Source organism: Equus caballus, chromosome 16, assembly GCF_041296265.1.
Source record: "Equus caballus isolate H_3958 breed thoroughbred chromosome 16, TB-T2T, whole genome shotgun sequence".
NCBI classification, from domain to species: Eukaryota; Metazoa; Chordata; class Mammalia; order Perissodactyla; family Equidae; genus Equus; species Equus caballus.
The window spans coordinates 4,114,374-4,186,462 of NC_091699.1; the positions used below are offsets into that span (position 1 = coordinate 4,114,374).

General features: G+C 37.4%; 2 protein-coding genes across 2 annotated transcripts; one reads left to right on the forward strand and one right to left on the reverse strand.

Annotated features, from left to right (window-relative positions):
* Positions 1 to 7,130: 7,130 nt before the first annotated feature.
* OR2T83 (olfactory receptor family 2 subfamily T member 83) lies at positions 7,131 to 8,093 on the reverse strand. The gene has a single exon (XM_001491265.4). It carries the CDS (start codon positions 8,091 to 8,093, stop codon positions 7,131 to 7,133), a length of 963 nt encoding a protein of 320 aa, XP_001491315.4.
* Positions 8,094 to 13,610: 5,517 nt separating this feature from the next.
* On the forward strand, positions 13,611 to 52,804 carry LOC138918148 (olfactory receptor 2W3-like). The gene is given in 3 exon segments (XM_070238352.1): positions 13,611 to 13,803; positions 15,364 to 15,517; positions 51,850 to 52,804. Coding segments are annotated over 3 exon segments (1,302 nt in total).
* Positions 52,805 to 72,089: the final 19,285 nt, after the last annotated feature.

The following is a 72,089-nucleotide window of genomic DNA, read 5'->3' on the forward strand; positions in this document are numbered from 1 at the left end:
GAAGTCAATAACAGAGTAGATGACACAAAAGTATAGATCAGTGAGCTTATTAGAGAGTGGAGGAAATCACCCAAGCTGAAAAGAAAAAGTAAAAAAAGAATTAAAAAGAATGAAAAATAGTCTAAGGGACCTGTGGGACAGCATCAAGCACACTAACATCTGTATTATAGGTGTTCCAGAAGGAGAATAGAGAGACAAAGGGGCAGAGAACCTACATGAAGAAACAATAGCTGGAAAATTCCCTAGCATAAGGAAGAAAACAGATATCCAGGCCAGGAAGTGCAGAGAACATCAAAAAAGATGAATACAGAAAGGTCCACATCGGGACAAATTATAGTTAAAATGTCCAGAATTAAAGACAGAGAATCCTAAAAGCTGCAAGGGCAAGTAAAAAAGATACATACAAAGGAAACACCATAAGTATATAATCTGACTTCTCAGAAGTAAACTTAGAGGCTAGAAGGGAGCAGCACAGTATATTGAAAGTGCTGAAAGGAGGAAACCTACAACCAAGAACACTATACCCAATAAATTTATCTTTCAAAACTGAAGGAGACATAAAGAGTTGTCCAGAAAAGCAAAACCTACAGGAGTTTGTCACCACTAAGCCAGCCTTACACGAAATGCTAAAGGAATTTATTCAAGTGAAAAACAAAAGATGACAAATAGGAATAAGAAAATTATCAAAGGAAAAAATCACTAGTAAAGGCAAATACACACTAAAGGTAGTAATTAAACCACCTATAAAGCTAATATGAAGATCAAAAGACAAAAAGTAGTAAAATTATCTATTTCCATGATAAGAGATTAAGGGATAAATACAGAAAAAGAGAGGTTAAATATGATGTCAAAAGCATAAAATCTTGGGGTAGGGGAGTAAGAATGTAAAGTTTTTCAAAATAGGCCTATTTTAAGAGACCATCAATATAGATTGCTATTTTCATAGGTTATTATGCATGAACCTCATCATAATCACAAACAGAAATGCATGATAAATACTAAAAAAATTGAGAAAGAACGCAAATGTAATATGAAAGACATCCATCAAATCACAAGGGAAGACAGCAAGAGGAGAAGAAAGGAACAGATAACTACTACAACACTCAGAAAAATATGTACTAAAATGGTGAGAAGTATACTCTTAAAAATAGCTATTTTAAATGTAAATGGGATAAATACTCCAAAAAAGACATACGGTGACTGAATGGATAAAAAATCAAGACCCATGCATATGCTGAAAAAAAAAAAGACACACTTCAAACCTGAAAACACTCAAACTGAAAGTGAAGAGATGGCAAAAGAAACACCATGAAAATGCTAATGAAAAGAAAACTGAGGTGGCAATAATTATAGCGGACAAAAGAGATTTTAAAACACAAAATATAAGAACAGACAAAGAAGGGCAGTGCATAATGATAAAGAAAAAAATCCAACAAGAAGATATAACACTTATAAACATATATGCACCCAACATAGCAGCACCTAAATATATAAAGCAATTATTATCAGACATAAAAGGAGAAATGGTAACAATAATAGTGAGGGACTTTAACATTCCACTTAAATCAATGGATAGATCATCTGAACAGAAGCTCTATAAGGAAACATTGGGCTTAAACGACACATTCGATAGATAGACTTAGTAGATATATACAGAACATTCTATCCAAAAACCACAGAATGCACACTCTTTTCAAATGCAAAGGGAACATTCTCCAGGATGGATCACACATTAACATGAAAGCAGTGTCAATAAATTTAATATTTTATTAATACTAAGTATCTTTTAAAATTTATTTATTTTCAGATGTTCATCATAATATATTTCAAATTCTGTGTAGGTTACATCATGTTCACCACCCAAAAACTAATTATATTTCATCCCTTCACATGTGACCCTAATCACCCCTTTTGCCCTCCCCTCTCTCTCCCTATGGTAACCACCAATCCAATCTCCAATGCTATGTGTTTGTTTTTAGTTGTTTCTATCTTCTACTTATGAATGAGATCATACAGTATTTGACTTTCTCCTTCTGACTTATTTCACTCCGCATAATACCTTCAAGGTCCATCCATGCTGTGAAATATGGCCGGATTTCATCATTTCTTATGGGTGAGTAGTATTCCATCGTGTAGAAATACCACATCTTCTTTATCCATTTGATCATTGATGGGCACCTAGGTTGCTTCTATGTCTTGGCTATTGTGTATAATACTGCAATGAACATAGGGGTGCAAGTATCTTTATGACATTGTATTTTCAAGTTCTCTGGATAAATACCCAGCAGTGGAATAGCAGGATCACACGGTAGATCTATTCTCAATTTTCTGAGGATACTCCATACTGCTTCCCATAGTGGCTGCACCAGTTGTTGTATTCAAAAGGACTCTGCTGAGACCAATGTCAGGGGCCAGTCCTGTGGTGTAGTGGCTAACTTCACACACTCCACTTCAGCAGCCTGGGGGTTTGCAGGTTCAGATCCTGGGTGTGCACCTAGCACCACTCATCAAGCCATGCTCTGGGGGCATCCCACATAAAGTAAAGGAAGATTACCAACAGACATTAGCTCAGGGACACTCTTCCTCACACACACACAAAAAGACCAATGTCAAACAGCATATGACCTAGGTTTTCTTCTAGGGGCTTTATGGTTTAAGCTCTTACATTAAAGGCTTTAATCCATTTTGAGATAGTTTTCATGTATATTCTAAGATAATAGTGTACATTCATTCTTTTTCATGAGGCTGTCCAACTTTCCTAACACCATTTATTGAAGAGACTGTCTGTTATCCATGGTGCGTTCTTGGCTCCTTTGTCAAAGATTAGCTGTTCATAGTTGTGTGGTTTTATTTCTGAGCTTTGAATTCTGTTCCATTGATCTATGTGCTTGCTTTACCCCCGGAATCGTGCTGTCTTGATTACTACAGCGTGGAAGCATATTTTGAAATCAGGTAGTGTGCTACCTCAAGCTTTGTTCTTTTCCCACAGGATTGTTTTGGCTATTCAAGATTTTTTGCTGTTTCATATGAATTTTAGGATTCTTTGTTCTACTGTGAAAAATGCCATTGGGTTCTGATTGGGATTGCACACAATATGTAGATTGCTTTAAGTAATATGGGCATTTTAACCTTGTTAAATCTTCCAATCCAAGAGCAGGGAACGTCTTTCCATTTCTTCATATCTTCTTTGATTTCTTTCCATAATGTCTTATGTTTTTCAGTGCATAGGTCTTTCATCTCCTTGGGTAAATTTATTCTATTTTATTCATTTTGTTATGAATGTAAATGAGATTGTATTCTTGATCTCTCTTCCTGCTAGTTTCTTATCAGTCCATAGAAACACGACTGATTTTTACATGTTGATTTTGTATCTTGTAACTTTGTTTATTATTTCTAATCATTTTTTTGTACATTCTTTAGGATTTTCTGTATACAATAATGTTATCTTCAATAGTAACTGTTTCATTTCTTTCTTTCCAACTTGGATCCATTTTATTTCCTTTTCTTGCTCAATTGCTATGGCTAGGACTTCAAATTCCATAATGACTAAGTGTGACAAGGGTGGGCATCCTTGACTTTTTATTGTTCTTAAAGGGATAGCTTTCATTTTTTCACCATTGAGTATATGGGCTGTGGGTTTGTCATATATGGCCTTTATTATGTTAAATTACTTTCTTTGTATAGCCATGTCATTCAGAGTTTTCATCTTAAGTGAATGTGGAATTCTGTCAAATGTTTTCTTTCTGTCTATTGAGATGATCATATGATTTTTATTCTCCTTTTATTAATGCGATGTATCACATCAATTAACTTGTAGATGTTGAACTATCCCTGTGTCCCTGGTATAAAGCCTACTTGATCGTGGTGTAAGATCCTTTTAATGTATGGTAGTATTGGATTTGCTAATATTTTGTTCAGGAATTTTTCATCTATGTTCATCAGTGATATTGGCCTGTAATTTTCCTGTTTTGTGTTGTCCTTGTCTGGTTTTGGTATCAGGATAATGTTGGTCTCATAAAATGAGTTTGAAAGTGTTCCATCCTCTTCAATTTTTGCAATATTTTTCGAAGGATGACTATTAAATCTTCTTTGAATATATGGTAGAATTCACCTCATCCTGGGGTTTCATACTTTGCGAGGTTTTTGATTATAGTTTCAATATGTTCACTTGTGATTGGTGTATTCATATTCTCTATTTCTTCTTGATTCAGTTTTGGGAGTTTGTATGATTCTAAGAATTTACCTACTTCTTACAGGTTTCTCACTTTTTGGTGGATAGTTTTTCAAAGTATTCTCTTATATTCCTTTGCATTTCTGTGGTATTTATGGTAATTTCTCCTCTTTTATTTTTTATTTTATTTCAGCCTTCTTTCTCTTTTACTTTGTTATGTGCAGATAAAGGTTTATCAGTTTTGTTTCCCTTTTCAAAGAATGAGCTTTAAGTTTGAATAATCACTTCTATTGTCTTTTTAGTGTCTATTTCTATAATTTCTTATCTGATTTTTATTATTTTCTTCCTTCTACCGACTTTGGGCTTTGTTTGTTCTTCTTTTCCAGTTCTTTTAGGTAATTAGTAATGTTTGATGGTTTATTAGAGATTTTTCTTGTTTCTTGAGGTAGCCCTGTATTTCTCTGTACTTCCCTTTTAGTACTGCTTTTGCTGCATCCCATAAGGTTTGATATGCTATATTTTAATTTTTGTTTGTCTCCAAGTATTTTGTAACTTCTCTTGTGATTTCTTCATTCATCCAATGGTTGTTCAGTATCGTATTTTTAATCTCCACATATTTGTGACTTTTCCAGCTTTCCTCTTGTAGTTGATTTCTTGTTTCATATCATTGTGATCAGTAAACAATCTTAGGATTTCAATCTTCTTGAATTTATTGAGACTTGCTTTTTCATCCAACATACAGCATATCTTTGAGAATGTCCCATGTGTGCTTGAGAAGAATATGTATATGCTGCTTTTGGATGGAATATTCCATAGGTATTTATTAAGTCCATCTGGTCTAGTGTTTCATTTAAGGCCAGTGTTTTCCCGTTGACTTTCTATCTAGACAATCTATTCATAGATGTAACTGGGATGCTAATGTCCCCTACTATTATAGTGTTGCTGTGAATTTCTCCCTTTTGTTCTATTCAGTGGCTTTCTATGTTTTGTTGCTCCTATGTTAGGTGCACATATATTAATAAATGTTATGTCATTTGTGTGGAATGTCTTTATTTATCATTGTTTAATGCCCATTTTTGTTTCTTTCTATCTTTTGTCTTGAAGTCTATTTTGTCTGATACAAGTATGGCTACACCTGCTTTCTTTTGTTTGCCATTTCCTGGGGTATCATCTTTTATCCCTTCACTCTGAGTTTGTGTTTGCCTGTATAGCTGAGATACGTTTCCCAGAGGTGGCATATTGTTGGCTCTCATATTTTAGCCCATCCAACTCTCTCTGTCTTTTGATTGGTAAATTCAATCCATTTACATTTAGAGTGATTATGGATATATGTGGGCTTTATACTGTCTTTTATCCTTTGTTTTCTGGCTTTTCTATTCATTCATTTTCCTTGTATTTCTGTCTGCCACTTCACTTTGGTGGTTTTCTGTGATATGTTTCTCAGGTTCCTCTTTTTTATGTTTTGTGACTCTGCTCTAATTTTTTATTTTATAGTTACCATAAGGTTTGCATAAAAGACGTTATAAATGAGACAGTTTTTTCATGCTTGTAGCATTTTTTCTGCATTGACCTTTGTAGGTTCTGTCATTTTCTCTTCTCCTTCTGTTTTTCTTGTCACAAGTTATCTCTTTTTGTATTGTAGGTTTCTTACCAAGCTAAGATGGTTACAGTTATATTTGAGGCTTTCTTTCTCTCCAGACTTGATGTTATAATTAAGTGTTTACTAATCTCTTCTGATATAGAGTATAATTTTGGTGAAGTCCAATTAATCCTTATTTTATTGTTACACATGTTTTTGTGTCATATATAGTGTACTCATCTGATGGCAACGTCTAGTCACCATTCCACACTCATCTCCAGGGTCTTCTCTCAGCCCCCTTGGTTGGCTGAATTTGTATGTCAAAGGTAGAGCCAATGCTTCCTAATGAGCTGTGCCCTTTCCACATGAGCATCAAAACATTTATGTATTTGATACACCTATTTGCACAAACTATGCCTACAATTCAAGTTCCTTGGGGACGGTAGCCATATTTTATTATGAGTTTAAACTCATTTAGCTAGGAGCTATTATTTTTATTATAATGTAGTATAAGAAATATTGGCTGAATAAAGAATTGAATGTTTGATGTTCTTCCTCTGCTTATTTGTTTAATAAGTTACTTATTTGAAATATCATCTCAGATGCCACCTCATGAAGGGAAACTTCCCTATATCCGGCTTACACACAGGGTTAATATTTTTCCCACAGTACCTTATATGATCTTGGATACTCAGTCTACCACAAGTTACTAACAATCTCAGAGAGGTAAAACACTCACTAGATGCCTTCAAGATTGGACCATGAAGAACAACACAGCCCTCAGTAAATGTGGGCAGATGACAGGATTGTCACAGTAATGATCCACCACATTAAAATGAGCATGATTTCTATGATACACCACTTAAATTGCCACCCAGCAGAAAGTAAGAACTCAAAGAAACTGAGAAAGTCTGATACTTTACTCTTTATTTTTCAGTAATTTCAAGTTTACAGAAGAGTAGCATGAATAAAAATGGTGCAATTAACACTCATATACCCTTTATCTATATTCACCTATTAATATTATAACACTTTGACTTCATCACTTTTTCTCTCTTTAATTCATCAGTTGCACACCTTATGATTTTTTCTCTAAATATTTTCATTATATATTTCCTAAGAATATGAATATTCTCCCACAGAGTCACAGTGCAGTTATCAACTTCAGAAAACATAACATTGATGCGATTGTATAATATTTTCAATGTAGAAGGAGTATAAAAATGAAGAGCTTTCCAGTACAAGAAAACAAAACCTTCAAAAGGGACGAATACAGGACAACATATGATGGTACAAGAATCTGAGGAACAACATTGGCATGAGGTCTTAAACTTACGATGTGTAGAGAGAAGAAAAATAAACCATTCGTTCCAAAATTTCCTACTTGATAGTTTCTTGAAAGATAGATCCCACACTCAACATTTTCTTTAGAGCTCCTGTGACATCCTTATTCCTAATACTATAGATTAAAGGGTTTAGAACAGGAGTGATTATGGTGTAAAATACAGATACAACCATATCATTCTCAGGTGTGTGGTAGGAGCTGGGGAGCATGTAGTTGTAGGTGGAAGTCCCATAAAAGAGGGTGATCACCATCATATGGGAAGAACAAGTGTTTAAGGCCTTCTTCCACCCCTCTGCTGAGTTCATCCTGTGGATGGTGAGGAGGATAAAAGTATAGGAGCTTGAAATGACTCTCACAGGGATGAGGAGCATGAGTACACGGCACAGGTACATGAGCATCTCATAGAGAGAGGTGTCTGAGCAGGAGAGCTTCATTAAAGCAAGGACCTCACAGAAGAAAAGATGGATCTCCCGGGATCTGCAGAAGGGGAAGGTCATGGTGACAGGTGTGAGCATGAAGCCATCCACTGATCCTAGGAACCAGCAGCCAGACACCAGGAGGAGACACACCTTGTGGTTCATGAGAATAGGATAATGCAGTGGATGGCAGATGGCCACATAACGGTCATAGGCCATGGCAGCTAGAAGGAAACATTCTGAACCTACTAGAGACAGATAGAGAAACATTTGCAACCCACATTCAGGGGCTGAGATCTTATTCACACCCATGACCTGGTCCCTCAGCATCTTGGGCACGGTGACAGAAATGTGCATCATGTCCAGGAGAGACAGTTGACTGATGAAAAAGTACATGGGGGTGCGGAGGTGGGCTTGAGAGTATACCAGAAGGATCAGGATGGTGTTTCCAAACAAGGTCGTCAGGAAAACCACAAAAATGACCACACAAAGCAGAAATGGGTGCTTGGATTGGCTGAAGAATCCCACCAGAATGAAATCTGACCATTTGGTGTTGTTGGTCACCCACGTGGTGTTGTCCATGAGATTTCACCTAGATCACCAAGGAGAGCTTTGGGATTAATAGATTGTTCATGGGATATGATTAACAGAAATTAATGATTTGTAATCTTGCGTTTCTGTGTCTGTGTGTGTGGGTGAGTGTACATGCCAACTCAATTATGCTAACAGGAGGTGGTTCCAGGGGTCTGTAGATTTGGCAATTGTAAGTTACGTGAAACTCAACAGTATTACCAGAAAATTAAGAATTTGCAACAGTACGTGAAAAGAATCCTTAACTCACAGCAAGATTGCCGTAGTTCAAGGTCATGAGATTTTCTGATGATAGATAATGTTGTTTATTATCAAGGCGGAAATTTGCAAAATCACTTCCCTATGCAAAAACAAAAGGTAAATCATTTTAAAAAACGATAAATCACACCTCTTATTTCTAGAATAGTTTTTAATAGAAGTCAGAGTAGAATCAATCTCTCTCGTTTAAGGATCCAACTGGGATCCTAAAAACTCGGGAAAGTGTATTTCACATAAGAAAAATTTAGAAAGTAACTGAAACATAATTTGGCGAAATGCCATTCTGAAAGTTTGAACACCCTTTGCCTGTAGGATCAAGCTATGCTGTGAGGGTCCGTGGTTGCGTGAAATCACAGAAACAAGTCTTGCTTCTCACCAATGACCAACCTCTTAGATATCCTAGGGACACCAAGTAAGGAGCCAAAACTTTGAGGCTGGACTGTGGCTGTGGGTCCACTTTATCCTCTACCCACCATCTCTCTGTCTACTCAATGAAAAAAGAAGATAATAATGTTTGACCTCAGATAGGGTGAATGTTAAATGAGGTAAAATGATGAAAGTGCTAGGAACATTACTAGTCACAGATGAATAAGTGCATGTAATGTTAGTTTAAAGAGTTAATATCTACAGTACTTACTGCACAGAATCTATGTAAGAGATGGCTGTTACTATTATTGACTTATGAGATGTGTTACTCTGGTTCACCAATCTTAGTATCTATTTATATATATAAGAATTTGGAAAATGGAAAAGCAATCAACTTAATGGGGGAAAATACCTGCACATCATATATCTGATAAGGCATTAATAGTCAAAATATATAAAGGAGTCATACAACTCAATATCAAAAAAGTAACTAATCTGATTAGAAGATGTGCAAAGGATATGGATAGATATTTTTCTAAATAAGACATACAGATGACCAACAGGTAGGTGGAAAGATGCCCAACATCACTAATCATCAAGGAAATGCAAATAAATCCCAGGATGAGATATAACTTCACACCTGTTAGAATGGCTATCACCAAAAAGACAAGCGCTAACAAATGCTGGTGAGGATGTGGAGAAAGAGAACCCCTGTGCACTATTGGTGATGATGTAAATTGGTGCAGCCATTATTGAAAAGACTATGGAGGTTTCTCAAAAAAATTCAAAATAGAACTACCACAGATTCCAGCAATTCTACTTTTAGGTAATTTATCTGAAGAAAACAGAAACACTAACTTGAAAAGATACATATGCACCCCCTTGTTCATTGACTCATTATTTGCAATAGTCAAGATATGAAAACAACCTAAATGTCCATGTATGGATGGATGGATAAAGAAAATGTGGTGTATATATATATATATATGTGTGTGTGTGTGTGTGTGTTTGTGTGTGTGTGTGTATGCATATAACATACATATATATCCAATAAAATATTATTCAACAATAAATAATAATGAAATCTTTCTATCTGTGACAACATGGATGGAACCTAAGGGCATTATGTAAGTGAAATAAGTCAGATAGAAAAAGAAAAATAGCACATGATCTCATTTATATGTGGAATCTTAAAAAAGAAAAACAAGCTCATAGGTACAGAGAATAGATTGGTGGTTACTAGAGGCAAAGGATGGGGTGTGAAAAATGGGTGAAGGGAGCCAAAAAAGTACAAACTTACAGTTACAAAATAAATAAGTTATGGTGATGTAATATACAGCATGGCCACTATTGTTAATAATAGTCAATAATACTATATTGTATATTTTGAAGTTGTGAATTAGACTTGAAATTTCCTCATTTTATGGCTAGTTGTTTCAGTTACTCTAAGAAAAATATATATGTTAATTTTTAAAAGTTCTTTGTTAATCATATTTGCAGTCACAATACTATCACCGAGCTTGAATGTGTTAAATGAGTGTTAAACAGGTTTTTAGAATAAAGCATGAAATAAGAAAACCTAACTCAAAAAAAGAATTTAATTTGAATAATTTCTGTGGTCCCAGACTATATATATGCATAGAAGACTATGTAAATACCTATAAATCCTATATAAATATGTATATCTTCATAAATATATATAAATATGAAATATAAATAAATATGTAATACATATTTCTTATTTTCACCCCGATTAAGGAGAATTTTATGAAGAATCTCATCTCAGTTCTGTCTAGTACATGCTTCTCCAACTTCATCTCCTTAAATTTCATACCATTTGTTCTAAATTTCAGGGAGGACTAGCATTTAGAAGGCCATTGCCATTTACAGAACAAGGCTTCAGTTGTCTTTGCAAATATAATCTGTTATATTGTCTATAGCAATCAACTTTTCATGGAAAATGAGATGCAGAAAGGAAAATTGAACAAGACTGAGATGTCTCTGATGCCAGTTCACTGTTTCTTCTTCTATCTGGCTGCTCACAGCCTATGTATGTCTTAGATGCTGGAGTTGAATCAAAGAAAAGAATTATACCTAGTTACAGATAAGGAGGTCACATCAGTCTTTTCAGGGAGAAATATTATATAAATATGACTTAAAGAAGTCTTAAAAGAGCTACAAAGGTAAATAAGAGAGAACAATAGAAGCAAAATACGTTTGGCCTTTCTAAAGAAAATCAATAATAGCTTTTTCTAACTTTTCTCTTATGGAGATTAAACCATTGCAATTTTTCAATTTCTGACACGTTAAATGCTACATTGTAAAAGTCCTTACTAACAAGAAGGATATTTGACACTTCTTTCTGAGAAAAGTTTAGAAGTGGTTACAATACGGGCATATTTCAATTTCCGAATTTCAAATACATCTTGTACTCTTGAAATAATTTCAAAGACCAATTACTGTATTCAACTTAATAACAGTCTCATGTTCTGGGGCACTGAAGCATTAGACAGCACTAAAAATGAATTTGATGTCAATATAAATATCCAACAAATCTGGGACACATAGCATTAAAAAAATATGAGCTTGTCAAATTCCACCCCCACTGGCAAATGAAAGCTGAATCCTTAAAAACAGTCCAATAAACACAAAACACACTTGCTGACTGGGTCTATGTTTGTTGTCATAGTGAAACAAGGGCCAGCACAGTGACTGGCACATGCATAGACCTCAAAGTTGTTTTGTGAATAAATGGAGGGGGAGCGGGAGGGCCGATGGGAATTCTGGGCAAATCTTTGTTGCATTTTGGTAAATAGTGGTGACTGTGATCAAGCCACACCAAATAGCCCACCTAGGACACAAGACAGACAAAGGAATACTGTGGACAAGGGAACTGGCCTCCCTGCTCACTCTTAGTCCCCTCTATCTAATTCCTTGAGTTTAATGTAAACAGCTTAGTGCATACTTAAGTTGAGGAATTATTAATAGTGAAGGTAGAAGAATATTGAATCTTTATTTGAAGCTGATAGCATCTCAGCAATTGTCCTATTGCTTTAGCACATTTTATCTTCCCCAAGAGCCTATGAGGTACGTACTCATCGTATTATGTGCCTTTACAGATAAAAACAAATGGGTTTCCAGGGCATCTGCCTACTATCACACAACTAGGCTGATGGAGAACCCATGTCTCAGCTCAAGTGTGGATCCAAGAGCCTGAAATGCTGCCTTAGCTCTCCAGGAACACAGTCCTCCCTGCACAGTCTACACTGTGGGTATTAGCCACTTACTCTCTGTTTCATCTGGAAAAGACAAATATGATTGAGACATTTATTTCAGTGTTCTGACTACCAGAAATAATCCCCACTCAAAATAAAATAAGACCCCCTTTTCCTGTAAAATTTCATTCTCAATAAAACAAAGTTATTGTCCAATAATATAAGAGGAATGTATATTCTTTTGCTCATAGACAATTGGAAATCAATAACTGATTTATGAATAAGTTGCAGAAAATAAGTGATATATAGAAGACTAAAAAAGTACAAATTTTTTTCACCCATAAAAATAGGTGGTAGGGAAAAGATCCGGGAAATATGGTCAAGAATTAATAGAATGTGTCAGAAGCAGAAGAGGAAAAAGCAATCATTACCATTTTGCTCCTGTGGTTCTGTCGTCCTACCTGATTGAACCCAGCATCAAGTGATGCCACAATCCTCATCTAGATGAGCTGCTGGAGTGTGGCTGTTATTAACTCTATCGAGAGAGTAAAGTGATGTCATCACTGGTTTTATTACGCCCATTAAAGGAGTGGACGAAAGTTTTCTGTTGATAAATCCCATATGGGACTTCAAAAATGAGTGCTATTAAGACAGCTGAAAAAGCTAGTAAACATGTCTGTTCCACTTTTGTGGTTTTCTTTTCATGTCTCTTTTCTTTCTCCTTTTATTGTACACTAGAAATATTAATCAATATTAACAATAATCTCAAATCTCACCTGACCAATAAAATCTTATCTATGAAATGTATCTTATTTTATAGATAGCCTTAGACTTTTTCACTTACAACATAGTTTTCTTGTATGCATGTATATATCCTCATTTAATCTTCAAAATTATTCTGTGAAGTATTGACATTGCTCTTCTCATCTTTCACAGATACAGACTCTAAAACTTTTAGTCTAATTGGTGCATCAAAGACAGCACCACTAATCAGTACTGTGGCTGAGACTAAAATTGAGGTGGTCTCCTTTACACCTTTGTCTGGATCACTCTTCATTAGGTTACTTATTTTCCTCTTTCTTCTGTCACTCAGTTAACAATCAATGTTCTCCTAACATTGCGTTGCATATTAGGGCACTTGTTTTTAATTTAAATGTTGAATGCTAATTGTAGAAAAATATAAACGCACAAAAGATTACTCCCTCAAAATTAAATCAACCATAATGCAATCACCCAGACAAAAATCATGCCTTAAATGTTATATCTTGCCTTCAAACTACAAATATTTATGGAGTGTATACCATGCACCAGGCAGTTGAGATAAACCCGGTAACAAAATAGAAGCAAACCCACCCTCATGGAACTTGCAGTCAAATTTCAGAGCCTTTTTTGTATGTGTGTTGTCGAACTATGTTGATCATTTTCTCATGCCATCCTTTGTTCATGATATCCTTTGTTCATGACATCCTTTGTCCAGGTTGTGACTTCTGTTTGTAAGGCCCACACTTGCAGTATGGAGCCTCCTGTGTCCTCCCGGTTTCAGCTGCAGATGGTTCATCCAGGCCCCTTCATCAATTGGTTTCCCATAAGTCTCTAAATGTACAGTCCTTTGGGAGCACTGAAGAGTGGGAGGAAGAAAGAAATTGCATCTTTTTTCCTGTTTCTGGTGATGGTCTCTGGCTGCTGCAACAGCTCTAGGCAGCTGAAGACTGTGCAGCAGCTGTGGGATCCAGCACCCAAAGGCAGTTTCAGTGGCATTGGTGGGATGCAGGCATCTGGGTTGCAGCATGGGAGGGTCCCAGCAGTAGCCCCAAGAAGAGAGTCTCATTGGCTCAGCAGTGAGGGGGATGTGAGGCTCCAAGGTTGGCGAGGACTCTTTGTCCTTGGATGACAACACTCTCCTTCCTGCTTCCCCAACCTTCTCTCCAGCCTTTTGCCACCTCTGTAACCAAACTCCTGCATTAAACCTCTTCAGTTTGAAATGTGTAAAGTGTTTGCATATGATTGGACATTAAATAATGATGTTAATGTTCTATCAAATTAATTATACCTCAGTTACGATCCTCCCTAATATTGAATAATGACATTTCATTCAGATTTCTAAATTATAAGTTTTGCTAAAATAAAAGTGCTTATAAATAAAGCATTCTCTGAATGTAACTTTTCCTAAGACAATTCACTGGAGGGTACAAAAAGTTTCAAGTTTTTTCATACACAAAACTGAATTGCTTTCCCAAATCTTCTTCAAATTATGCTCTGACTTCAAAATTCACCTGCACTAGCATTAAATTGTATGTGCCTTTTCATCTCAGTTAATATGATAAGAAAATCCTTGTTTAATCTGCCTTTCTTGATTATTAATGTTTATATGGTGTTCATATGTTTACCCTTGTAACTACTTATGTGAAATATCCATTTATAGCTTTTGTACATTTTTCCTATTGAAAGCTTTTCCTTATACATATAAAAGTGTTTACATATTAATAATCATAACTCTTTGTGAGTTGTATGAACTATAATATTTTAATTTCAGTTTTAATTTTGATATTTTGTTCCAAAGATTTTAAAAAAATATTTAGTCTAATACATTCACTTTAATGATTTCTTTCAGCACCTTTGTGTTTAGAAAGTCCTCACACATTTTTTTGAGCATTAAAATTTTCATCTTTATGTATTTTTAAGAATGAGTTTGAGCATATTTTTGTAAATTTAACTTCTAACGCAGCAATAACTTATTGGAGATGTGATATGAAATAGGTTTCTAACATGATTGTTTGCAATTAGAGACTAATTTAAAGTGTTAAATGATCCTTTTTTCATTCATTCATTCCAAAAATATTTATTAGTATCAGTTATGTTCCAACCACTCTTCTAGGTTCATGATGGTGAAAACAATGATTCTGCCCTCATTCAGCTCATATTCTACTGATAAATGAAGACAATCAACTACTGAATACACAATATTATGCCAGGTATTAATAACTACAATGAATAAAATTAAAAGCAGGGTGAGAATCATGAGGGAATCTATTTTATACAGAATGTGAAATTTCATCAGACCCATCAATGAAACAATGGAGTCAGTGATTAAACATCTGGGCAGGGATGTTTAAGAAGAGGGAACCGGAAGTGTAAAGACCCTGAGACAGAATCTCACTTGCCATGTGTGATGAGCAACAAGAAGATCCGTTCCCACAGGTTATGGTGAGAAAGTTAGAGAAACATAGAAAATCAGGTTACACATGGAGCCAAGAGGCAGGTCCTCCAGGATTGTGAGGGGGCTCAGAAGGACCAGAGATGATCAAGATGTATTTAGGGAAATGGTTAACAAAAGACATGTATAAAACTCAAAAGAGTGTGCATTTAGAAAAGGAAAGAAAATCACAACCAATCAATGGTCTCTTTCTTCTATTATCTCTTAGGACTGTTTACCAGACATGCTCACACTGTCTTATGTTCCGACTGCAGTCTGGCTTGCCCTCACCACCACAACATGCTACAATTCCCAGAAACTGCCAGTCCTCACCGAGCCTCACAGAGTGCAGAGCCTCAGAGCTTTGACTCTCCTGCCTCTTGGTAAATCCCACTCTGAGATGTGACTGGAGGATTTAGAGAGAGGAAAGGCATGATAGGACTTAGGTGCACAAGCATCACTGAAGGCTTTATGGAGAAAAAAGTCCAGGGAGCAAGAATGCAGAGAGTGGTTTGAGTGAATCCTGGTGAGAGACGTGGTAGCTGAGTGAGGGGGTGGTGATGTTAGGTTGAAGTGCTATCGATGCACTCAGGACACTGGGGCTGGGCACGTTGGAGAGGAAACTTAGAACTGAGTTTGAGACTCAAATTTCCCAATAGACATGTGCATGGAGATGAGGCAAGGCCACTGGGTGCCTGAGTCAGGAGTTCAAAGGGGAGGACACACCTGAAGTCATGGTTTAGGGGATAAGCAATGTGTAGAAGAAGGAATTGGATTGCATGACTAGGGAGAGTGGGTGTCTTACACCAGAAACCAGTGTAGATGAGGTTAAATTTCCATCTCATCTCTTCTTTTCCAATCACCTAATGCCAAATGCCTTTAAAATAAACCACTGCACCACTGGCCCGGCCCCAAAGATATAATAGAATTTTGATTAGAATGTAATGAAAAGAAATACTTAGGAAGGATTAATATTGTTAAACTGTTGAGGATTTTCATCTAGAAATATGCTTGTCTTCACAGGTTATTAAAATGGTTAGAAGCTAAACCTGACTTGTTAAAAATTTTTTCCTAAAGTTCTTCCCTAGTAATTGTTGAGATTATTCCAGATTATTTCAAGATGTTTGTTTCATTAGCAGTTTGAAAAGAATATTTTCCAATTTGTGAAAACTTAATAAGCACTAATAGTGACAGAATAGCTATTGATCTTTATGCGACTGCCTGGTTCTTCATTTTTAAAATCTGGTACTGATTCCAATATTTCATTTGAATATTTTCATTAGATATTTTAGTTCAGTCTCATGTATTAATGCAATGTAGTATACTGTGAAATCTGTATTTAACTGTGGCAATAAAAAACAACCCTCTGCTCCAATTTTTAATGTTTTTCCTCATTTTATGTTTCACTTTCTAGAAACATACAAGGTATTGATTTACCATGTTTTGTCTTTAAAAATGTAAAACAACAAAAAATATAGTAAGGTAACAGGATATAAAATAAAGATACTAAACTCACTGTCTTCACATACACAAGAAATAGTGCAGTAGAACATATAACGGAGAGAAAATCTCATTTATAAAAGGATCAAAAATGATAAAACATTTAGGAACTAAACTCAGTAAGAAATGTGTAAGACTTATATGAGGAAAATTTGAAAGTAATCCTGAAAGATACAAGCGCAGATATGAAGAAATGGAAAGTTACCTGCCCAGGGCTCAGGAGTGGAGCCATCATTTCTGTGGACAAAAAATTGTATCAAAGAGCATTATTGTTGTCTGAAAACCTAATGGAATTTACATGGCTAGGTTTCTGACTAACTTCAGTCTCATGACTCCTATTTTATTTCTGATTTCTCACTTTTAGAATGGGACTGTCTATCCTACATCTGTCTCCTTATTATGTTTTGGAAGTAGATAATGTGTTATCTGGTTTCAGAGGTTCATAGAGAGAGAGGAATTTTTCCCCAGGATGAATTATACCTGGAAACTCTCTCAGACCTGGATACTTGGATGAGACTTTGAACTTAGAGTTGATCCCAGAACAGATTAAGATTTTCAGGGGTATTGAGACGAGACTAACATATTTTGCTTATTAGAAGGGCATGAATTTGGGGGAACCAGAGAGAAAATTTTATGGGCCAAACTACATCACCTCAAAATTCCTGTGTTAAAATCCTATCCCTCAGTGCCTCAGAAGTGATCTTATTTGGAAATAGGTTTGTTGCAGATGTAATTAGGTAAGATGAAGTCACACTGGAGTAGGCTGAGCTTCTAATCCAATATGACTATTGTCCCTACAAAGAGGGGACACTTGAGCACAGACACACACAGAGAGAACACCATGTGAATATGGGAGCATTGCTCCATAAGCCAAGGAACTACCACAACCAGGAGAGAGGCCTGGGATGGAACTTTGTCTTGCTCCTTCACAGGGAGCATGGTCCTATTGACACCTTGATCTCAGACTTGCAGCTTCCAGAATTGTGATACAGGAAGTTTACGTTGTTCTAAGTCACCCAGTTGGTGGTACTTGGTCACAGAATCCATAGCAAGTTAATATAATTTATTTTCTTCTCAGGAAGGATAATTCAACATCAGGAAGATGTTAGTTCTCCATAAGTTAATATTAACTTGATGTTATTAAGTGACTCCACAGCCAAATCTATTTTAGCTCAGCAATGGTCACTTAACTCACTGGAAAAGGTAGGTTTAGATAATCACATATCCCTTGATTATTTACTTGCTGAGCAAAGAGGCATCCGAGTGGTAGCAAACACCTCCTGTTGCACATGGGTAAATGCCTTCAGGGAAGTAGAAACACAATTACATAATATTAAAGAGCAAGAACATTTGCTACAACAAATTTCACCACATAACCCATTGTCTTTTGATTTATTCAGCTGGTTACACTTAAGTCTGAGCCCTGGTTTAGAACCATCTTGTAAATTGGGTTTATAGTATTGCTCTTACTCTTACTATGTATACTTATTGTAAAGTTCTTTACTTATTGCCTGTTGAACCTCTGTAAAAATGACATGTCCAATAAGGTGATGCTGGCTCAGCACTTCCAGATGATCTCCAAAGACTACCACCTTGGAGAAATGTAGACTTTAGATGGGAAATGCCAGAGAGTTCTCCCTCTCCCTTGTTACTCAGACATAAACTAAATAATTTCTGAATACTGTGCACTTTCCCTCCCGTGTTGGTCATGACAACCAGGAAAGGTCCTCCTTGGCACTGGGGGACTAGATCACTACCTGCAGAGAACCTGACTATTGATAAGCAATGCTTTTGGAGAAAGATTTTGATCAAAACAGGAAAATGTGCCAATTAATAAAAGAAACCTTAACAAAATTAGAGTTGGGAAGGCCTGCAGGGGGAGCTCTCATGCCCTATCATATATTGTCAATTACACTAAACAGGAAGAGATATTACCTGCATCTTTGACAGGAAATAAAACTACATTATTCTTGAAGGAAGATTTCTCTCCCCATCAGGCAACAGCCCAGACAATGAGAAATGCTGGGGGTCAGTCAATGAGAAGCCATTGCTGCCCTGAACTGTTACTTTCCTCCAATGGACTTTTGTTTAGAACAGCCCTCCCTGATCCTCATTTTTCTCTTTAGAAGTAAGTGCCTCTCCTTTGTTTTCTGGATTTGTCTGTGACTAGCCATAGTATGTGCATTCTGAATTTCAATTCTTTTAGCTGTTCCTGAATAAACTCATTTTGAGGGTAAAATAATAAGTGAATTTTCTTTTTAAGTTGATATGCCTTGCCTCCAAGTCCATGGAAAAATGGGAACCCAAATCCACCAGTCTTTCTCAAACTCTGAGTTCGAAAATTCTACCAGGCCACTTCTCATCTGAGTGGGCTCTTATTTCTGCATGTTGTTAAAATGCACGCAATCAGTTCAGAGTGGAGATTACTCAGGACATTGCATTCTCCATCTTCACTGTCCTATACATGAAGGCAGAAGCCAGACCAGGCACTGTGGCCCCATCATTGATGATTTGATTTACTGCATCACTCAAGGAGAAAGTGGAAATGCAGGGGCAGCGGTTTAGGTTGGATTTGAGAAATATCATGGCTTCCTGGCCCAAAAGGAACAACTGCAGCTGAGGTGGCTGGAGGAGGGCGAGTGAGCCACTGGGCAGAGCCTGCTGGAGATGAGGGTATTCCAGCAGAGCAGGGCCCTAAAGGAGCTGGCCTAGGGACTGAAGGGGAGCTGCCAATACCTAGCCCTGGGTCTTCTGGAGGCAAGGCTTGGTGCCTGGCGGGGAAGGGAGTGGTGGATATGTGACCAAGGGGACAGACAGTGGCTTTTGGAGAAAAACTACTTTGGTATTTATGCTCTTTAGGAAAAAGGGTGTCCTAGAACTTACATGGGAAGCCTCTTAATTTTAAATCCTACCATTAGAATCAGAAGGGACACCAGAGAATCATAAAAAATAGGTCACATTAGGGGCTGGCCCCGTGGCCGAGGGGTTAAGTTTGCGTGCTCAGCTGCAGGCGGCCCAGTGTTTTGTTGTTTTTTTTTTTTTTTTTTTTTTTTTTTCATGTATTCTATTTTTTTTTTTTTTATTTTTTTATTAATGTTATGATAGATTACAACCTTGTGAGATTTCAGTTGTACATTTTTGTTAGTCATGTTGTGGGTACACCACTTCCCCCTCCGTACCCTCCCCCCACCCCCCCTTTTCCCTGGTAACCACCAATCAGATCTCCTTCTCAATATACTAATTTCCACCTATGAGTGGAGTCATATAGAGTTCGTCTTTCTCTGACTGACTTATTTCGCTTAACATAATACCCTCGAGGTCCATCCACATTGTTGTGAATGGGCCAATTTCGTCTTTTTTTATGGCTGAGTAGTATTCCATTGTGTATATATACCACATCTTCTTTATCCAATCATTAGTTTCTGGGCATGTAGGCTGGTTCCACGTCTTGGCTATTGTAAATAATGCTGCAATGAACATAGGGGTGCAACGGACTCTTGAGATATCTGATATCAGGTTCTTAGGATAGATACCCAGTAATGGGATGGCTGGGTCATAGGGTATTTCTATTTTTAACTTTTTGAGAAATCTCCATACTGTTTTCCATAGTGGCTGTACCAGTTTGCATTCCCACCAACAGTGTATGAGGGTTCCTCTTTCTCCACAACCCCTCCAACATTTGTCGTTCTTGGTTTTGGATGTTTTTGCCAATCTAACGGGGGTAAGGTGATATCTTAGTGTAGTTTTGATTTGCATTTCCCTGATGATTAGCGATGATGAACATCTTTTCATGTGTCTATTGGCCATATTCATATCTTCTTTTGAGAAATGTCTGTTCATGTCCTCTGCCCATTTTTTGATCGGGTTGTTTGTTTTTTTGTTGTTAAGCAGTGTGAGTTCTTTGTATATTATGGAGATTAACCCTTTGTCGGATAAGTGGCTTGTAAATATTTTTTCCCAATTAGTGAGCTGTTTTTTTGTTTCAATCCTGTTTTCCCTTGCCTTGAAGAAGCTCTTTAGTCTGATGAAGTCCCATTTGTTTATTCTTTCTATTGTTTCCCTCAACTGAGGAGTTACAGTGTCCGAAAAGATTCTTTTGAAACTGATGTCAAAGAGTGTACTGCCTATATTCTCTTCCAAAAGACTTATTGTCTCAGGCCTAATCTTTAGGTCTTTGATCCATTTTGAGTTTATTTTGGTGTGTGGAGAAAAAGAATGGTCAATTTTCAATCTTTTGCATGTGGCTGTCCAGTTTTCCCAGCACCATTTGTTGAAGAGACTTTCTTTTCTCCATTGTAGGCCCTCTGCTCCTTTGTCGAAGATTAGCTGTCCATAGATGTGTGGTTTTATCTCTGGGCTTTCAATTCTGTTCCATTGATCTGTGGACCTGTTTTTGTACCAGTACCATGCTGTTTTGATCACTGTAGCTTTGTAGTATGTTTTGAAATCGGGGATTGTGATTCCGCCGGCTTTGTTTTTCTTGCTCAGGATTGCTTTAGCAATTCGCGGTCTTTTGTTGCCCCATATGAATTTTAGGATTGTTTGCTCAATTTCTGTGAAGAATGTTCTTGGGATTCTGATTGGGATAGCATTGAATCTGTATATTGCTTTAGGTAGTATGGACATTTTAACTATGTTTATTCTTCCGATCCATGTGCAAGGGATGTCTTTCCATCTCTTTATGTCATCGCCTATTTCTTTCAAGAGAGTCTTGTAGTTTTCATTGTATAGATCCTTCACTTCCTTGGTTAAGTTTATCACAAGGTATTTTATTCTTTTCGTTGCTATTGTGAATGGGATAGAGTTCTTGAGTTCTTTTTCTGTTAGTTTATTGTTAGTGTATAGAAATGCTACTGATTTATGCACGTTAATTTTATACCCTGCTACTTTGCTGTAGTTGTTGATTATTTCTAATAGTTTTTCTGTGGATTCTTTGGGGTTTTCTATGTATAAGATCATGTCGTCTGCAAACAACGAGAGTTTTACTTCTTCGTTACCTATTTGGATTCCTTTTATTTCTTTTTCCTGCCGAATTGCTCTGGCCAGCACCTCCAGAACTATGTTGAATAGGAGTGGTGAAAGTGGGCACCCTTGTCTTGTTCCTGTCCTCAGAGGGATGGCTTTCAGCTTTTGTCCATTGAGTATGATGTTGGCTGTGGGTCTATCATATATGGCCTTTATTATGTTGAGGTACTTTCCTTCTATACCCATTTTACTGAGGGTTTTTATCATAAATGGGTGTTGGATCTTGTCGAATGCTTTCTCTGCATCTATTGAGATGATCATGTGGTTTTTGGTTTTCATTTTGTTAATGTAGTGTATCACGTTGATTGACTTGCGGATGTTGAACCATCCCTGTGTCCCTGGTATAAATCCCACTTGATCATGGTGTATAATCTTTTTGATGTATTGCTGTAATCGGTTTGCCAAAATTTTATTGAGGATTTTTGCATCTATGTTCATCAGTGATATCGGCCTGTAGTTCTCCTTCTTTGTGTTGTCCTTGTCAGGTTTGGGGATCAGAGTGATGTTGGCTTCATAGAATGTGTTAGGGAGTTCTCCATCTTTCTCAATTTTCTGGAACAGTTTGAGGAGAATAGGTATTAAGTCTTCTTTGAATGTTTGGTAGAATTCTCCAGAGAAGCCGTCTGGTCCTGGACTCTTGTTTTTGGGGAGGTTTTTGATTACCGTTTCTATTTCCTTACTTGTGATTGGTCTATTCAGATTCTCCATTTCTTCCTGATTCAGTTTGGGGAGATTGTAGGAGTCTAGGAATTTGTCCATTTCTTCCAGGTTGTTCAATTTGTTGGCGTATAGTTTTTCATAGTATTCTCTTATGATCTCTTGTATTTCATTGGTATCTGTTGTGATTTCTCCTCTGTCATTCCTGATTTTATTAATTTGCGATTTCTCTCTTCTTTTCTTGGTGAGTCTGGCTAGGGGTTTGTCAATTTTGTTAATTCTTTCGAAGAACCAACTCTTTGTTTCATTGATCCTTTCTATTGTCTTTTTTGTTTCAATATCGTTTATTTCTGCTCTTATTTTTATTATTTCCCTCCTTCTACTGACTCTGGGCCTTGTTTGTTCTTCTTTTTCTAGTTCTGTTAGGTGTCGTTTGAGGTTGCTTACGTGAGCTTTTTCTTGTTTAGTGAGGTGAGCCTGTATTGCGATGAATTTCCCTCTTAGGACTGCTTTTGCTGCATCCCAAATGATTTGGTATGTCGTGTTCTCATTTTCATTTGTCTCCAGATAATATTTGATTTCTTCTTTAATTTCTTCAATGATCCATTGTTTGTTGAGAAGCGTGTTGTTTAGTCTCCACATTTTTGCACCTTTCTCTGCTTTTTTCTTGTAGTTGATTTCTAGTTTAATAGCGTTATGATCAGAAAAGATGCTTGATATTATTTCAACTCTCTTGTATTTATTGATGTTTGCTTTGGTTCCCAAAATATGGTCAATCCTTGAGAATGTTCCATGTGCACTTGAGAAGAATGTGTAACCTGCTGTTTTTGGATGAAGTGTTCTATATATATCTATTAAGTCCATCTGGTCTAATTTTTCATTTAATTCTATTATTTCCTTGTTGATTTTCTGTCTGGATGTTCTGTCCATTGGTGTTAATGGTGTGTTGAGGTCCCCTACTATTATTGTATTGTTGTTGATGTCTTCTTTTAGTTCTATTAAGAGTTGCTTTACAAATTTTGGTGCTCCTGTGTTGGGTGCGTATATATTTATAAGTGTTATGTCTTCTTGGTGGAGAGTCCCTTTTATCATTATATACTGTCCCTCTTTGTCTTTCTTTATCTGTTTTGCTTTGAAATCTACCTTGTCTGATATTAGTATAGCGACACCTGCTTTCTTTTGTTCATTATTAGCTTGGAGTATTGTTCTCCATCCCTTCACTCTGAGTCTGTGTTTGTCTTTGGGGCTGAGGTGTGTTTCCTGGAGGCAGCATATTGTTGGATCTTGTTCTTTGATCCATCCTGCCACTCTGTGTCTTTTGATTGGGGAGTTCAATCCGTTTACATTTAGAGTGATTATTGAGACGTGGTGGCCTACCACTACCATTTTGTGTCTTGTTTTCCGGTTTTCTTCAGTTTCCTTTGTTTCTCGTCCCATGGTTTAATCTGTTCTGATGTAGAGCTGCTACTCTCTGTTGTTGTCCTTCTACTTATCTCCTCTGCTCTTGGTTTTGTAGTCCCTTTCCTTTTTTGGATTTTTCAGGAATGAGGGTTTTCCTGAGGATTTCCTGAAGAGGAGGTTTTGTGGCAATGAACTCCCTTAATTTTTGTTTATCTGGGAAAGTTTTTATTTCTCCATCGTATTTGAAGGATATTTTCGCTGGGTAGAGAATTCTTGGCTGTAGGTTTTTGTCCTTCAGATTTTTGAATATATCATTCCACTCTCTTCTAGCCTGTAAAGTTTCTGCTGAGAAATCTGCTGATAGCCTGATGGGGGTTCCTTTGTAGGTTAGTTTCTTTTGCCTGGCTGTCCTTAATATTTTCTCCTTGTCGTTGACTTTTGCTAGCTTCACTACTATATGCCGTGGAGTTGGTCTTCTTGCATTGATAAAGTTTGGAGATCTATTGGCTTCTGTCACCTGAAGATCCATCTCCCTCACCAGATTTGGGAAGTTCTCAGCCATTATTTCTTTGAATAGGTTTTCTGCCCCTTTCTCCTTCTCTTCTCCCTCTGGTATACCTATAATCCTTACGTTGCATCTCCTAATTGTGTCTGATAATTCTCGGAGAGTTTCTTCATTTCTTTTAAGTCTTGCTTCTCTCTCCTCCTCTGCCTGCAACAATTCTATATTGCCATCTTCCAAATTGCTAATTCTTTCCTCCATATTATCGGCCCTACTGTTCAGAGCATCTAGATTTTTCTTAATCTCCTCTATTGTGTTCTTCATTTCCAGTATTTCTGTTTGGTTCTTCTTTATCGTATAAAACTCTTTTGTGACATAGCTCCTGAACTCGTTGAGTTGTCGGTCAGAATTCTCTCTTAACTCAGTGAGTATTTTAATGATGGCTGTTTTGAAGTCATCATCATTTAGGTTATATATCTCATTTTCTTTGGGATTGTTTTCTGTGTATTTGTTACTTTCTGTTCTGGAGATTTGATGTATTTTTTCATATTGCTTGATGTTGTTGATTTGTGCCTCCGCATGGAGATAGAGTTTAGTTGCTCCTTTCACTTGTTTCAGCTGCTGCGGTGGGGGGAGCAGCTGTTTATACTTCACCAACCAGGAACCCTGTCCGTAGTTGCTAACTGGGCCTGGGCCCCTCTTCGTAACCACAGTGGCCCTTTGGATTCCCTCCTCTGCCGTGGGGGCCGTCACGGGGGGCTTCAGACTGCAGGTGCCTACTGTTGTTGCCCACCTAGATGCGCTCTCTCCTTGGGGTCTGCAACGGTGTTATGGGCTTTTCCAGCGGCCAGGGGTGGGATCACTTTTATTTGTCGCTCGGTTGCTGTCGGCACCCACCAAATCTCACTTGTCCTCTATGGGTCGCAGGAGAGCTATTGGCATCTTCTACAGTCTGTGGTTAGTACACCTAGCTATGCTGCTTTTGCCCTGGGGTCTTCCAGCCTTGTGGCTGGCGGCTGGGTGCCTTCTACTGGTGCTGTGCAGAGGCTTTCCCTAAGGCTTCTGTGAGCCTGTAGGGTTTCCCCCTAGGCTACTAAGCTGGGTCTCTGGAACTCTCTCCAGCCCCAGTCCTCTCCGAGATCTCCGGCAATCCCTAGCCTCACCTGGTGGGCAACGGCAGCTGGGGGTCGCCCCGCCCTCTGGGCTTCTCTCCGGGCCTCTGCCGGGAGCTCTGAATGCTCAGCGTGGCCCCTCTGCTACCGGCAGACAGAGAGTTTTGTCTGCTGCCCGGGCGGAGCTCCGGCGCTTCTCCACCGGATTGCCGGACCCGCCTTTGAAAGTTCCCCCGCCCCGGTCCTCTCCGAGATCTCCGGCAATCCCTAGTCCCACGGGGCGGGCAACGGCAGCTGGGGGTCGCCCCGCCCTCTGGGCTTCTCTCCGGGCCTCTGCCGGGAGCTCTGAGTGCTCAGCGTGGCCCCTCTGCTACCGGCAGACAGAGAGTTTTGTCTGCTGCCCGGGCGGAGCTCCGGCGCTTCTCCACCGGATCGCCGGACCCGCCTTTGAAAGTTCCCCCGCCCCGGTCCTCTCCGAGATCTCCGGCAATCCCTAGTCCCACGGGGCGGGCAACGGCAGCTGGGGGTCGCCCCGCCCTCTGGGCTTCTCTCCGGGCCTCTGCCGGGAGCTCTGAATGCTCAGCGTGGCCCCTCTGCTACCGGCAGACAGAGAGTTTTGTCTGCTGCCTGGGGGAGCTCCGGCACTTCCCCTCCGGGTCGCCGATCCGGCCTTTGAAAATTCCCCCGCCCCGGTCCTCTCCGAGATCTCCGGCAATCCCTAGTCCCACGGGGCGGGCAACGGCAGCTGGGGGTCGCCCCACCCTCTGGGCTTCTGTCCGGGCCTCTGCCGGGAGCCCTGAGTGCTCAGCGTGGCCCCTCTGCTACCGGCAGACAGAGAGTTTTGTCTGCTGCCTGGCGGAGCTCCGGCGCTTCCCCACCGGGTCGCCGGACCCGCCTTTGAAAGATCCCCCGCCCCGGTCCTCTCCGAGATCTCCGGCAATCCCTAGTCCCACGGGGCGGGCAACGGCAGCTGGGAGACCTCCGTGCCCACCGTGTCTCTCTCTGGGACCCTCCGGGCGCCCCGAGCACCAGGCCGGGTCTCCCCGCCAATGGCGGGGAGAGACTCTCCCCGCGGGCTCAGGTGTGCAACTCCAAAGTTTCCCTCTGCGTTTAGGAGTAATTGCGGGGGGTTTAAGTAGGGTTCTGGTCACCTGTTTCCACCGTCGCTCCTCTGTTGTGTTCTCGCTCCTGCCCTAGATGTGTGTGGATCCTCTGGGGGCGTCCGTTGGAAGAAAGCCGCTTGCGGGTACTAGGCTGCCCGTCGGGGTCGGAGAGTTTTCACCTATTTCCACATCCTCCCGGAGGAAAGTCCGTCCGCCTTCCGATGTATAGTCGCGTGGGTGTCTCAGACGTCCTGAGATGCTGTCTGGATATCCTTTGTCAAGCGATAAGTGTCCAAATAATTGTAGACTCGAAGGGCGAGAGACAAAGAGGACTACTCACGGCGCCATCTTGGAAGAATCTTCCCCCAGTGTTTTGTTGTTTTGAATCCTGGGCGCGGACATGGCACTGCTCATCAAACCACACTGAGGCAGCATCCCACATCCCACAACTAGAAGGAACCACAACGAAGCATATACAACTATGCACTGGGGGGCTTTGGGGAGAAAAAGGAAAAAAATAAAATCTTTAAAAAAAAAGAAAAATATGCCACATTAAGGACAAAAACTTAAATATTTTTTCTAAAAATTAAAGTTAATTTTTTGGCTTACATAAGTTTAAACAGAAAAAGAACAACCTACTCTATGCTGACTGAAAAACACTTAAAACCTCACAGTCAATCTTTAAATGACCAGATGGGTGTATTCAGTGACAGCCAATGAAAATCATCCTTAGTAACTCATTTGACTCAATAACCAAGCATATAAATAATGCTTACAATTGTTCAGCTTAGAATTTTCATGTTAAATTTTAAGGCAAATGCTAATTTCCTTCCCCATGTCACTTGCCTATTCCAGACACAGGGGGAAGGAATTACAAGGGCTCCAAGCAGCATGCTCACAATCCACTTGAGACTACAGAGCAAACAAATAACAGGGAAAAGGAAACAATTTTTTTAATCCTCCAAGAATATACTAAATCTCAATTGAATTGGGAAAGTCATTATCAATGGGCTTATGTTGTCACAATAGAAACCATTGCAATAGAAATTTTCTGGGCACACTTTAATCTATCTCATTCCTAATGAATTATTCAGGGATTTCTGAGCTAACTAATTCACAGCCTCATACAAGTACAGTGACTAAACAGCCCTGGACACATAGTGGGGGTCACTAAGTGAAGGAATTTACAAAGTCTTTGTGTTTAATTTGTCCCATTTTGTCCTTATTATATCTATTTCAAAATAAACTATTTCTTCTTCTTCTTCTTCTTCTTATTGCTATGCTTATTTCCTTGTGAACAAACTAAGGGTCAGAAAGAAACTAATTTTCTAAATTTCACACAGTAAATACGCAAAACATTTGCACTTTCAATAATAAGTGTGATCATCTTCTCTTACCATAACTCAAAGTATATTTAAATTGGGCATTTATGGGCTGGCTCAGTAGCATGGTGGTTAAGTACGTGCACCCCACTTCAGCAGCCCGGGGTTCACCAGTTTGAATTGCCAGTGTGGACCTACACCACTTATCAAGCCATGCTGTGGTGGTGACCCACATAGAAAAAATAGAGGAAGATTGGCACAGATGTTAGCTCAGAGTCAATCTTCCTCACCAAAAGCAATAATAATAATAATAATGATAATAATAATAATAATAATGAGCATTTATTAGCACAAAAGCAATTTTAAAATGAGTTATAATACAAATACTTTGGAGAATATACTCTCAAATAATTTATTTTCATTTTTATACCCACTTTTTCCTTTTTTCCCCAGTACCAATAAGATATATTTTACCCACAATGGTCAAGACTAAGGTCTGCCAATTCTATAAAAAATTAAAGTAATCATTTACCTACTTTTTAAAAAATAATTTGACAGGGGGCTATTTTTAGAGTGATAGGGGAAATATAATACAGATGATTGATTTAATAATCTACTCTGAGATAAAATTTTGCCAGATATTAATACCTTTCATTTTTATCCACTTAGGTAACCTACTCATATATGTTTCCAGAGCTATGGCCTGCTGGCTCAAAGAATGAAGAATTGGGGGTTTTCTTAGGGACATTTAGAATAATATTTTATGTCTGTACGTTCCACTGTTTTTCAAATAAATTTAGCAGATTATTTTTATTTTCCTTTTTCAAAAATTATTTTATTGAAGTCATATTGGCTTATAACATTGTGTAAATTTCAGGTGTATGTTATCATATTTCAGTTTCTGTATTGACTACATCATGTTCATCACCAATAGTCTAGTTTTTATACGTCACCATACATATGTGCCCCCTTACCACTTTTGCCCTCCCCCACTACCTTCTCCTCTGATAAACACTAATCTCTTCTCCTTATCTATGTGCTTGTTTATCTTCCACACGAGTGAAATCATATAGTATTTGACCTTCTCTGACATTTCACTTAGCATAAGACCCTCAAGGTTCATCCATGTTGTTGCAAATGGCACAATTATATCTTTTTAATGGCTGAATAATATTCTATTGCATATATATACTACATCTCCTTTATTCATTCATCTTTTCTGGGCATTTGGGTTGTTTCCATGTCTTGGCTATTGTAAATAATGCTGCAATGAACATAGTGCTGCATAAGTCTTTGTGAATTATTGACTTTATGTTCTTTGGATAAATAACCAGTAGTGGAATAGCTGGATCATACAGCATTTATGTTTTTAATTTTTGAGAAATATCCATACTGTTTTCCATAGTGGCCGCTCCATTTTGTACTGTCATCAACAGTATATGATGGTTTACTTTTCTCCACATATTCTCCCACATTTATTTCTTTTCATTAATTATAGCCATTATGACAGATGTGAGGTGATATCTCATGGCAGTTTTGATTTCCATTTCCCTAATAATTAGGAAAGTTAAACATCTTTTCATGTACCTGTTGTCTATTTGTATATATTCTTTGGGAAAATGTCTGTTTATATCCTCTGCCCGTTATTGATTGAGTTGTTCATTTTTTTGTTATTGAGTTGTATGAGTTATTTATATATTTTGGAGATTAACCTCTTCTTGGGTATATGATTTGCAAATATTTTCTCTCAGTTGGTGGGTTGTCTTTTCTTTATTTTAATTTAATTTTTATTGAGTTAATGATAGGTGACAATCTTGTGAAATTTCAGTTGTACATTATAGTTTGTCAGTCGTGTTGTAGGTGCACCCCTTAACCCTTTGTGCCCAGCCCCCACCCCACTTTTCCCCTGGTAGCCACAAATCTGTTCTCTTTGACTGCATTTTTAAATTCCTCATATGAGTGGAGTCATACAAAGATACTCCTTCTCTATCTGGCTTATTTCACTTAACATAATTCCCTCTAGGTCCATCCATGTTGTTTCAAATGGGACAATTGTGTTCTTTTTTATGGCTGAATAGTATTCCATTGTGTATATATACACCACATCTTTACCCAATCACCAGTTGATGGGCATTAGGTTGCTTCCACGTCTTGGCTATTGTAAATAATGCTGCAATGAACATTGGGGTGCATGAGACTTTTAGAATTGCTGATTTCAAGCTCTTTGGAAGATACCCAGTACTGGGATAGCTGGATCATATGGTAGTTCTAGTTTTAATTTTTTGAGGAATCTCAATACTGTTTTCTATAGTGGCTGCACCTGTTTGCATTCCCACCAACAGTGTATGAGGGTTCCTTTTTCTCCATAACCTTTCTAACATTTGCTACTATTTGTTTTGGTTATTTTTGTCATTCTAATGGGTGTAAGGAGATATCTTAGTATGGTTTTGATTTGCATTTCCCTGATGATAAGTGATGATGAACATCTTTTCATATGCCTATTGGCCATCCATATATCTTCTTTGGAGAAATGCCCGTTCATGTCTCCTACCCATCTTTTGATCAGGTTTTTTGATTTTTTGTTAGTGAGTTGTGAGTGTTCTTTATATATTATGGATATTAACTCTTTGTTGGATGTATGACTTGCAAATATGTTTTCCCAGTTAGTGGGTTGGTTTTTTTGTTTCAATCTTGTTTTCCTTTGCCTTGAAGAAGCTGTTTAGTCTGATGAAGTCCCATTTGTTTATTCTTTCTATTGGTTCCCTTGTCTGAGAAGACATGGTTTCCAAAAAGATCCTTTTAATACTGATGTCAAAGAGTGTACTGCCTTCATTTTCTTTTAGAAGCTTTATGGTTTCAGGTCTTACCTTTAGGTTTTTTATCCATTCAGAGTTTATTGTTGTGAATGGTGGAAAAGAATGGTCAATTTTCATTCTTTTACATGTGGCTTTCCAGTATTCCAAGCACCATTTGTTGAAAAGACTTTCTTTTCTGCATTGTATACCCTCAGCTCCTTTGTCAAAGATTAACTGTCTGTAGATGTGTGGTTTTATTTCTTGGCTTTCAATTCGGTTCCATTGATCCGTGCACCTGTTTTTGTACCAGTACCATGCTGTGTTGATTACTGTAGCTTTGTAGTATGTTTTGAAGTCAGGGATTATGACGCCTCCAGCTTTGTTCTTTTTTCTTAGGATTGCTTTAGCAATTCGGGGTCTTTTGTTCCCCATATGAATTTTAGGATTCTTTGTTCAATTTCTGTAAAGAATGTCATTGGGATTCTGATTTGGATTGCCTTGAATCTGTAGATTGCTTTAGGTAGGATGGACATTTTAACTATGTTTATTCTTCCAATCCATGTACATGGAATGACTTTCCATCTCTTTATGTCATCATCCATTTGTTTCAGAAAAGCCTTGTAGTTTTGTTGTATAGGTCTTTAACTTCCTTAGTTAAATTCCCCCGAAGTTATTTTATTCCCTGTGTTGCGATTGTGAATGGGATTGTGTACTTGAGTTCTTTTTCTGTTAGTTATTAGAGTATGGAAATGCTACTGGTTTATGTAAATTGATCCTATACCCTGCAACTTTGCTATAGTTGTTGATTATTTTTAAAAGTTTCCAATGCATTCTTTGGGGTTTTCGATATATAAGGTCATGTCATATGCAAACAGTGAGAGTTTCACTTCTTCCCTCCCTATTTGGATTCCTTTTTTTCCTTTTTCTGGCCTGATTGCTCTGGCCAGGACATCCAGTACTATGTTAAATAAGAGTGGTGATAGAGGGCATCCTTGTCTCATTCCTGTTTTCAGTGGGATGGTGCTCAGGTTTTGCAAATTGAGTATGATGTTGGCTATGAGTTTGGCATATATGGCCTTTATTATGTTGAGGTAGTTCCCTTCTATGCCCATTTTGTTCAGAGTTTTTCTCATAAATGGCTGTTCAATCTTGTAAAATGCTTTCTCTGCATATATTGAGATGATCATGTGGGTTTTATTCCTCAATTTTTTGATGTGGTGTATCACGTTGATTGATTTGCGGATGCTGAACCATCCCTGTGTCCCTGGTATGAATCCCTCTTGATCATGAGGTATGATCCTTTTGATGAATTGCTGAATTCAGGTTGCCAAAATTTTGTTTAGAATTTTTGCAGCTACATTCATCAGCGATATTGGACTGTAGTTCTCCTTTTACGTGGTGTCCTTGTCAGGCTTTGGTATCAGAGTGATGTTGGCCTCGTAGAATGCGTTAGGAAGTATTCCATCCTCCCTAAATTTTTGGAACAGCTTGAAAAGGATAGGTATTAAATCCTGTCTGAAAGTTTGGTAGAATTCCCCAGGAAAGCCATCTGGTCCTGGGGTTTTATTCTTTTGGATGCTTCTGATTGTTGTTTCAATCTCTTTCCTTGTGTGGTCTGTTCAGATTGTCTGCTTCTTGACTAAGCTTTGGGAGTTTGTAGGAATCCAAGAATTTATCCATTTCCTCTAGGCTATCCGTTTTGTTGGCATATACTTTTTGGTAATATTCTCTTATAATCCACTGTATTTCTGTGCAGCGTGTTCTTATTTCTCCTCTTTCATTTCTGATTTTATTTGAGAATACTCTCTTTTTTTCCTTGTAATTCTGGCTAGAGGTTTGTCAATTTTATTTATCTTCTCAAAGAACGAGCTCTTTGTTTCATTGATCCTTTCTACTGCCTTTTTTGTTTCAACATAATTTATTTCTGCTCTGATTTTTATTATTTCTCTCCTTCTGTTCACTTTGGGCTTTGTTTGTTCTTCTTTCTCTCATATAGTTAGATGTGGTTTAAGATTGCTTATTTGGGATTTTTCTTTTTTGTTAGGATGTGCCTGTGTTCTGATGAATTTCCCTCTTAATTTAGTTTTTGCTGTATCACATATGAGCTGGTATGGCATGTTATCATTTTCATTTGTCTCCAGATATTTTTTGATGTCTTATTTAATTTCTTCAATGAGCCATCTCTTGTTCAATAGCGTATTGTTTAGTCTCCACATCTTTATGCCTTTATCAGCTTTCTTCTTGTGCTTAATTTCTATCTTTGTAGCATTATGATTGGAGAAGAGGCTTGTCATTAGTTCAAATTTTTTTTAAATTTGTAGAGGGTTGCCTTGTTTCCCAACATATGATCTATCCTTGAGAATGTTCCATGTGCACTTGAGAAGAATGTGTATTCTGTTGTTTTGGGGTGAAGTGTTCTATATATGTCTATTAAGTCCAACTGTTTTAGGTTTTTGTCCAGCTCCACTCTTTCCTTGTTGATTTTCTGTCCGGATGGTCTGTCCATTGATGTTAGTGGGATGTTGAGGTCCCCTATTATTATTGCATTATTTTTAATATCTTCTTTTAGGTTTGTTAATCATTGCTTTATGAACTTTGGTGCTACTGTGTTGAGTGCATAGATATTTATAAGCATTATTTCTACTTGATGAAGTGTCCCTTTGATCATTATGTATTGGCCCTCCATGTCTCTCTTTACCTGCCTTATATTGAAATCTGTTTTGTCTGATTTAAGCATTGTGACACCTGCTTTCATTTGTTTGCTATTGGCTTGGAGTATTGTCTTCCACCCCTTCACTCTAAGCCTGTGTTTGTCCTTGGAGCTGAGGTGAGTTTCCTGGAGGCAACAAATTATTGTATCTTGTTCTTTAATCCATCATGCCACTCTGTGCCTTTTCATTGCCGAGTCCAATCCGTTTACATTGAGGGTGATTATTGATGCATGAAGGCTTAATGCTGTCATTTTGTCACTCATTTTCTGGTTTTCTTGTGATTTCTTTTTTCCTCCTCCATTGTATTTTAGCTTACCCAGTGACCTCTGCAATTTAATATGCTGGGTTATTATCTTTTTCCTTAGTTATGTTTTGTGTCTCTGTTCTTTCTTTTAATTTAGTGGAACCCTGCAGTTTGTATTCAGAATCTCATGCATAACATAGTCCATTTTCTGGTGGCCTGTTGCTTTCTTAGCCTAAACTGACTCAGTCCCTTTCCTCCTCCCCTCCTAAATTATTATTTTCATCTCTTATTCCAAGTTGTGTTGTGAGGTTGTGGTTAGAGTGATAAGATTATCTTTGCTTTGGTGATTTTCTTCCCTTTATCCTAATGCTGTAGTTGAATATTTGCTATCCTATTCTGGTTCTATCTATTTATCTCCCTAGTCTGTATTTTGTGATCCCTTTCTCCCTTTTTTCCTTTTTTCAGGTATGAGGGCCTTCTTGAGGATTTCTTCTATGGGTGGTCTTGTGGCCATGAAGTCCCTAGGCTTTTGTTGCCTGGAAAAGATTTACTTTCTCCCTCATATCTGTAGGATATTTTGGCTGAAGATAATATTCTTGGCTGAAGATTATTGACCTATAAAGGTTTGAATATGTCATTCCAATATCTCCTAGTTTGTAAGGTTTCTGTAGAGGAATCTGCTGAAAGTCTGATAGGGCTTCCTTTGTAGGTTATTTTCTTCTGCCTTGCTGCCATGAGTATTCATTCTTTGTCATTCATTTTTGCTATTTTTACTACTATATGCCTTGGAGTAGGTCTTTTTACATTGACAAATGTAGGACATCTGAAAACTTCCTCCACACACGTTTCTCCCTCAATCTCTAGATTTGGGAAGTTCTCTGCTATTATGTCATTGAGCACACTTTCTGCTCCATTTTACTTTTCCATGCCCTCAGGAATTCTGATGATTCTTAAGTTGCATTTTCTCATGGTGTCTGGTATTTCTTTGAGATTTTCTTCAGTTATTTTTTAATTCTTAGTTCTCTTTCTTCTTCTGTCTGGAGCCGTTCAACCTCTCTATCTTTGATTATGCTAATTTTCTCCTTTAAGTTGTCTACACAGGCATTCAGGAAATGCATATTCTGTTTTATCTGATCCATTTTATTTTTCATCTCTAGTATTTCTGATTGATTCTTCTTTATAGTTTTGATCTCTTTTGTGAAGTAACTCCAGAACTCGTTGATTTGTTTCTCTATATTTCCCTTTACCTCATTGAGTTTTTTGATGATAGCTATTCTGAATAGATTTTCTCTTAGTTTACCTATTTCCAAGTCCTCAGGACCTACTTCTGTGTTTTTATTGTTTTCCTTTTGGTCTGGAGTTATTATAAATTGCTGGATCATAGTGGAGCAGTTTTTTAGCATAATTCTATTGTTCGGTTGCAGTTACAGCCTGTCACCACTAGAACGACGTTGAGAGCACTGTGTCCTGACCCCTCCACCTTCAGCTGCTGTGGCAGCACACACCACGGGTTCGGGGAGGAAGGGCAACTTCTCCCATGTGCAGACCTGGACTCTGATCAACTTTCGCTCTCTGGTTTCTTGGGGCTTTGGTTTGATGGGGTCCCCCCACGTGGACATTTTCCCCCATTAGAGGGTTTCTGCTGCATGGGTCTGTGGGAGTCCTGGACAATCCTCCGGATGCATGGACCCTCCACCACTCCTTCCCTCACAGAGCCTCCTGCAGCAGTGATCCCAGTCTCTAGGGGAGGGAGCAAAGTTCTCTCTTACCCCATTCCAGCTCTTCCAAGGGCAGCTCCAGCCTCTCTACTCTCCATCGTTTGGCTGCTGTGGGTCTCTGACGATTTTTGTGTTATTGGGATTTCTTTGGTTGGAATGTAGTTGCTCCCCTTAGTTGTAATTTGGAGGGGAGAGAGTCCTGGGCGAGTTCACTCTGCCATGTCTCTGACGTCACTCTGGGTTGTCTTTACTTTTTATTCATGGTTTCCCTAGACATACAGCAGCTTTTTATTGTGATACATTTCCATTTATTTATTTTTTATTTTATTTCCTTTCTTGAGTAGACACAGTCTTCAAAAGGTACTCCTATGATTGATGTCAAAGAGTCTACTGTCTATATTCTATTCTAGAAGTTTGATGGTTTTAGGTCTCAGTAGATGCAGAGAAAACATTTTACAAGAAACAACATAAATTTATGATTAAATTTCTCACTAAAATGAGTATAGAAGAAAAGTACTTCAACATAATAAAGACTGTATTTGAGAAACCCACATCCAATAACTTACTCAATGATGAAAAATTGATAGCTATTGCTCTGAGAACAGGAACAAGACAAGGATCCCCCTCTCAACACTCTTATTCTACCTAGTACTGGAAGTTTTAGCCAGAGAAATTAGGCAAGAAAAATAAATAAAAGGGATCCAATTTTGAAATGAATAAGTAAAACTGCTATTATTTGCTGATGATATGAATCTATAGATGGAAATTCCTAAACAATCCATCAAAAAACTGTTAGAAATAATCAATATTGTATATTTTCAGCATACAAAATCAACATACAAAAATCGGTTGCATTTCCGTATACTAATAACAAACTAGAAGAAAGAGAAATAAGGAATACACTCCCCCCATAAAATAGAAAATACCTTCAAATAAATTTAACCAAGGAGTTGATAGACTTATACTCTGAAAACTATACGATATGACATAAGATATCAATTTTTTTAAATATTGACACCTAAGCTAACATCTGTTATCTGTTGCCAATCTTTTTTTTTCCTTCTTCCTTTCCCCAAAACTTCGCAGTACATAGTTGTATATTCTAGCTGTGAGTGCCTCTGGTTGTGCTATCTGTAACACTGCCTCAGCATGGCTTGATAACTGGTGCCATATCCATGCCCAGGATCCCAACTGGCAAAAACCTGGGCCCCCAGAGGGAAACACATGAACTTAACCACTGAGCCTTGGGGATGGTCTCTATAAGACATTATTGAAAGAAACCAAAGAAGCGATAAATAAATGAAAAGATACTCTATGCTCATGTATTGGAAGAATAAACAGTTAAAATGTCCATATTACCTAAAGTAACCTACAGTTTCAATGCAATCCCAGTCAGAATCCCATTAATATTCTTCATGGAAATAGACAAAAACGTCCTAAAATTTGTATGGAATGACAAAAGACCCTGAATAGACAAAGCAATCCTGAGGAAAAAAAGAAAGGTGGAGGTATCACATTTCCTGAATTCAAAATATACTGCAAAGTTATAGAAATCAAAACAGCATGGTACTGGCAGAAGAACAGACACAGAGATATATGGAACAGAATTGAGAGTCCAGAAGAAAACACACACACACATGTTTGGACAGCTCATCTTTGACTAAAGAGCCAAGAGTATGCAATGGAGAAAGGAAAACATATTCAATAGATCATCTTGGTGAAAATGGACAGGTGCATACCAAAGAATGAAAGTAGACCATTATCTTACATCATACACAAAAATGAACACTAAATGGATTAAAGGCTTGAATGTAAGGACTGAAACCCTAAAACTCCTGGAATATAACTTAGCAGATATTCAGGATTGTGATATTTGTGAGAGGTCTTATAGAATAACAGAGTCACTGACAGCCATATAAGCTACATTTGGTTAGAACATAGGGCTTGACAGTGCAGTTCATCTCATCTTAGCTGTGATACAAACAACACTATTTTCATTAAATCTCCATTTCCTCATTTATAAAATGTTTAATAACATATTGTTTGGAGGACTAAATGAACCATTTTTCAAAACAGAAAACAATCATAGATATCAAAGAATTATAGAGTATCAAATTATAATGGATTTTCTTTACTTTATCATACGTTAATTTGATGAGTTTCTTAAATTGGAGAATCAATAAAGCCAAAAATACTGAATCAATTACTTCTATGTAGGAACTAATGTAGTGTCATAAGTTACTTTGTTTGGTCTGATTTTATTCTTAAGACAGTTTATTCTCAATATTTTAAAATTTATTTAATCCAATTTATACCAGAAACTGAAAACAGAATTTGGCTAAATAATGGTTTCACTACTTACAGGGAAACAGCTTTGTCCCATAATGAGAAAACCCATATTAGCTGTCCTTTTCAATGATTTAATCCATGTTCTGAAGGGCAGATGAAAGTATACCAGTTGTGTGAATTATTGCAAGTAATTCACTCTCAGAATCACTGTCCTCATATTTCCATTTCATTCCACTGAATTAAATAATTAATCAATTCAACAAATATTTTCTATTTTATGCCAGTCACTTTTCTAAGTGTTGGAATATATCACTGAGCAACAAGAACAAATTCCTACAAATCTATAGCTTTATTTTGCAAATATTTACTTAAATTATACAAAATGCACAGAATATTAGATGATACAGAACATTGAAAAAAGAAGAAAGTTAAGCATGACTAGAAATTTCAAGGGTAGGGCATCTAATTTTTAATTGATGATCAAGAGAGACCTCACACAGTAGAGGATGAGACAGCAAATATCTGATCTGGATGAGGGCATTCTAGGCAACAGAAATGATGAGTACCAAGGCCTGAGATGGAAGGATGGAAGATGTGTTCTAGGAGCTATGAGGAGGACTGTGCAGCTGCAGCAGAGTGAGTGAGAAGAGAGTCAATAGTGCAGGAGCCTACAGGCATGCCACTGTGAGTGTGATTATTCTAAGTGAAGTGGGAAAACAAAAAAGTTGTAAATGGAGGAATAAGATTGGATTAAGGTTTTGTGGGGATCTCTTTGTATGTTTTATTGAGAACAAGCTAGAGATGATCGAGCCTTGAAGTAGGGAGTAGATAAGAGACTTTCCAATAATTCAATCAGAGATGATTGTGATAGTACTAAACGTGCTGAGAAATGGACAGACTCTTAGTATGTTTTGAAAGCAGTCCTGGCAAGATTTCCTGTTGGATTAGATATCCAGTGTCAGAGAAAGAGAAAAGTCATGAATGATTCCAAGGTTTAAATCTCCAGAGTTGGCATAATGAGATTGCCATTTATATTCAGGGGCAAAGCTGCAGGTGGCGCAGAATGTAAGGAGTTGGGTTTTGGACAAATCAATGTTGTGATGAATGTTAAATATCTGAGTGTTGATATTTGATAGATTAATTTACAAATATGGAGTTTCAGGAGAAAAGTGTAGGCTAGAGATATGCAGTTGGAATCAAAGCAAATGAATGTAATTTAATTACAGAAATGAGCCAGCCAGCCCAAGAACACTTTGGGAGTGAGCTGAGGAAGAGGGAACAGTTCCAGGTCCTGGGACCATTGATTTCTCCAATGGGAGTGGTGAAGGAGAACAGGAGAAAGCAGCAAAAGAGTCCCAACAGGGTGGCAAGTAGACAGGGAGGGGAAACATGATGATTGGTTTCTTCAGGAAAGAGAAAGGAGGTTCTCAGTGGCATCAAATGCTAGAGAAAAACCTTTTAATGTGAACTCTAATGACTGTCCATTTTTCAGTGTGGAGGTCACTGGGAATATAGGCATGAGCAGTTTGGTTAAGGTATTGTTCTATCATGGTGAGCAATTGAGTTTAAGAGAGAAGGTATAAGGAGAGGAACAGGAGACAGACCTTATTAAAAGCCACTTCACAGATTTCTTATAAATGAAATAAAGAAGTGTGCTGGAGCAAGAATGGTGTTTAAAGACATAACATATGTTCAATATCCCTGACAATTCCTTGGATACCCACCTTTCAATCCCTGTTATTTAAAATTTCTAGAGTTTTGCAAAATCACATAAACTCCTTGACCCAGAATATATTCATCCAGAATGTGGCAATGATAATGACCATCTTGACTGTAGCTACACAGATTAGCATAGATGATGGACTATGTATGTGAGTCAGACACATTTGAATATCAATAAAACATCACTAGAAGTGCTTTAAAGACTAATAATAATAACAATTGTAGTAGTAGTACTTGTTATTAAAATATTAAAAATCAAACTATGTAAATGAAATTTACTTTTTAAAAATATTTATGAAGAGAAGACACTGAATATTTCACATCCTCCCTTCTTTACTAGGGGGATTTAGACATCTATTAATTATGTCTACAAGTAGAATTTCACATCAATCTCCCTAGGAGGGAGATTGCATCAGTATCAGTATTAGATTTCTATTGCTGTGTAACAAGTTACCACAGATTTAGCTAATTAAAACCACATCTATTTATTAAATCATAATTCTGCTGATCATATGTCTAGGTGGGATCAGCTGGCTTCTCTGATTAGGGATTCACAAGATAAAAATCAAGATGTTGGCCAGGCTGGGCTCCTCTTAGCAGTCTTGGGAGGAATCCAATTCCAAACTTATTCAGTTTCTTGGAATAATGCACTTGTGCTTGTAGGCTTGAAATCCCCATTTCCTTCCTGGCTGTCTATTAGAGGTCACTTGTCTTTCTCATGTGACCCACTTCAACATCAAAGCCAGCAATGACACATCCAATCTGAATCTCTCTGACTTTCCCTTCTGCCACCAGCCCAATAGCCATAAAATCTTTTCTGATTCTAAAGGACCCATGTGATTATGTTAGAAGCACCCAGTCTCTCTCTTGTCATAAAATATAACACAGTCATGAGAGTAACTCAAGTCTGAAGATGATGGGGTCCATCTCAGAATTCTGTCTACCACAGTAACCCACTTTTGAAAGTGGTAAATTTCATATTAAAGAAATTTCCCTGTAGAATTTAAGAAGAAAAATTACATCCTGAGGGAGTTGTAAATTTTATTTTAACTGCAGAAGATCTTCCTAAGAGCACCTAAGTGCACTGAATGTAGATGAAAGGAACCTAAATGGTTATGCACTCAGTTTGTCATACCATCAATGGTCATGTTTTAATTGGTGTGAGAATGAGTGCTGAATTATGCAGAGGTAGCAGTGAAATGAACCCCAAAATAGTGAAGAATATACTTACTGGCTTTTAAGATGAAATATTTATTTTGTTTTCTCCAGGAATTATTAGAGAAAAATGAGGAACAGTGTGACTGTCTCCTCAATATAATGGCTTCCTAAGTTTTCACCAGTATATTCTGTGCTTTCAAGTGTCCTACAAAATTCTTTTCACAGTTGATATAAAGCTTGTCCCTGCCACAGCACATGATAGCCTCCTCTTTCTGCTGAACTGTGCAGTATGCAGGATGGGGAACTGTGAAGGAATGTCCCTGGCAACCCCAAGTGATTTGACACATGGCCCTGTATCCTGGGTTTGTATAACTTTTTATCAGAGATGCGTTCCTGGGAAGTCATGGTGGCAGAGAGAGCTGAGTAGGGTTTACATCTCTCTCAAGACTTAAATCGAGAAAGGGAGAAACTATACTCTCTCCCAAGAATGGGGTATGGGCCATGTGGTTCTGGAAATGGAGTGAGTACATGATCCTTGCCTGCCCATCAGGAGCTCTCCTCCACCTTGGATGGCCTTGCTGTGTTGGTATTTTCTTGGACTATGAAGCAGATGAAATCTTTTATAACATCAAAAATGAATCTATACATCCAACCAACTGTTCTCTGGTCTCCTCCGACCTTATTTCTTTATCTGTGACATGATTCTTTTCATCTTGCCAGCTATGACAGAAGTGGATCAAGAAACTCGACATACATGGGTCATCTTGACTCTGATTATAATGTTAAGAATTATCATTCCTAATATTCTCTTCCTAACAATTTGAAGTCTAGTAAAGGTTCCTGGAGTGGAGAAGAGGATAGAAATACTCTAAGCCTCAACAAATCACAACTTTAATCTTTCTTGCTGTGGAAATTTTCCCATAGGGAAAAAACAGAAAATGCGAAATATTCACATTTGGAGGAGGATAGTGGAGCATAATAATTTTAGAAATTGAGCAATCTCATCAGTCTTCTTCCAGGTATCTCCACACAATTTCTTAATGAGTCTGTTTTCAAATGAATGGGCCTTGTATTAAACAAAGATTTTTACACATTTATAATTATTTCTTTTAATATATTTTCATTCCCAGATTTCATATGTTAAGAATTTGAAATGACAATACTTAAATTGGCTCAGAATTGTCCAATATTGTTGCAGCATCAGATCCATAATTGTGTTTCTCTTCCTTCTTATTTTCCTTGTTTTCTCTTGATTCTGTTTGTCTCTGCTTCTGAGTCTTTCTCTTTTTCGATCTTTCTCTTTCTCTCTTTTTTGATCCATCCTTTCTTCTTTGATTTACACCACTTATTGTTTAACCTTCCATTTCCTTCTAAATTAATATACTCAAAGCCATTCCTTTATGTATTCATGATTCCTAAAGACCATACTCAACTATTTTTTAAATTCTCTTTATTCTGGCACTGATTTTGTAGGATTATGAAATTCATTCCTCTGAATCTAATATCACTGATTCCCACACAATACCCCTGTGGAGTTATAACATTTTCCTTCTCTTTGGATATATATTTTTTTAGAGTAGAAGTTTCTCAGAATTTTGATTCAACTAATTCTTTGACGTAGCCATTTACTTGTTGTAAAACTTTAAACAAATAACCTCTCTCTCTGTCAGTATCAGCTACTTAATATGTTTCCTATCTATGGAATAATGATATTCATCTAAATGTTATGGTAAATATTTAAGGTCATGATTGGTATTATTTGTTTAAATTCAACTTTAGTACTGAAATACAACTTAAAGATGTAGATGATGTTGACAAAATAGTAATGATATTTGCCTTATTTTTAAAGTATATTCTGCACTTTCCCAATAAAATTCTTGTCATTCAAGGCTAACCTTTCTGCCAGCTTAGTCTTTATCTGCATTTAATAAGTAAGTGGTAGCCAAATGCTAAAATGCTTACATGTTAAACAATTATTAATTAATCGCAAATTTAGTTAATATTATCCTGCTAATAAACTAGCAAATCTTTAATCTTCTTTATCTCTACCTTGAATTTTGAGGTGTTTTAATCTTCTTGGGAGATTTCTTTGACGGACATCTTTCACTCACTTTGCAATAATATTTTTGATGTCTCCTTCTTTCTAGACTTTTAAACATTTTTATTTCTAGACTTTTTGCATTAGAAGGAAGGTTATGGAATATCACAATTTTAGAAATGGAAAAATTTCGAACTCTGTTTCCAGATGGGTCTACATATCTTATTGATAAGTCCATATATTAAAGAAAGATTTCTATATATTCATGTTTGATACATTTATCCTTGATCATAAGAAAAGAGTTCTCCTTCCATCTCTCATTTACAAGCAAAAGTAATCGTAAAATATCCCCCCATCCCTCTTTTTGATATCTTACAGAACTTTCAGGCCCTAGGCCTCTTCCATGTATGATCTGAGTAGGGAAGATGTTCATGCTGTGGATCTCAGCTCATGACTCCCCATCATCAGAAGCTAAGTGGGGGCTGGAAACTCAGTGTAACACCTAAGTGTTTGTGTCACTGCAAGGCCAGCACTCTGTGACAGAAGTCGTGACAGAGGACATACACTCAGAGCAGCAGAGCCCCTTCCCCACGGGGATCAGGAGGGACAGAGTCACTGGTACTAGGTCATGCATCCCCAGAGGGATCAACACTTTTACCAGAACTAGGAAGCCCAGTGGGTGAAAGGAAACAACCACACAGGCTCAGAGCTTTGACCCTCCTCAAGAGGTGAACAAGGAGTCCCAGGAACACCTCCTCCCTATGTAGAAAGGTAACATCCTGGTCTCCTCTGGCTCCTTTGGATTCAGTCATCTCATTGTGCATTTTATCATGATTTAAATCAGTCATTAAACCAAGTTGAGTATTTCTTCATCCTTTGCATTCCAAGATTCACAAAACTTTGTGCACCTCCTAGTATGATCCCTTTTTTTCCCCTTCCCAATTCTTAAAAAGTGTCTACTACTCTTTCTGGAATTTTGGTTCTCTGACAGTAAAATCCTCCAAATCCACACCTATTCTGACTTCCCCTTTACTTTCTTCCTTTATTTTCTCTTGAATGCTAGACTTGTATATTCAACTGTCCACTTGACATCAAAATACGCATTTTAAACTCAACATACCTAAACTTAGCCTTAACTTTCCACTAATCAACACACACACACACACATACACACACACAGACATGAGCACATGCACACACAGACTTCTCCATCTCTATGTATAGTAACTCTATTCAGTTACTCAGGTCAAAAATCTGGTTGATTCTTCTCTTTCTTTTTTTGAGGAAGACTAGCCCTGAGTTACCATCTGCCAACCCTCCTCCTTTTTCTGAGGAGGACTGGCCCTGAGCTAACAGTTATGCCCATCTTCCTCTACTTTATATGTGGGACGCCTACCACAGCATGACTTGCAAAGTGGTGACATGGCTTTCCAAGTAGTGCCATGTCCACATCTGGGATCTGGTTGGTGAACCCCGGGCTGCCAAAGCAGAACATGAGCACTTTACTGCCATGTCACCAGGCAGGGCCCTGGTTCCTCTCTTGATTTCACTACCCCACATCTAGTCCGTTAGCACACCTTATTGGCTCTGCCTTCAGAATACATCTAGAGTTCAGTCAGCCCTAACTATTCCACTTCTATAAACCCAGGGAGAGCTTCCATCCTCTCCCTTTGGATCTCTACGTTGATTTCTTAACAGGTATCACAGTTGTACTCTGGTATCTCCCATATGCATTCTCAATGTGGCAGCTGAACTGATCCTTTTAGCATCCAAGATGGTAACACCACTGAAATGACCTATCATTCAACCTAAATTTAAAGACAAAAACTTTACAATGAACCCTCAGACCCTAAGGATGTAGACAACAGTTCCTTCTCTGATTCTGACTTCTTCTCCTTACTTCTCTTTTCATCCTTCTCCCTCTATCATGGCTTCCTGGCTGGGTAATTTCCACCATGGGGTCCTTATCAAAGATGTGCCCTCTACATACAAATCTCCTTCCCCAGGTGTCTCCTCTATTCATTCCCTTTCCTCCTTTAAGCCTGCTCAAATCCAGCTTCTCAATGAGGACTATACAACACTGCATACCTCAGATTCTACTCAGAATACCTTCGCCCAGTCCTTTTCTCCAAGGGCAATGAAGGGTGTTTTTTCCGATATAGTATTTATCAGTTTCTAATGTGTTATATTGCCATCTTATTTATTAAATTTATTCCATTTCTTTGCTTTTGCCTTTTCTTGGTAGAAATCAAGCACTATGTGGGGAGGGATATTTTCCTATTGATAACAGTTTGTTCAACATAGCTCAAGAATCTCAGACCTTTGTAAATGGTTATCACTGAGTGCATATTTGTTGAATGAATGTGTCATTGACTTTTAAGGGAGTGGAATTAAAATATGGATTTGAAAGTGTTTTGTGGAATGTGATATATTCTAGTGGCAATATTATTATTATTATTTATAGTTAGATAATCACTGACCAATGAAGTCCAATGTCAAGTGCTAAACGAGTGAAATCAATTTTTATGTATAGAGAAAATTTGAATAGAGGGATAAGTTTGTAATGGTGATGAATTCCAGTGACACAATGACTTACCATGCCCCGGAGTAGTCTCATTGAGCCTCTTGTAGCTTTGATTCCCTATGACATCACAATGACACATTTGAATCATGAATTACCTCATACTCACTCTATACACCACCTCTCAAAATGTCGTAGTCACCAGGAATGTGGGGGATGTTCTATAAAACTATGTGGACTAAAAACTTTTTTTTTTAATTGACTGTTTTGTGCTTTATGTGCTCCTCTTCATCTGCTGTACAGGAGAGCCACTTTCTCTACCTGTGAGATATCCTGGGTCTGCTCTCCTCCCCATCACTTCCCTACTACTGTGCATCCCTCTGTTATTATACATCGGAGTTTTTTCTAGCCCAAAACATTATAGTAGTTATAATCATAAATAATGATTAAAAAGTCAGCCCCCTACATTAGATTCTAGTTTTTCTGAAGCTGTAACTCTCTAGAGCTATATCTACAGTTCAGCTGAATACTGGATGATTTATTCAAATAACTAATTTGGTCATTTCCCCCACCCCCCAGTAAGGTGACTGGTTTGTCAAGTAAATTAATAAGTAAATAATCTAATTATTGTAGCATGTTGGGAAGTCCCTGAATGAAGGGAACCAAAAGGAGGGTGATGTTTGGAGCTGGGAGAGAGCAGGAAGTAAAATAGCTTCATCAGCAGGAAGAAAGTGCTAAGAAAATTCAAAGTGGCGATTTCAACTGTTACTCTCCCAAAGGGCAGTGAAATTTGGAACACTGGGATTTATTAAACCCATCTGCTCTCCAAACACCATTCACATTTTTGTGTCCTTCTGGGGCCTTCTGAGGCTCTGCTCTCTCATTATGTGGGGAAGAGGGAAGCATGGATGTGGTCTGCATACGAATAGAACATATATTCTACAAGTGTACAAGTTCTACACATTCACCTATATGGAGTATTCTCTTTACTCTCTGATTCTCTGACTATATCTACTCAAAAGTATGAAAATAATAATTTTGACTAATTCCTTAGTAAATTGACTTAAAATAGTCTTATTTTTCTCTGATATTACCTGACTGATTCTAGGGACTCTATTTCTATTAATTTATTTGCTTATTATTTTTAAAAGTTTAAGTTCTGTGGTATCAGTTTTGCTTCTACAAAAGCATTAAAATGTGATGGTCATATACACAATCTAATAAATCAGGATTTCATGATGCTTGCTCAATTTCCCTCTTAACTAGACGGAAAAACTAACTGTTTTTGAAACTAAAATATAAATCCAGGTCTGCTAACATCTTCTTTGAAAATCCAAAAACAAAAGAAATAAAGGTAAATAAGTAGTTCACACTTTTAGCTCTTTTAACTTTCTATTAAATGATGTACCTGTGAATTTATTCTACTACTAGGATAATGGGTTTATTTTTCATTCATAAAATTCTTAGTTAAAAAATATCAAATTACTTTTGCCTTATTTTCAGTAGATTTAAGAAAAAAAACAGCATGATCCTGCTCCAGGTGGGATGGGACTGATTATGCCTCAATTCTTTCTTAGACACATGAGAATTCTTGGAAATGGGGAAAGAGCACATGACCATCTGTGTTTATGTTTTTATAAAAACAATGGATTGAGTCCCCTATTTTATGTAACATGATATAATAAATTATTTCCATAGCAAGGGACAAGTTCTCATGGTCCTCATTTTCTGTGTTGACCCTATGTGAGATTGGAGAGTTTGATGCATGCCTACAGCACACTTCCATGTAAGTACTAATAGCGCCGTGGGTTCAGAAGATTCCCCAGAACTTGGAGCTGTTGATGAACCCAGACCACCATCAGCATCCCTCTCTAGTCTATCCTTGAGAGAGTTGCATCATGTTGTCATTGCCATAAGAACTGCCGCAAAAATATCATGGTCCATTACATTTATAGAGGAATGGGCCAAGCCCAGGAGTGACACTTTCATTTCCTCCCACATCTAGAATTGTACCTGGCTGGAGCACCTGTGTGCACTCAGGAGGAGAGAAGACATTTCCCATTCCTGCCAAGGTCCTTCAACTAAATCTGCACCTTCTGGTTTTTGAACTTCAATGGTTTCTTGTAGCTTACAAATAAAAATGGTGAATAGATTTATAGATTTAGAAGCTCACCACAGAAGTCTGTACTTTTCTGTTGGCTTGTTAAATATAAAAAGCCATATGGAGTTCCTCAAAGGGAAAGAAAAAAAGAAAATGAGGAAATTTCTCCTTGATCTTGGAAAGTTTATGGATGATGACAGAAATACTAAGACAGAAATCTACACACAAGCACATACATCATGACTCATGCTATTTACTTTTAACACAGCAATAAATTTATCAATGCGAAATGATGTTTAAAAGATGAAATATAGGGGCTGGCCCCGTGGCCAAGTGGTTAAGTTTGCGCACTCTGCTGCAGGTGGCCCAATGTTTCGTTGGTTCGAATCCTGGGCGCGGACGTGGCACTGCTCATCAAACCACGCTGAGGCAGCATCCCACATGCCACAACTAGAAGGACCTACAAGGAAGAATATACAACTATGTACCTGCGGGCTTTGGGGAGAAAAAGGAAAAGAATAAAATCTTTAAAAAAAAAAGATGAAACATAAAAGTGCTGAGGAAACAAAACATGAAGAAACACAAAATACAAAATTTTTTTTTTTATGTTGACACTGGTGTTTGTTAAGAGCGACTGAGATTTGTCAGGCAGATGTAAGAAAATGCAATCAGCAGTGTGAGTTTCATTTTGAAAAAATAGCATTGAAAAGGGTATTGTCGGTCTCATGGAGGGAGATGGGAAAATGTTAGCTCTTGACTGAGGTGATCTAGGCCTGCTCCCTGGTCTGAAAACATTGATTCCATTTCATATCATCTGCAATTGCTGCCAGACTTTTTGCGAGTTTAAAACTCTTTAATCTTCAAGAATAAAAATGTTTTGGGAGTGAACTAAAATCTTTAACCATATGACCACTCACCCTCTAGGAACTGAAAAAAGGACATTTTGTTGACTTGTGGTTTGAGCGTGGGCATGTCTGAGGCGGCAGGTGCATTTGGGGGCAATAGTGTTCACATTCTTTGACCAGAACCTACAGGGAAGCATATATTTTACCCTGCTGCACACTGGCAGCACACTGACTTCCAAATACACACATTGAACAAATGTTTTACAAAGCAATACTCCCCTTAATACAAGTGAGATGCTCTGCCATCTCCAATTCCAGACAAAATCATGCCTGAAAAACCATGAGTTGTCAATCATTGGTTTCATTCCCTGAACTTTCCATGTGTCACTACACACTTGTGTGTGAGGAGAGCTCAGGTCTCTCCAGTTTAGTACTTGAGAACACTTTTCAGTTTTTCTAGATTTGAGCAATGACAAGTAAATGCTTCCCTAAGGTAGGAAAGACTTGAACTGCCACATTAGCAATTAAGTATTCATTCTTCGAGATGCTACACTGAGTCCATGTATAAAAGATAAAAGAATGCCTATTGCCCTATCTCGCCTCTCACCAGGAGAGTGGTGATGAGTTCACATGACATACCATGAAATTTGCTGTGTGCAAGAACAAGTGAACAATTAGGTTAAATATGAAGATATTCGCAATGGCTGTGGAAGGTGCTTATAAAGTATAAATTGCAAGTGGAAAGGTGGGGAGAGTGGGAGGCTGTTAATACTGGACCAGTATGCTCAGAAGGACATCTAAACAGAGAAAAGCAAACATTATATTCCTGCTACAGTTTAAATTTAAAGGGAGAAAATATTTGTCCCTTCTTAGAACCATTCAGAAAGTGAAGGCCCTCTGTTTTCCACGTGAGAGATCTGTTTCTTCCATGGAAAGAGGTGCATGTTAGCGGCAGGGCTGGTTGCAAGACAAGTGCTCCTGTCTTGTTCCAAGAGGAGGAAAGGGCAGCATCCTGTTTAAGAGCTGGAAAGATATGAGGTATTAACAAGAATATGCTCTTTCAATTATTGGAAATCTTCCTATAAAGAAGCCCTTCTTCCCTCTACATCAAAATTGAGAAAACCCATTCAGAAGCAGGTTGGAGCTCAAGTTATCATGAAAACCAAACTCTTGCCCTTTCACTGAGTTTGCCTTATTTTCAGATCCCCATTTTCGCTTTTCTCTTATTTCAAAGGGTTCTCAATTTTAGGACCATGAAATGGTGCAGCAGTTTGTTGTGAAAAACTGGCTTTATTATGCTGATTTAAAATTTGTTTCAGTCTGTTTTCCTTCCTAACTTCCTGTACTCCTTTCTGCTTTCATTCCTTTTCTAGCTTATTAATTACAAAACATATATTTTTATGAGGAATGGCACAATATCTCTGTAAAAGAATCATGACAAAGTTAAAATGATAGATTAACAGATTAAAAGCATTATTTATAAGGAAATTTTCTAAATAATATATTATACTATATACATGCATATGCATTTTTAAAATTTCATAATAATTCAATTATTAGTTAATTATTTAAGAAATAAAGGATCATGTAAAAATGAAAATCTACCTTAAACCCCTTCTCAATCTCTAGAAGTGAGTCTTTTTTAAAAATTCAATGTACGCTTCCAGATATTGTTTCAATTTTAATATAAATATACATATCTAGAGAGAGTTTTTGACCGAAAAAATGGGATCACACTTCATATAATCTCACTAAACATTATATGTTGCCCTCCACTTATTTGAAATTAATGGGACTTTTGGAAAAAATATTAGGGAAGTCGCATACATATACTTATTTCAATTTAGTAGTGGTTTTTTTCTAGTTCTTAAAGTTGTTATTTATTAAAATCATCTCAATAACTTTAAACATATACATTGTTTCTGAGTATTATCCATTTCAATCAATGCTATAGTGGAGATTCTTGAGGAGGTGCAATCACATGTTTCAGGTTAATAAATGAAGGACAGATTCCTAGATGCAACTTAGTGGGTCATAAAAAACATTTAATTCTAAATTTTATGGAATGCAAATGTTTCTCTTGTTAAAATAACAGGTACAATGTCAAAATATATGTGCATTTTAATTAATGATGTTTTTTTAAGATCCCTCCAAAGATACTAGGCCAATTTAAATTCCTATCAAGAGTCAATGGGCTCATTTCCCTACACTTTTCCTAGCTCTGTATATACCACATTTTTAAATACTTACCAATCTAGAAAGAAAATATTTTTATACTTATATTCTAAATTTACACCCTTCATCATCAGTGGGAATAATTTAATGCTTTTAAGTCATGTTTTTGTAAATCTTATGTCTGTGAACTGCTTCTTCAAATCATTGCCTATTTCTTGTTACATGTTCTCTTGCCAATTTCTTGAAATAATTATTAAACATGATAGCTTTTCACTTGTTATGTTGAATTTCTCTAGGATAATAATTATTCTTTACATTTTGTTGTATTTCTTACAGTGTAGACTTTTTTAAAAATATGCAAATTTATCTATATTTTGCTTCAGAGCTTTTGAGAATTGCAAGTTGCCTAGTGAGATCAACCTAAATCCAAGATAACCAGGAAAAACAAATAAATAGAACAACTATTACACTTTCTTCTAGTAGTTGTATTTTTTCAATGTTTACATTTTTGAATTGTTGCTAGTTTGAGTGAATGGAGTTAATGAAGGATTAACATTCCCCTCACCCAAAATGCCTGGTCAGTGATTATGTTTCAATGATGATATTTTCAAAGCATCTTTGGATATATATTAAGGATAGTTTCTCCTCATTATAATTTCTTTTTTTTTTTCAGAGTTTCCCTGACTACTCTCATGAGCTTATTTTCCCATTCCCTGTTTGTATGATACATAGGCTTGATGTAACATACATATACACTTTCATATTTACCAACTGTCTTTCATATTTAAAAAAATCTCAAAACACATCTGTAAAACAAACAATGTAGTTTGATTAGTACCATTTTAGATGAGAAAACTATGAAAAGGTAAATGAGCGTTCCAAGATCTCATAATGGTATCTGTTGGCTAAGGGATTATAACAGGGGAGATTGGGGTTGTAGTCCAAACGTTCTAAATCCGTTCCTCTATATCAGTCTGTAAGACTTGTGGTTTATGTCCTCAGACATGCTTTGCTTTGAATGTCATACATTCTTCAAATTGCAATTTGAAAGAAGTTTCTGCACATATATGTGAATTGTGGCATTAAAGTTTTACTATCTGTTGCAAAGATTTGTGATTGTTTTCTCCTCAAGTTGTATATAGTACTTGGAAAGAAAACAAACAAACAAAAGACTCTATTTCTTTAATACCTGACCCAAGAGAGAAAGAAAGCGAGATTATTTTTGTGTGTATGTTGCTTTAATAATATTCTACTGCCTCACATGTTATTTATTTACTTAGGTAGTTTACCTCAAGAATAGTGATCAAATGAGTGAGGTGTGTCTTTTGGATAAGGAGTAAATGAAGCATTCTCCATATAATGAATCTTTCCTAAATACCATTAACTGATGACACAGGGACTCTCTTTTGGGCTTTGAGGTTTTAGGAGGAGGTTAGGAACTTGTGTCTTGAGAAGAATCAGTGGTTGAGTCATGGCAGGATTTGTCCTTCCTGTCATTGGAATTAGAGGCAGTACCAGCAGTGAATGGTGAAGACTCTAACCCTAATTTCCTGGGTTCAGAATCACTTCTGCCCCTTTCTATAACATAATTTGCTTAACACACATCTGCCTCAGTTTCCTTTTCTGTAAGCCAGGGGTAATAAGAGTGCCAACTTCTTATCACTGTGGTTGGGGTTAAATGAATAAATAAATGTAAACAGCATAGAACACCTAGCTCATAGTAAGTGCTCCCTTATACATACTGTCACGATTATTAGTATCCATATTTCTCTTCAGTTGCAGTAGAGGTGATAGAACCAATGACAACACCCAGGGAAATTTCATCCTTTTGGGGTATTCTGATCGTCCTCATCTGGAGAGAATCCACTTTGTGGTCATCTCGATTGCATATCTCCTGACACTTGTGGGCAATACTACCATAATCCTGGTGTTCCAGCTGGACTTCCACCTCCACACTCCCATGTACTTCTTTCTCACACACCTCTACTTCCTGGACCTCAGTTTTAGCACCAGCTCCATCCCCCAGCTTCTCTGTAACCTGAGTGGAGGTGACAAGACCATCAGCTACACTGGCTGTGCTGTCCAGCTCTTCCTATTCCTGGGTCTGGGTGATGTGGAGTGTCTGCTCCTGGCAGTCATGGCATATGACTGCTTTGTTGCAGTCTGCAAGCCCCTTCACTCCATGGTGATCATGAATCCATGCCTCTGCATGGCCTTGGTGTTGGTGGCTTGGGGCTGTGGGATGGCCAACTCCTTGGCCATGTCCCCAGTTACCCTGCTCTTACCACATTGTGGGAACCACCATGTGGACCACTTCCTGTGTGAGATGCCCACCCTGATCAGGATGGCCTGTGTCAATACAGCTGCTATTGAGGGCACTGCCTTTGTCCTGGCATTGGACATTGTGCTGCCACCTCTGGTACTTATCCTGGTCTCCTATGGCTACATCATGAGGGCAGTGTTACAAATTCAGTCAGTGTCAGGGAGGCAAAAGTCTTTCAACACCTGTGGCTCCCATTTCACGGTGATCTCACTTGTCTATGGAAACATCATGTACATGTGCATGCAACCTGGGAACAGCTCTTCCTAAGACCAGGGCAAGTTCCTCACCCTCTTCTACAACATCATCACCCCTCTCCTGATCTCCCTCATCTACACCCTCAGAAACAAAGAGGCGAATGGGGCACTGAGGAGGCTGATGCTGGGTGACGGAGAGGTAGGAAAGAAGTAGGGAAAAGGGAAAAGACAGGCCTTACCAAGCTGGTTGTCATTTCAGTCAGGGACCAGTGATGGAATCTGGAGCTGTTGGGCCAGATCTGGGCCTGTCGTGGGCTTCCAAACTTATGTCTTTATCTAGACTACCATATGACTGTTTCAGTTACAACATCAAATGTTCTGAGGAGTGAGCTGCACAACACACGTCATCCAAAAAATTCCTTTATATGATCTGTAAAGCATACCAAAAGGACAAAGCTGGATAAGTGTGTGATTATAAAGATAAGTTCCCATAACGTGTACCAGAGTGCCAAGGAGGAAACGACTTTTCTCCAACAGACTTTGTTTCTGTACTTGTTTGCTGTCAATTCATTAACAACTTTCTTGGGATTTCAGACAGAATGATCACAATCAACCACTTCTCTTGGCTGACAGCCATCAAATAGGGGAGGTCAGCATGGCTGGTTGTTTTATATTTCCTAAATTCCCATCAAAAGGCTTTAATCAAATTATGTTGTTTTTCTGCCTTTTTCCCAACATTTGGCATTTTCCATAAAGTCTGGTGAAGATTCTGATAAACCAGGAAGTTAAACTATAACAATGATGCATGTGTACTTTAAACTTTAAAGCATCACTATTTCTCAGGTATGTTTTTATTAATAAGCAGGACCTAGTGTTTATTAAGTTCCTGCTCTGAGTCAGGTGCTCATAATTCATCTACTCCTCTCTGCATTTGTGTGAGGTCAGTGTGATGCTCTCTGTCCCTGTTTTCCCCATGTGGTACTTGAGGCTTGGAGATTAAATCATTTGCTCAAAGAGAACTGAACCAGAGATGTACTCCAAGTTCTGTGACTGTCAATTCCTGTTGTTTCTATAGCTCCATGAATTTTTTTTAATTTTTATTTTTTTCAGACATACATCATATTTCAAATTCTGTATATATCATATCATGTTCATCACCTGAAAACTAATTATAGTGCATCCCCTCACATGTGACCCTAATCACCCGTTTTGCCCTCCCCCCTACCCCCTTCCCCAATGGTAACCACCAGTCCAGTCTCCAATGCTATGTGGGGTTTTTTTTGGTCATTTTTATCTTCTACGTATGAGTGAGATCATATGGTATTTGACTTTCTCCCTCTGACTTATTTCACTCAAGGTCCATCCATGTTGTCACAAATGGCCGGATTTCATTTCTTATGGCTGAGTAGTAGTCCATCGTGTATAAATACCACATCTTCTTTATCCATTTGTCCCTTGATGGGCACCTAGATTGCTTCCAAGTCTTGGCTATTGTGTATAATGCCACAATGAACATAGGGGTGCAAGTATCTTTATGCCTTTGTGTTTTCAAGTTCTTTGGACAAATACCCAGCAGTGGAATACCTGGATCATATGGTAGATCTATCCTTAATTTTCTGAGGATACTCCAAACTGCTTTCCATAGTGGCTGTACCAGTTTGCACTGCCACCAGCAGTGAACAAGTGTCCCTTCTCTCCACACCCTCTCCAACATTTGTTGTTTCCTGTCTTGTTAATTATAGCCATTCTGGCCAGAGTGAGGTGATACCTCACTGTAGTTTTGATTTGCATTTCCCTGATAGCTAATGATGTTGAGCATCTTTTCATATGCCTGTTGGCCATCTGTCTATCTTCCTTGGAGAAATCTCTGTTCAGATCTTTTTCCCATTTTCTAATTGGATTGTTGGTTTTTTTGTTGTTGAGCTGTATGAGTTCTTTGTATATTTTGGATATTAACCCCTTATCTCATATGCGGTTTGCAAACATCTTCTCCCAATTGTTAGGTTGTCTTTTCATTTTGTTGATGGTTTCCTTTGCTGTGCAGAAACTTTTTAGTTGGATGTAGTCCCATTTGTTCATTTTTTCTTTTGTTTCCCTTGCCTGGTCAGACATGGGACTTGAAAATGTGCTGCTCAGACCAATGTCATAGAGCATACAGCCTATGTTTTCTTCTAGAAGTTTCATGGTTTTGGGTCTTACATTCAAGTCTTTAATCCATTTTGCATTGATTTTTGTGCATGGTGTAAGGGAATGGTCTACTTTCATTCTTTTGTATGTGGCTGTCCAGTTTTCCCAACAACATTTAGTGAAGAGACTCTCCTTTCTCCATCGTAAGCTCTTGGCTCCCTCGTTGAATATTAGCTGTCCATAAACGTGTGGGTATACTTCTGGGCTCTCAATTTTGTTCCATTGATTGGTGTGTCTGTGTTCGTGCCAGGACCATGCTGTTTTGGTTACTATGGCTTTGTAGTATAATTTGAAATTGGGGAGTGTGATACCTCCAGCTTTGTTATTTTTTTCTCAGGAGTCCTTTGGCTATTCGGGGTCTTTTGTAGTTCCATATAAATTTTAGAATTCTTTGTTCTATTTATGTGAAAAATGTTGTTGGAACTTTGATAGGGATTGCATTAAATCTATAGATTGCTTTAGGAAGTATGGACATTTTAACAATGTTAATTCTTCCAATCCAAGAGCACAGAATACCTTTCCATTTCTTTGTGTCTTCTTCGGTTTCTTTCAACAATGTTTTATAGTTTTCAGTGTACAGATCTTTCACCTCTTTCGTTAAGTTTCTTCCTAGGTATTTTATTCTTTTTGTTGCAATTGTAAATGGGATTGTATTCTTAATTTCTCTTTCTGCTACTTCGTTGTTAGTGTATAGAAACACAACCGATTTTTGTACATTGATTTTGTATCCCGCAACTTGACTGTATGCCTTTATTATTTCTAAAAGTTTTTTAGTGGACTTTTTATGGTTTTCTAGATACAAAATCATGTTGTCTGCAAAGAGTGACAGTTTCACTTCTTCTTTTCCACTGTGGATCCGTTTTATTTCTTTTTCTTGCCTGATTGCTCTAGCTAGGACTTCCAATACTATGTTAAATAAGAGTGGTGACAGTGGGCATCCTTGACTGGTTCTTGTTCCTAGAGGGATAGTTTTCTGTTTTTCTCTATTGAGAATGATATTTCCTGTGGGTTTGTCATATATGGCCTTTATTATGTTGAGGTATTTTCCTTCTATGCTCATTTTATTTAGAGTTTTTATCATAAATGGATGCTGTATCTTAAATGCTTTCTCCGCATCTATTGAGATGATCATGTGATTTTTATTCTTCATTTTGTTAATGTGGTGTATCACGTTGATAGATTTGCGGATGTTTAACCATCTCTGCATCACCGGAATGAAACCTACTTGATCATGATGTATGATCTTTTTAATGTATTGTTGTATTCAATTTGCTAGAATTTTCTTGAGGATTTTTGCATCGATGTTCATAAGTGACATTGGCCTATAATTTTCTTTTTTTGTGATGTCCTTCTCTGGTTTTGGTATCAGGATAATGTTTGCTTTGTAGAAGGAGTTGGGAAGCCTCCGCTCTTCTTCAATTCTTTGGAAGAGTTTGACAAGGATAGGTATTAAGTCTTCTTTGAATGTTTGGTAGAATTCACAAGGAAAGCCACCTGGTCCTGGACTTTTATTTTTCGGGAGGTTTTTAATTGCTGTTTCGATCTCCTGACTGGTGATCAGTCTATTCAAATTTTCTATATCTTCTTGGTCCACTTTTGGAAGGTTGTATGTTTCTAAGAATTTATCCATTTCTTCTAGATTATCCAATTTGTTGGCGTATAGCTTTCCATAGTATTCTCTTATTATCTTTTGTATTTCTGAGGTGTGCGTTGTAATCTCTCCTCTTTCATTTCTGATTTTATTTATTTGTGCCTTCTCTCTTTTTTCCTTGGTGAGTCTAGCCAAGGGTTTGTCAATTTTGTTTATCTTTTCAAAGAACCAGCTTTTGGCTTCATTAATTTTTTCTATTGTTGTTTTAGTCTCTATTTCATTTATTTCTGCTCTGGTTTTTATTATTTCCTTCCTTCTGCTGATTTTTGGCTTTGTTTGTTGTTCTTTTTCCAGTACCTTTAGGTGCACTTTTAGATTGTCTATTTGGGATTTTTCTTCTTTGTTGAGGTAGGCCTGAATTGCTATAAACTTCCCTCGTAGAACTGCTTTTGCTGCATCCCACAGATTTTGGCATGTCGTGTTTTCATTTTCATTTGTCTCCAGGAGTTTTTTAATTTCTTCTTTGATTTCTTCATTGACCCAATCATTGTTCAGTAGCATTTTGTTCAATCTTCACATTTTTGTGGCTTTTCTGGTCTTCTTTCTGTAGTTGATTTTCAGTTTCATACCTTTGTGGTCAGAAAAGATGCATGGTATTATTTTGATCTTCTTAAGTTTATTGAAACTTGTTTTGTGGCCTAATATGTGATCAATCCTGGAGAATGTTCCATGGGCATTTGCAAAGAATGTATAGTCTGTGGTTTTTGGATGCAATGTTCTGTATATATTTACAAAGTCCATCTGGTCTAATGCGACCTTGTAGGTGAGTGTTTCCTTATTGATCTTCTGTTTGGATGATCTATGCATTGGTGTAAGTGGAGTGTTAAAGTCCCCTACTATTATTGGGTTATTGTCTATTTCTCCTCTTATGTCTGTTAATAATTGCTTTATATGTTTAATTGCTCCTATATTGGGTGTGTAGATATTTGCAAGTGTTATATTTTCTTGTTGGATTGTTCCCTTTATCATTATGTAGTGCCCGTCTTTGTCTCCTATTACAGTTTTTGATTTAAAGTCTGTTTTGTCTGATATAAGTATTGCTACCCCCACTTTCTTTTCTTTGCCATTTGCATGGAATATGTTTTTCCATCCTTTCACTTTCACTTTGTGAGTGTCTTTAGGTCTGAAGTGTGTCTCTTGTATGCAGCATATACATGGGTCTTGTTCTTTCATCCAGTTGGCCACCCTATGGCATTTGATTGGAGCATTCAGTCCATTGACATTTAAAGTAGCTATGGATAAATACGTATTTATTGCCATTTTGTCACTTTCTTTTTTCCTGGGTGTTTTAGTGATTCTTCTCTGTTCCTTTCTTTTTATCTTGCTCTCTTCCCTTGTGGTTTGATGGCTATCTTTAGTAAGATGTTTTATTTCTTTTTTCTTACTTTTTTTCCTGCTTGTTATAGGTTTCTGGTTACCATGAGGATCCTATTTAATATACTATGCATAGAACAGTCTATATTGAGTAGATAGACTCTTTAGCTTGACCTCTTTCTACAAGCTCTACTTTTTTACTCCCATCCTCCCACATTATATGCTTTAGACATCATATATTGTTTCTGTTTAGCGTGTGTCTATTCATTACCCTCTTATCATTGAAATAGGTGATTATAGTACATTTGTCTTTTAACCTTCATATTATCTTCACAGGTAGTTGATCCGCTGCCTTTACTATAATTTTACCTTACAAGTGATTTTATTGCCTGTTTTTTTTGTTGTTGTTTTGGGTTTTTTGGATAATTTTTTTTATCTCTATTTGTGGTTATTGCTTTCCCACTTAAATAAGTCCCTTCAGCATTTCTTGCAGAACTGGTTTCTGGTGATAAACTCCTTTAATTTTTGCTTGTCTGGGAAGCTCTTTATCTCTCCTTCCATTCTGAATGACAAGCTTGATGGATAGAGTATTCTTGGCTATAGATTTTTCCTTTTATCATTTCAAATATGTCATGCCATTCTCTTCTCGCCTGCAGGGTCTCGACCGAGAAGTCTGCTGATAGCCTGATGGGCTTCCCTTTATATGTCACTTGTGGCTTTTCTCTTGCTACTTTTAGGATTCCTTCTTTGTCTTTAATTTTGTAAATTTTGATTATGATATGTCTTGGTGTGGGCCTCTTTGAACTTATCTTGTTTGGAGCTCTCTGTGCTTCCTGAACTCGGATGTCTGTTTCCTTCCTCAGATTAGGAAAAATTTTCCTCTATTATTTCTTCAAATAAATTTTCTGCCCCTTTGTCTCTCTCTTCTCCTTCTGGGACAGCTATAATCTGAATGTTAGCACACTTGATATTGTCCCAGAGTTCCCTTAGACTGTTCTTATTCTGTCTAATTCTTTGTTCTCATTTCTGTTCTGCTTGGATGATTTCCTCTAGTCTTTCGTCTACCTTGCTGATCCATTCTTCTACTTCCTCTACTCTGCTATTGAATCGCTCTAGTGATTTTCTCAAGTCAAGTATTGTATTCTTCATTTCTGATTTTTTTAACATCTTCCACTTCTTTGCTGACATGTTCACTGTGTCCATACATTGTTCTCCGCATATCTGTGAGCATCCTCATGACATTTTGTTTGAACTCCTTATCGAGTAGGTCACTAGTTTCTGTTTCACTTAGTCCTTTTTCTTGGGTTTTGTACTGTTTTCTTGCTTGGAAAGTATTCCTTTGCCTCTTCATTATGCCTCTTTCTCTGTGCTATTTTCTTTGTACTAGGTGAGTTGACTAAGTCTCCTGATATTGCAGAAGTGGCCTTACGTATGAGATGCCTTATGGGGCCCAACAATGTGCTTCCTTCTCATCACCAGTCCATGAGAACCAGGAGTGACCCCTTTGTGGACTATGTGTGTTCTTATGCTGTGGCAGGGTTGCTCACACTGCGGGTAGCTAGGGAGTCGAATCTTTCCTTCCCTGGCCAGCTGTTTGTATGTCCGCTTCTGGGACCCTCAGCACTCTCTTATTGCAGTTTTCCTCTTAATTGGGTTGGTACCCAGTGTAGCTGGTTGCTAGGCTTAGGGGCATAGAGTTGTGATAGGTCTCAGGCCAACAAGGTTATTGTCACTTCTCTTAGGAGTGAAGCTGAGTGGGGCTAGCCCTTGGCATGGAGGCACGCAATTGTTTCAGTCTTTGGAAGCTGGGGCTGATCCTTTTTATGGCTATTTGTGAAGCACACGTCTTCTGCTGCTGAGAAGCCTTGCTCCCCACAGGACCACATACAATTCAACACAGTCCTGGCCCATGCATGCTTCTCAACCCCCTGGAGCATACCCCAGTGCCACACTGCAAGACCTCCACCTCTCCACCAATGCCCCCCACCGTTCACCTGGTCCTCACACAAGCCCTGCCCCACAGAGGCAGACACCCTTGTCTGCCTGTAGATGATCAAGGCACTCAGTCAATGCAGGCTGAAAAGTAGCCTGTGGGCTTGCTGTTAGGTGGGGCCAGTCCCCAGGGTGGGTTGCCTTCACAGGCTGAACTGGATTAAATCTGTGTTCTAGGGACATGGCAGACCACTAGCCTAACAGGCCAAGAGATGAACCTCAATGGCCCCCACCAGTGTCCGTATCAGCATGCCTGGACCAGCTCAGAACAATGGCCCCCACCAATGTCTCAGTCTCCAGAGAGGTCCCTCCTCTCACTAAGATGCCCCCAGAGCCAACCAGGTGAGTCTCGTTTCACCAAAGGACAGTCAGCCTTCTCTCTGATGATTTTAGGTTGCTGCAATGAGTGAGTTTGTGTGTGGGCTCTTTAAGACCAGGGTCTTTTTGGCTTTCGGTTGATAGCTCTTCCGGGGGTGTCCCTGCTGCTGTCAATGGCCAGAAAAGCCAGACGGGAAGACCCCCATCTCAGTTGGGCTGAGTGTGAAGGATGCTTATAACAGTATCACCTCCTCTCCAGACATCCCTCATCCAGAGAGGGCTGCGTTCCTTATGGTGTCTCCCATGTGGCCAGCTGAGAAGCTCCACTGCTCCCAAAGGAGGCTTTTTTCCTCTCCAGCAGGAAGTACTGCCTCTTCTGCCTTTGTCAGGACTGTCCCTTGTCACGGGGGTTCTTCTTATCCAGTTTTCAGTTTTCAATCCAGGGTAATTCTTCCAAAAATTGTTGTAACCTGGTTGTGTTCATGGGAGCAGATGAGTTCAACATCTGCTCACATCACCATCTTGACTAGATCTGAGACTTGTGACTTCTGAACTTTAAGTGTTTCCAGAACTAGGAAATTTGTGAATCAGTCCCTCAGGTAGCAAGTATAAAAGTTGAGGAACTTGATGTGTATGCAACCTCCTTCCAGTGAGAAGTACAAGACTGGGTTTTATCATTAGAGGGAGCCAGCAGGGGAATATCAGTGAAGTGTCCAACGCCCCTTCAATCTCCTAAAGTACTACTAATATCTGCTCTCTCTCTTCTCTCAGATACTGAATAACTAGAGGCTTTCCCCTCAAGTAGAAGCTTGTAGAGTATTCTGTCCAGCTTCTTCTAGAGAGAAACTGCATGCTGTGCATTTCCACTCACACTCTCTGCACTAAGCAAGGGTTGAGAGATGTAGGAAGTGTTCATGAACATCTATTTTAAGACACATCTTTGTTTTCTGTTGTCTGAAGTAAATCACAAATGCTGAGTGTCACTGTTTCCCAGGACTCAGTGATGTGGCAGGCAATCCATTGGGTGGCAGCCATAAACATTTGGTACTAGATGTGTGACCTATCTACTCTAAGGAAGTAGATTTTTTGGAGCCTTGATTTTTTCATTGGAGAATGTTAGAGAAAGGAGCCACAGAATTTCCCATAAGCCCTTCAGGCCCCCAGAGGAGCCCCATCAGCTTACAGACACAGAACAGCAGCTAGGAAAGTATGCAGTAAAACCCTTTCCAGGGAGAAACTGGGAGCTGAGTCTTTTTCTCTGCTCCCTCTGCACTAAGCCTGGAGAAATAGCCATAGGAAGTGCTTGCACATCTGTGTAAAACTTCTTCTTTGTTATTTGTGGCCCAAGGAGACTCATAAATGCTGAGGCCATTGGCTATGACCCCATAAATAACTCTAGAAACCAAAGCTTAAGCTAGATTTCTTCATTGAAAATACTCCTTACATGTCGTTATCCACTGTTTTTGGGAAAAGTAAGTGCTACTAACACAAATACATTGGAGGAACACAACCTGAAGTTTGCATCTAAAACTCTCCTGGAATCTGTCCAAATGCTTCTTCTTTTAGCTGAATTCAATCTGCATCTTTACATTGTAATAACCTGTAATAATGGGTGTAACTTTTTTCTTAATTCTATGAATTCTTCAGTTGAATAATTGAACCTAAGCATAGCCCTGAGTAACTGTCAAACTTACAGTTGATGTCAGAAGTGGTATTTGCTAGCCCATATCTAACTTAATGAAACATGACAAAAAAATCTTAGCAAACGGAAAGATGAAAGTGAGGAGTTTACAGCATTTGATTCTTATAAGGCCAGCAGATAACCCATCATATGAAATGCCGCCAAGCTCTGAACAGTTAATGGATGAAAATGTAACCAGTAAAATTTAGAAATGATAGACCTGACTCTGAAGAAGTTAGGTCACTGGGCACATAATGGAATGCAAAATAACCAATAAACAAATACGGTAGAATCCTTGTTTATTGCTATATACAGCAGGTAAGTGAAAGTAAAGGAGAGTGTTGGCAAAGATCTTCATGCCAGACAAATCAGATTTGACCAGTATGAGCTACATCTGCTATCCTTAAGGCCACTACCAAAGGAAAAAATATGCCCAAATAACATATAGATTAAAATATTAGACTAAATTTTAAGACAATGAGAAAATACTGTATGGGGAGTCAAAGGACTCATCCCAGCAAAAAATAAACCTTTAAACATTTGTTTAGGAATTGGATCAATAAAGTGGATGCTGATTTAGTCAAAATATCTACTGTAGCTATGCAAGTTTGAAGGAATTAAGAATAAAAACTGGAAGGCAAAGGTAATGAGAATTCTAATCTTGGATCATGAGGGCAATAATTCTGCAAAAAATATAGGGTAACAATTGATAAGAGGGCCAATGACACTTGGGCTGATCACTGGCTGGACTCACGGCCATATACATGTGTAGGTAAAATAGCACAGAGGTGGAAATAAAACTTTGCTGAGACTTCATACCATGAGAGCTGTGTGTACCGTGGCTCCACTACCTACTAGTGAAATACTAACCATGACTTCAATAGGTTGAGAGGCTATGGTAATAGAACAGTTCACAGAATTAAAGTGAAAATTTGGATAAAATTGAAATATTTGAAAAGATTTTATGTTAAATCATTATGTCTCTTTGACCTAAATGTATTTTGGAAATGAATATAGTGTTTGGAAAAATATTATTTAAATAGTCTTGTACAATGGAAGGCTTGTAAACTGACTTCTCTGCTCATATTAACTATAAATGCTAAATGGAACCCCTAGCACTTCAAGAGCACACAAAGATCATTATAATGAATATGTAAAAAATATCTGGTAGAGAAATGGATATTTCAGAATTAGTGACATATGATAAATCCATTGTCTAGTTAGTTTTTAAAAGTTGCACAATATGTATTAAACATCTGGGGATATTACCAGCTACTATTGAAACAACAGCCGCCTAAGAAGGCCACACTTGAAACGTAATCAAAACAAAGCCTGTACCTGAATGGCAAAAAGTGATGTCTCTCTTTTTAACATTGCAATTCTACGATCCACGGAGAGATACAATTTTGGAAGTGTCTTGATTGAATCTTCTAATAAAAGCTTACAAGTAATATTCAGCAGATATCCCTGAGGGTTGACACCAGAAAATTTCCATTTGAGAGATGATTGCTAAGTTAGTTTTGGGCTTTAAGACTGTCCTATGGCAAAAGAATATTAAAAAACTTCTTGAAAGTTGAAATTGACAGAAAGACTAGAGTGATGTTGGAGAAATGCTGTAAATGAAAAGGCACTGTCTAGATGGATTTCATAATAAAATGGAATCAGAATATTTGAGAACATGTTACCACAGAAAGCACGGAGGAACTCATTATTTCTACAAGCAGATGGCAGCTATTCCTCTGGGGTTCATGTTGGAACCACCCTAGGGCTGCTGGATCTTATTATCACAAAGATTGTGCCCTCTGAGAAGTTCTCTATTGACCAAAACGTTTTGGACTGGGTTATAATGAAAACTCCAAGGTGAATCAACAGCATCCTTATTGGAAGGCTGACACTCAGTTTGGAGAAGGTAAAATTAAATTATCTGTGTGAGCTGAATTGTGTTCTGTTCCCACTTTGTTTCTGCTTCAGCTGGTTGAGTATGACTCATAGTCTGTAGCCATAAGGTCAGCCAAATAAGCAATGGAAAACTGGACTATTCTTGGAATTTCCATATGGAACATGGCTTATGGAAATCACAATGGGAATTTAAGAGGTGCCTTTAAGTTGGAAATGTCAAAGCCCATCAGAAGAGCCCTTTTTAATATTAGAAACTGTGAGTGCTTACCCTGGTGCTTTTATTTGGCACAGTCTTCTGGATCCTTACAATGTGTGGAATGGGAAGCTGCAGCAATGACGACGAGGATACAGGTCAAAATATTTCTCTAGCACCCTCGGGAGCATAAAGTGCCAACAATATTTTTCTGTATGTCAGCCATAAAGAAAGAAAAAGTATAGATAGCATAGGAAAGAGTCTGCACACAGCTGGAATGTTGGACTAATGTTGGCAGTCCATAGAGATTATGAATCTTTCCTGACAGGATGAGAAACTTACTCTAGACTGAACTTGCATACCCAGTTATAGAGGTAAGTGTTTATAATACTATAAAAGACCCTGACAAAAAGATACTCTTTCCACATTGAGACAGACACATGACATGAAATGAACACATTAGAGTGTATTCCACTGTAGGGGTGGGGAAAATCCCCTTGGATCCAAATCCATGAACCCAAGCCACCAAAGCAGATCATGCTGAACATAACCACTATGCCACCGGGCCAGCCATAAATTTCATTTTTCATGCTATTGCAAATGATTTTTCTAAAGTTCCAACTTTTCATTCTTCTTGCTTGTTTATGGAAATTATTGATGTTTTGGTTGAAATTTTACTATGCAATCTTGCTAAAGTCACTTAGTGGTTCCCATAGTTCCTTTGTCAACAGATTATTTCATCTGTAGATAAAGAAAATTATTTCTTCTTTTCCAGTCTAAATGTCTTTTATTTTGTCTGACTGCACTGATCACAACCTCTAGTGCAATGCTGAATACTAATGGTGTCAGTAGATATTCTGGACATACTCCTGATATTAGAAATCAATCGGTCTTTACCACTAAATAAAATATTAGTTATAGGTTTCTTGTAGATGTTCTTTGTGAAGTAGAGAGAACTCCCTTGTAGTTCTCTTTTGCTGAAAGGTTTCTTTTTTTAACTTTACAGCAGTTTTAAAGTTCACAGCAAAAGTGCAGGGGGGAGGTACAGAGATTTCCCATAATCCCCCTGCTGCACAAATGCATAGCCTCCCTTATTATCAACTTTCCCCACAAGAGTGCTATATTTGTTCCTGTGGAAGTATGACTTGTTACAACTACCCAAAGTAGCTATTATACATTACTGTTCATTCGTGGTGTTGCACGATCTGTGAATTTGGGCAAATATTTATTAACATGTATCTATCTTTGTGGTATTATACAGTGCATTTTAACTGTCCTAATGATCCCCTTTGTGTCACTTATTTGTCCCCACATACACGCATGCACAAGTCCTGGCAACCACTGCAATTTTATTATCTCCATAGTTTGGCTTTTTCCAGAATGTGATATGGTTGGAATCATACAATATGTGGCCTTTTCAGATTGGTTTGTTTCAGTTAATGATATGTATTTAAGTTTTCTTTGTGTCTTTTCATTCTTTTTAGTTTTCTATATATTTGTCAGCATCACTAAAGTATAATGGACAAATAAAGAGTATATATATGTAGAGTGTATAACTTGATGCTTTGATATGTGTTTACATTGTAAAACAATCCCCACAATGAAGCTAATTATGATACACACTGTCTCACATAGTTACCATTTCTTGCTCCTATGGTCAGAACACTTAGGATCTAACCATTTAGAAAATTTCAAGTAGGCAATATAGTATCATTAACTACAGTCACCATGCCATATGTAGGATCTCCAGAAATTCTTCGTCTTGCATAATGAAGCATAATGAATCTCTGTACCCTTTGACAAACATTTCCTCTGACTTCAACCCTCCCCTTGAAATCATCATTCTACTCTCCAGTTTTTGAAACAAATGATTTTGGATTACACACATAAATGAGATCTTACAGAATTTGTCTTTATGCATCTAAATGTATTTCACTTGGCATAAGATTCTCCAGCTTAATTCATTTGGTCACAAAAGGCAGACTTTTTTAAAGGCTGAACAATATTCCATATGTTTTCTTTCTTCATCCATTAGAGGATATTTAGTTTCTTTCCATATTTTGGCCATTGTGAATGCTGCTGCAATGAAGATTGTGATGCAGATATCTCCACGAGATGATGATTTTATTTGCTTTGGATACACAGCCAGAAATAGGATTGCTGAATATTATGGTAGTTCTTTTTTAATTTATTGAGGAAGTTTTACACTTTTTCCATAGCAGCCGGACAAATTTACATTTCTACCCACAGTGTACAGTGTTCCCTTTTTCTCTACATTCTTGCAAAAACTGTTTCTGATAATAACCATTTAAAAGTGTGTGAAGTCATATCTCATTGAGGTTTTGTTGCATTTCCCTGATGATTAGTGACATTGAGCACTTTTTCATTTTAATTGCTTGTCTTCTTTTGAGAAATGCTTATTCGGATTCTTTGCCAATTTTTATTTGATTATTCATTTCTTTTCTTTTTTATTAAGTTACGTTAAGAGCAGATTTTATTTCACAACAAAACTGAGGGGCAATTAAACCAATTTGAAATATACACCTTGCCCCATACAGGCATAGTCTCTCCCATTATCAAAATTTCCTTCACAGTGATACATTTGTTACACTGCTGAGACTACATTGACCCAATATAATCACATAAATTCCATAGATTGCATTACAGTACACCATGTTATACATTCTATGAATTTGGACAAATGTTTAAAGAAATATATCCATCATGATGGTATCACACAGCATATCTTCACAGTCCTGAAAACCTCTGTACTCTGTCTATTTAATCCCCCACTCACCTCCTGGCAAACCCTCATCATGTTAATGCCACCATAACTTTGCCTTTTCTGGCATGCCATATAGTTGGAATCACACAGTATGTAGCCTTCTCAGATTGCCTTCTTTCATTTAGTATTAAACAATTAAGTTTCCTCCTTGTCTTTTAATGGTTTGATAGTACATTTCTATTTAGTGCAGAATAATATTCCACTCTCTGGATGCATTGCTTTTTTTTTTATCCATTCACTTAAAGAAGAATATCTTGGTTGTTTCAAAATTTTGGCCGTTATGCATAAAACTGCTATATTTTCCATTTGCAGATTTTTGTGAAGACACAAATTTTCAACAATTTTGAGTAAATACCAAGAAGCATGATTACTGCATCATATGGTAACAATATGTTTATTTTTGTATTAAGAAACCACCAAAATGTCTTCCAAAGTGGTCTTATCATTTTGCCTTCCCATCAGCAAAGAATGAGGGTTCCTGCTGCTCAACATTCTTTCCAGTATTTTTTATTTTTATTGGTCCAGATTTTGGCCATTCTACTATGTGTGTAGTGACATGTTGTTGTTTTAGTTTGCATTTCTCTGATAACCTGTGATGTGGAGCACCTTTTAGTTTGCTCAATTTTAATATAAATGTCTTCTTTGATGAGGTGTCTGTTAAGATATTTAGCCCATTTTTAATCTAATTGTTGGTTTGCTCATGGTTGAATTTTAAGAAAACTTTGTATATCTTGAATATTTTATAAAAGTCCTTATCAAACATGACTTTTGCAAATATTTTTTCCCAGCTGGTGGCTTATTCTCTCATTCTCTTGACATTTTCTTTTGTATAGCAGAACTTTTAAACTTTAACAGAGTCCTGCTTATCAATCATTTCTTTCATGACTGATGTATTTCATGTTGTATCTAAAATGACATCAACATACCCAAGTGAAGCTAGATTTTCTCCAACATGTATTCTAGGAGATTTATAGTTCTGCATTTTATACTTGAGATTGTGATATATTTTGAATTAATTTTTGTGAAGAATGTAAGTTCTGTGTTTAACTCCTTTTCTTTTTTTTTTTGGTATGTAGAGCTCCAGCCCTTTCAGGACTGTGTGTTGGAAAGACTATACTTGCTCCACTGGATACTCTTTGTTATTTTTTAAAAGTTGACTATATTTATGGGAATCTACTTCTTGGCTTTCTATTCTGTTTAATTGATATGTTTGTCTGTTGTTTGACCAATATGGCACTGTATTGATTAGCTTCATAGCAAGTCTTAAAATCAGGCAAGTGTCAGTTCCAAAAATTTGTTCTTCTCCTATTACATTATATTGACTATTTGGGGTTTTTGCATCTCCATATAGACTTTAGAATAAATTCCCGATATCCACAAAACCACTTCCTGAGAGATAGATTAGGATTGCTTTGATTCTGTAGATCAATTTGAGGAAAACTGACATCTTGAAAATATCGAGTATTCTTATTTTTATTAATTTTATTTCTTTATTTTTATTTTGTTTTGAGGAAGATTAGCCCTGAGCTAACATCTGCTGCCAATTCTCCTCTTTTGGCTGAGGAAGACTGGCCCTGAGCTAAAATTCGTGCCCATCTTCCTCTATTTTATATTTGGGATGCCTACTACAGCTTGCCAAGAGGTGCCATGTCCACACCTGGGATCCTAACTGGCGAACCCCATGCAGCCGAAGCAGAACGTGGGCACTTAACCACTGCACCATCAGGCCGGCCCCTTCCTATTTATTAACATGGAATATTTTCCCATTTATTTTGTTTTTTATTTATTTCATTCTTTTGAGTTTTGCAGTTTCCCCCGTATTAATCTTGTACATATTTTGTTAACTTTATATCTATGTATTTCATTATTTGGATTCTAATTTAAATGATATTTGTGTTTGTAATTTCAAAGCCCACTTGTTCATTGTTAGTGTATGTAGAAAAGTGATTAACTTTTGTATATTAACCTTCCATCATACAACCTTGCTCTAATTACTTAATAATCCCTAAGAATTATTACGTTTTTTTTTCTTTTTGCTATTGAGTTGCACGAGTTTCTTATATGTTTTGGATATTAACTCCTTAAAAATACATTGTTTTCAAATATTTTCTCACATTTCATAGTTTTTCTTCTCTCTGTTGATTGTTTCCTTTGCTGTACAGTAGCTTTGCACTTTGATTTAATTCCACGTGTGCATTTTTAATTTTGTTTCCTGTGCTTTTGTTGTCATAATTTTAAAATTGTTTCCAGGGCAAATGTTAAGGAAACTTTTTTTCCACTACATCCTCTTCTAGTAGTTTTAGAGATTTAGGTCTTATTTTATAAGTTGATTTTTATAAATGGTGTGTGAAGGATCCAAAGTCATTATCTGGATGTGAATATCTAGTTTTCCCAACACCATTTACTCAAAAGACTAGCCTTTCCCCATTGAGTGCCCTTGATGCCCTCATTAAAAAGCAGTTGACTGTAAACATGTGGATTTGTTTCTGAGCTTTTTATTCTATTCCATTGGTTTAATTGCATGTTTCTATGCAAGTACAATACTGTTTAAATTACTGCAGCCCTGAAGTATAGTCTGAAATCAGAAAGTGTGATGCCTTCAGCTTTGTTCTTCTTGCTGAGGAATGTTTTGGCTATTCAGGATCTTTTAGCATTTCATGGAAATTTTGTTTTTTTTTTTATTTTTGGGAAAAATGTCATTGGAATTTTGATAAGGATTGCATTGAGTCTTAGATTACTATGGGTAATGTGGACATTTTAAAATATGAACACAGTATGCTTTTTTCATTTATGTGTCTTTTAAAATTTTCTTTATCAGTGTTTCATAATTTTCAGCAATATCGCTCCTTCACTTTTTGGTTAAGTTTATTCCTAAGTATCATATTATCTAATTTCTATTATAAATGTGACTGGTTTCTTAATTTCTTTTTTACATATTTCATTGTTACTGCGTACAAACACCACAGCTTTGTTATCCTGATACTTTAATAAATTTACTTATCACTTCTTACAGTTTTTTGTTGATTAACGCTAATTTTCTACCTAAATGATAGTTATATTGTAAAGAGATAATTTTAATTTTTCTTTTAGAATCTGATGTCCTTTATGTATTTTTTCTTATCTAATTTCTCTGGCTAAGACTTGCAGTACTATGTTGAACAGAAATGGTGAGAGCAGGCATCCTTGCTTTGTACTACATCTAAGAGAAAAAGCTTTCAGTTTTCTCCAACTGATTATGTTAGCAGTGGGAGTTTCCTATATGGCATTTACAGTGTTAAGGTAAGTTTCTTCTATACTTATTTTGTTGAGAATTTTTATCAAAAATTAATGTTCTTAAAAATGATTTTTATGCAACTGGTGAGATAATCATATGTTTTTAACCTTGCTTTTATTAATGTGGTCTATCACATTGCTTGATTTTTAAATGTTGAACTAACCTTGAATCCCTGGATAAGTCCTACTTGATTATGCTGTAGTATTCTCTTAATGTGTTACTGAATTCAGTTTTCTAACATTTAGTTGAGAATTTTTGCATTTTTGTTAAGCAGGAATATTAGCCTGTAATTTTCTTTTCTTGTACTATATTTGACTTCTTTTGTTATTAGGGTAATGCTGGCCTCACAAAATGAGTTTGGAAATGTTCTTTCTTCTTCTTTCTTTAGGAAGAGTTTGGGAAGGATTGATATTAATTATTCTTTAAATGTTTGGTAGTAGAATTCACCAGTAAAGTTGCCTGGTCCTGGACTTTTGCTGTAAGGTTTGTGATTACGGATTCAATCTCCTTGCTACTAATTGGTCTGTTGAGATTTTCTATCTCTTTATGATTCAGTCTTGGTATATTATATATCCAATCTCCATATATTTGTGAATTTTTCCATTTTCTTCTTGTAATTGATTTTTAGTACCACACTGTAGTGCTTTGAAATGATGCTTGATATGACTTCAATCTTCTTAAATTTATTAACGTTTGTTTTGCAACCTGACATATGATGTATCCTAGATAATTTTTTGTGCACTTGAGAAAAATGTGTATGATGTTTCTTTTATTTTTCTTCTTTTTTAAAGATTTTATTTTTTCCTTTTTCTCCCCAAAGCCCCCTGGTACATAGTTGTATATTCTTCGTTGTGGGTCCTTCTAGTTGTGGAATGTGGGACGCTGCCTCAGCGTGGTTTGATGAGCAGTGCCATGTCCTTGACCAGGTTTCGAACCAAGGAAACACTGGGCCGCCTGCAGCGGAGCACGTGAACTTAACCACTTGGCCACTGGGCCAGCCCCTCTTTTATTTTTCTTAAAGACTGGCACCTGAGCTAACATCTGTTGCCAATCTTCCTTTTTTTTCTTTCTTCTCCCCGAATCCCCCCAGTACATAGTTCTATATTCTAGTTTTAGGTCCTTTTGGCTCTACTATGTGGGACGCTGCCTCAGCATGGCCTGACGAGCTGTGCTAGGCCTGTGCCCAGCATCCAAACCGATGAAACCCAAGGCTGCTGAAGCAGAGCAGGCAAACTTAACAGCTCAGCTAGGAGGCCAGCCCCTATGATGTTGCTGTTGAATGGAATGTTCAGTTTATGTTTATAGGTCTATTAAGTCCTAGTCTAACATGCTGTTTAAAGACATTGTTTCCTTATTGATTACCTATCTGGATTATGTATTCATTGGTGAAAGTGTGGTGCTGGTGGTTCCTATAAATATTCTGTTGCAATTTGTTTCTCCATTTAGGTCTGATAATATTGAGTTTATATTCTTAAATGCTCCCATGTTGGGTGCGTATATATTAACAAATATTATCCCCTTTTGTTAGATTGACCCATTTAGCTTTATATAATGATATACTTTGCCCCCTATTGTGGTCTTTTGTCTTAAAATCTATTTTCTCTGGTGTAAATATAGCTAGCAGTTTTCTTTTGGTTTCCATTTGCTTGGGAAGATAGTCCATGGAAATGAAATTGAAAAGAGTCTATATTTTAAGGTGACTTAAACAATAATAAAAATCATCTTATATTCTAACCTATGTAGTTACTATTACTGGTATTCTTGATTCTTTTCTGTATACCAATGTATCACTCTTGTATCATTTCCCTTTTACTTGAAGGTTTCCTTTAATATCTGTTGTTGCATATTTCTGTTGGTGATTACTTATTTCATTATGTATATATCTCAAAACTGTTTATTTTACCTTACTTTTCAAAAACTGTTTCTGGGAAAGTTTCATTTATTCATTTTTAGTTTGAACATGATGCTACTCTGTCTTTTGATTGTATATTTTTTATTGATATAAACTTGCTGGTGACCTGAAGTTTTATCTCTTTTTACACTGTGTCTTGTTTTCCTCTGGTTGTTTTTAAAAAATTATCTTTATTGCTGATTTTGAGTAATTTGTGCCTTGGTAAACTTTCTATCTTTATCATACTATGAATTGTTGAGCTTCCTGCATTTGTGGATTTATCATTACCATCACATTTGTAAATTTATATAATT

Excerpts from the sequence above, each read along its gene's own strand:
- OR2T83 (XM_001491265.4), bottom strand. The coding sequence starts at position 8,093 with ATGGACAACACCACGTGGGTGACCAACAACACCAAATGGTCAGATTTC.